The 72089-nt window shown below is 39.9% G+C and overlaps 3 protein-coding genes and 1 long non-coding RNA gene across 4 annotated transcripts; 2 read left to right on the forward strand and 2 right to left on the reverse strand.

Moving 5' to 3' along the window:
- Positions 1-2163: 2163 nt before the first annotated feature.
- LOC119900242 lies at positions 2164-10820 on the forward strand. Its single transcript, XM_038715033.1, has 3 exons — positions 2164-3151; positions 4836-4889; positions 9302-10820. The coding sequence occupies exons 1-3, from the start codon at positions 2764-2766 to the stop codon at positions 9535-9537; spliced, it is 678 nt and encodes a 225-aa protein (XP_038570961.1). The 5' UTR covers positions 2164-2763; the 3' UTR covers positions 9538-10820.
- Positions 10821-17936: 7116 nt separating this feature from the next.
- On the forward strand, positions 17937-40336 carry rhpn1 (rhophilin, Rho GTPase binding protein 1). The gene is made up of 16 exons (XM_038715034.1): positions 17937-18115; positions 18322-18415; positions 21930-22045; positions 29261-29389; positions 29973-30048; positions 30583-30660; positions 30761-30885; positions 31270-31436; positions 31864-32051; positions 32128-32284; positions 34047-34178; positions 34342-34536; positions 34620-34696; positions 34855-35001; positions 36846-36998; positions 37082-40336. The coding sequence occupies exons 2-16, from the start codon at positions 18332-18334 to the stop codon at positions 37289-37291; spliced, it is 2034 nt and encodes a 677-aa protein (XP_038570962.1). The 5' UTR covers positions 17937-18115; positions 18322-18331; the 3' UTR covers positions 37292-40336.
- On the reverse strand, positions 31114-37183 carry LOC119900245. The gene is made up of 4 exons (XR_005444035.1): positions 37051-37183; positions 34353-34991; positions 31878-34157; positions 31114-31439 (listed from the first exon to the last, which is right to left on the reverse strand). It is a non-coding gene; the product is annotated as an uncharacterized LOC119900245 (long non-coding RNA).
- A 1265-nt stretch (positions 40337-41601) lies between the features above and the next one.
- On the reverse strand, positions 41602-49667 carry atpaf1 (ATP synthase mitochondrial F1 complex assembly factor 1). The gene is made up of 9 exons (XM_038715035.1): positions 49438-49667; positions 48543-48651; positions 48137-48199; positions 45948-46010; positions 45778-45828; positions 45278-45325; positions 44918-45013; positions 43692-43799; positions 41602-42215 (listed from the first exon to the last, which is right to left on the reverse strand). The coding sequence occupies exons 1-9, from the start codon at positions 49650-49652 to the stop codon at positions 42033-42035; spliced, it is 936 nt and encodes a 311-aa protein (XP_038570963.1). The 5' UTR covers positions 49653-49667; the 3' UTR covers positions 41602-42032.
- Positions 49668-72089: the final 22422 nt, after the last annotated feature.

The following is a 72089-nucleotide window of genomic DNA, read 5'->3' on the forward strand; positions in this document are numbered from 1 at the left end:
ACAGCAGCAAATATGCTAGAACTCTGCTAAAGATCATGGGTAACCCAGTGTTTAGAGCCATTCATCATACCAAACTGATGAAAAAAAGCAGATCTGTGTGACTGAAACGCTCCTCAAACATAATTACAATATCCTCTCCTGCTGCAATACGTCTGCACAACACAAACCCGGAGTAATGCGCGTGTAAATATCTGCCACGCTGTCTTTCTCTGCTCATAGTTGTATTATTCCCCATTGATTATTCTCTTATAACTTGCGTCTGTTTATTACATATTTATATATTTCTACATTTATTTATGTCAACTGTATGTTTGTCTACGCGTAGCACCTTATCTTTAAAGCAAATTCCTCGTATGTATAAAAAAAAAATTCATGCATTCATTCATTCTGATTCTAATGTCATATTTCCATCGTGTTTTCAACATTTGTTTTGCCGTTTGAGGTTTGACTTGCACTCTTTCAATTACATTACATCATCTTATTGCGCCCTCTTCTTCTGCAATGGTTTAATTGCACCCAACAGGAGAATTGGTGCGACCTACTGCTTATCTCATATTTTTGTTTTGCCAATTTTCTCCAAATTTGGTTAAAATGTGGGATACATTTGAATGGAAATCTGGCTTATGTAATGCTCTGTGGCATTTTGGACAGCATGGTTGGATTGTCTCTGCCTACCTGATTACCTTAAGTCTTGAAAAAAGCACAAGTTATGATCAGTCAGGCTTTAACATGTAGTAGACTGACATGTCTCAGTCAATCCCAGCAGGAATTTAAGGCACAGTGATCACCAAATACACATTGTGACAGATACATTCATTGAGGGTGCATGTGAATTTAGAGTTGACCATTGTTTTCCAGTTTGTGTCCGTGCTCATCTTGTTTGAGTCTACATTGCACCTTTATCACATATTGCACCAGTGAACAAAGAAGATGACGTCCATTTTGAGACTGTTGATGGACAAAGTTGAAAATCTCCTTCTGTTCTGACAGCTGAACCTCTGAAGGCCACAGTTGCGTCTGCAGTGACTCACTGGATGCCATGATTGATTTAAGGGTCAGTGAGTCTAATACATTTCCTCTGAGCCGATCTTTGAACGGCTGATGTGATCTTAATTGAGTCTAGTTCATCTTCCCAGGAAAAAGGGAAGGAAGGGAGAAACACGCAGTCTTCAGATCCCCAGAGGTAGAGGGAATATCAGAGATAACTGATAGCACTCAGATCAAAACACACATGTGTTCAGATAGTTTTCTACTGGTTCACTGTCCACACTGTCTACACACCAATTTTTTGCCTGCTTCAGGAAATAAATGGAAGACTATCAGGTTTTTTGTGACAACCAAATTTTGAATACAATATTTTTTTTTTTTTTAGACATGGACATACATCTCAACAACTCCTCTGTCCTACATAGAAAAAAACATTACCTCCAGTGTAGCCACAGTTAATTGAGTTTCAAGTCATTTCACAAAGATCATCTCAACTTGACCCAAACAAAGATGACAGACAGAAAATTAAGTGTTTCCGGTTGCATCTCTACCGGGGTCCCACCTTAGGAAACAGGTTAAATTTCTAATTTAGTGCGTGACAGATTTTCTTTCATGCAGCTGAATTTGAAAAATAACTGTTTAAATCAATATATTGTACATTATCAGTCACACACTGAGAGATTTACGCACATCTCTCCACTGCTACTAATTTTGTCCCGCCAATCAGATCTATTTTTGAGCTGTATTCTTACCAAGACCCTCCCTCCCACAAGCTAAATTACTTAAATTTCTTTTTTGTGTGTTTTATTATATTTATTATTATTAATGATTTGGGTTCACTTGGAGGGTAACTTTAGTTTATTTTTTGTGTTTTTGTTTTTTACAGCATTTCACTTTTCTTTGTGCTAATTAAAATTTTTACTAGGTCTAGTTTTACCTTTGTGTAAGTTCCTGAGGCTTTATCCGATTTAAACTTAGCTATAGGCACTGACAGACAACAGCCTGTCCGGTCACAGAGCTCCATCTCTCTCCTCTTACTCCGCTGGGGCTCATTTTAAATCACCTCACCATTCATTGGATTTGTTCATTTCTGAGCAGAGAAACAACGCTGTGAGGTCTGAAACACCAGCTTGTGGTAAAGACATGAACTCACCTCAGGCCGCATAGTCCGAAGAACATCGCCGCACGTGAAGTGGACAGGAAGGGCGATCAAGTGGCCCCAGTGTACCTGGTCTCCCTGCCGCACATTTCAGCTCCGGACACCTCTGAGAGCAGCAGAGGATGCGTCGTGACTCCTGCATGTGAGAGCCGCGGGGACGCCGGGTCTACGGTGACAGATTCTTGTCTCCTTCATCCAACATTTACACGCTTTTAAGGTCGGGGGGAGAAGGCTGACCTATTTTCTGACACCTTTCTTTCGCTGGATGACACTGTTGTACTTTACCGCTGTGTTGTTTTTATTTCTCTTTTGGAATAAACCAAAGATTGGACGCACAAAATTCATTCTTATTTGTGCGTAAAAGCCGCGCAGCCCGTCAATGAATGACGCGTTGGGCGTTTCGTTAATGAAAGCTGGATAAGTTTTCAGAGGCACTGATGAGCTTCTGTCAGACGGACACTTATGCATCAGAGGGAACCTGTTGGATTATAAAAAAACTGTTACTTTCAAGGACGACAAGTTGGGAGAATCTGGTCATTCTGTGCGTCTTCAGCGGATTGTTCGCGCTTTGGTGACAAATTCAACCCTACTTGTGGTGATTGCATGGTATAGAAACAATGTTTTTATGCAACACGAGTGCCATAAAGGACTGGAGCTATTTTCTGTCTCAGATATTGCCTCTGATGAATAAAACTACAGGCTTGGTCAACATGGACAAAGCGGAGGATGTGACGACCACCATGGTGACAGCTCTGCAGCCGGACAGCGCCATGAGCGCAAGTAAACCGCCTCTCAACTCCAACCATACCTCGGGCATGGAGCACATCTTTCAGTACTCTTACTCGGAGAGTGACCTGCTGTACACGGACTACCGGACACCTGCACGAGACCCCATCCCGCTGCCCAAAGCGGTTCTCTACCTGGTCATGGCTGCGCTGGTGGTGGTGGCGGTGGCTTATGCGATTGTTGGACACCTGGTGAAAGACGTGGTCAATGAATTTGTCGGTATGTGATCCCTTTGTGTGTGTGTGTGTGTGTGTGTGTGTGTGTGTGTGTGTGTGTGTGTAAGTAAGTAAGTGTGTGCATACATTTGCACAGGGATTACTAAAAGGAACATGGGAAGAACTGGAATTACTGTGAAGAAAAGGTGGTAAAAGTATAAAATCAGGACTAAATATTTTGGAGTAGCCTAACTTGTAAAAATATTAGTGACCTTAACCTTCTCCCAATTTTTATTTTTGACCCCTGGTACCCATTTAAGGACCCCTCCTGGAGCCCACTTTGAGAGTCACTGTTTCAAGAAAAATGCTTTAGTGAAAATGAAACTGACAACACAGAATACAAACAGCTTAATTAATAGATGAATGAAGTGGTTTGGGGGCTCCCTGAAATAGCAACAGACATGTTCTTTATTAATTGAATATGCACAATGGCAGTTGTTTGGGTAAACTGCAACCAGTAAACTGTGGAAAGGATTTTGGCATCCCTCCCAAAAGAATCCCAAGTCATTTTAATGCAGATGTACAGTAGCTCTACTCATATAAGCCAATGACCTTGTGAGAAAGACGTCCTGACAAACTACACTGTCAGGAAGTGTCAGTATGAGAAATGGAGAGGAGGTTTGCAGTTTTTTGTCCTGCGAGCGATACATAATGAATGACTATTTTAAAGACACGCTTAGTCTCATAATTCTGACTTGACCTGGAAGTCAGCTCATCAGGTGAGTTAAGGTAAAATAGAAGATTTCAGTAATGTCTCACCAGGGGTAAATCAGGACAGGATCCATCTAGGCAGCTGCAGGGGGGGCTTAACCACCAGGGGAAAATGCGCTGGATACATTTTGTTATCATAATTTAATGTATTCAAAGGCATACTCCTTGAATTTTAATAGTGCCACAATGTCGCCAGCTATATTTGAGGAGAAATGCTGAGAGTGTGATAAAAAAAATAGAAATTTAGGAGCAAAAATTCTAGAAAATTTGGGGTTTTTGTTTTTGGGTTTCGTGACAAAATGTGGCAGGTGTAATACCAAACCTTGGATTTTGGGGTGCTTTAATGAATTAAGACATTAGAACATTTTCGGGGGGTTACATCAGATTTCGGGATTTGAGGCACAACAAGAAATTTTCGGTTTTTCATTTTGGGGATGCTTTTGCCAGTTTTGAGATTATGACTAATACCAAGTTTTGGGGCCATGTAACAAACTCAGGGGTTGTCTCTACAATGTCTAAGTATTGAGATTCAAATTCCTACTCCCAAAAAATAGAGGGTCATACCTGCTGCTAACTGCCATGAGCTAGTCAGCTAAGTTAGCAATTTAAATGGGCTCAGCTGCCACCCAGTGATGTGAACACAGCTATGAAAGTTTGACGAGAGGGAGCAAAGTAGCCTACCGAGGTGATTTACCGTGGCTCTGATCAGGAATCTGACTCTGGGTAGGACAAAAACACAGCAGGTTTAGGCGGGTTAACCCTAACCATGGATTACTTTAAACTTAAATCCACTTTATATTTTACCTGGGGGTAGGTGCCACATCTTGCATAAAGCCTGAGAAAGGCTTGAGCAAGGCCTGCACTGGGACCTCTACATCACTGTATCTTTGTCTCTGTTCAGTCACATTATCAAACCTGTCCTTATTATTTTACAAGACACAGACTAACATGCTTGTTCACTTGCTCCATGCATGTAGGCGGAGGCAGGCCGATCGTTGCTGAAGGTGACGGCGGTGAAACCAGTGAACCAGGTAAAAAAAAAACACAGCTCACACGGGTCACAGTCTGTTGCACTTAGCTTTGCCACAGAGACATGCTGACCACCCCTCACCCCTTCAGTGGGTCAGCAGGTCAGTCTACCTTCATCTCACCTGACCTTCCCACTGTCATATGAAAACTCACACATACACATTTACACAAACACCCAGGAGACACGGTGTTTGGGCTTCTGGGCATTTTGCTGAGGTGTAAATGTGGAGAATGTGTGTTTTATTTCTCACAAGAGGAAGGTTGAAAAGACACTGTCAAGTTGCTGGTCACAGCAAGATGCTTCACTCTTGTGACAGGGTGCAACATCAAAAAATAAAACAGGCTGTTGTAGACACTATAGAGCCCATACATAAGGACAAAACAATGGAAAATGGACACATTTATAGCAACTATTTCCATAGTCCGTGCAACTCATTTCTAACAATAATAATAATAATAACTTTATAATCATCAAGTTAACTGCTGAGATCTAGGAACATGTGCACACAGTTTTCCTGTGAAATAAGAGGTTATTACCAACATTTAAGTGCTCTCACTTTAGTTTTACTTTCCAAAACAGTGGTTTAGTTAATCTGTTTTAACTGTTGACTTGTTCATAATCTGTCAGGTTAAACTCATGGACAACTGGACTTTACCCAAGTCCTTGATTTTAACCTTCCTTGAAAATCAGAATTGTCCTTTAAAAACATATTATTCTGGTCTTAAAATTTTTGTCATTAATATCATTAGTTGTAGTAATAGTAGTAGTGGTGGTAGTTATCCACAAGTAGAAGTAATAGAAGTAATAATCACAGAAGCGTTAAGCATTTAGGTAAAAATAAAACAACAAAACATTTGAACTAACTAAACAAAATCAAGTTGTGATGCAATTTGTTTGACTGTGTTTTTCCATCTGTATTGTAACCCTACTTCAAATCATTTTCAGTTTTCTTTATAGATAACTGAAACTTGATGATGGGTAATTGTATTATTTGTATATATACTACAAAATAACTGTGCTTTCCTGTCTTATTTTGGTCTGAGGTTCACTTCTAGCATTGTTTCAGGACAATATTAACTGTTTAGTTTACAGTTAATATTGATTCAATGGGTTTTTTTACCCCCCAAAACAATCAGAGTTTGCAAATCCTTTTTTGAGCCCTAAGTAGTGTCTGCAGGTATTCCTTTCAGGCAATAAGTAGAGCCAGTGTACAAAAGTCACACGACTCATTGCTGTTCATGAAGCTCATATAAGTGTATCGACATTTTTATCAACTCCTCTCTTTGCTCACAACGCATACAGCAGCTGGACAGTAAGTTGAGTCAGAAAATCAACCTGAAACAAAAGTGAGGGAGACAAACCCCTCCTGAGTGTAAAATTACACCCTTGTGGTCATGTATCGCAGTTCTGTGGGTCCGTTCTGCCTTCTGTCTGTTCTTCGCAGTCACAACTGTCAGCCCTAATCTCAGCTCCTCATCTGACAGAACAATGATTGATGTGTCCCAATTCAAAAAGGCTCCACCACACATGACGGGGCTTCTGTGCTGCAGCCATCTACCCTAGAAACAATTTTATGGTGCTTTGCCTCTAATGGAATTACAGAGGCTGAACCCATCATAACTTTCTGTCAGATGAAGTTTGCAGCCTTGTTCTGTGCACGTACTAAATACTTGGCCTGCTTGTTTTTGCCTCATGCATGAATGTTGCAGGATGTACGTGGTCGCGCTTTATACCTCCACTCCCGGCTGCATCTGTGAAGCTTTGTCATAAAATGGTGGTGGAAACAGTTCAAAATTACTTTATTTAAAGAAAAGTAGTAAAACCACGGTCTTGCCTGTAAACAGTCCAGCATTCAGGTTTTTACCTGTAAGTGAAAAACAACGATTAGAAGGAAAATTAAAATAGCATTTTGCACATGAATTTTGAGGATTTTCAGTTTTTTAATCTATAAGACAGGAAATTATTTTGTAGTGTTTGAGTTTAGCTGCCCAGTGCCTGTAGACTGAATGTTGTTTAAGCTAAAACTGAAATTATTATTCAACTGACAGAAAATTAAATGCCGAACATAATAGCTAATAATCGCTACCTAAATGTGAGTGTTTTCTTCTTGGTTGTATTGTGGGTTGAATAATTTGGGGGTTTGAACTTGGTTGGTTGGACAAAAAAAAAATAAAAACTTGGATTTTGGTGGATTTTGGTCAATTGTGATGATCATTATTTATTCATCACATTTCTGTTATTTTATAGACAAAAAATATTTTGTAGCCTGAGGATAAATCAAAAATTAAGATAATTGTTATGTAGCAGCCCTAGTTAAATCTCTTCTTTTTGCTTAAGATTCTTTTTTGCACATGGTTCCTGATAAATACATTTTTTAAAGGTCCAATTAAAGAAGGGAAAGAGATGAAAGCAAGGAAAGAAAGAGAGAAGACTTAAACAAAGGTAACCAAGAAAAAAAGTACAGAAAGAAGCAAAGAAAGAATGAAAATCATTTATGAGCTTATGGCATGTTTACTGTGAGTGCTGGAAAAAAAGAATATCTCCAAAATGGAAAATACTCTCAGCTGCTTTAAGACATTTGTTTGGCCACCCAGGGTCAGAAGAGCTACACCTACTTTTTAAAGTTGCTATTACTAATTTGTTAGTGGCCTATTTGCAACATTATCTTCCCTTTTTAGCTCTGGTTTTGCCTCCACCAACCCCTGAGAAAAACACCCGGCACTTTAGCAGCTAGGGCAGGTGGTGTACAGTGGGTTTATCAGAGCTCCCCATGAGCTATCATAGAGGACACGAAAGTTATGTTGCTGATATTTTGTGTGATGTAAAAGTTTTTGCAGCTTGTCAGTATGTGTAACTACTAACTGTACTAATTATTTTAAGTAGGGTTAGTGCATTAACAACTTGCGTACATTTACTTTACTAAGATATCCATTTCGCTAACTGAAACAATGATCTCCACCTATGGTGACCAGGCTGGGACCGAATTATAGTAGTTGTCCTGAATTCTGTCCTGTTTGTCCTTAAAATTAGACTAAACATAAGGTTCAATTAGTTAAAACCTAATAAAACATTACATACTGATAATTGTAAAACATGTTTTTGGTGTTGCCCACAGATGGGAACTGGTCCTACTCTCCATTGGCTGCAGCACGGACTGATGTGTAGATAATAATAATAATAATAATAATCCTTATTTGTAGAGCACTTTTCAAAAACAAGTTACAAAGTGCTTTAACAAGTGTAAAGAATAATACAAAAAAAGATAAGAGCATGAAAATTTATATAAAATTAGTAAAATACAAGATAAAGAAAAGAAAAGACTAAAATACACATTTAAGATAAATATAAAGTTAGTAAAATAGAATCAAATAAAAGGGATAAAATAAAGTCAAATAAGATCGGGAAAAGCTCTCCCATAAAAGTATGTTTTAAGAAGGGACTTAAAAGAGTTCACTGACTCAGCCGACCTGATTTCCTCGGGCAGGCTGTTCCAGAGCCTCGGGGCCCTGACAGCAAACGCTCTGTCCCCTTTAGTTTTCAGTCGAGACTCTGGAACAGACAACAGACCTCTGCCCGAGGATCTCAAGGTACGTGCTGGTGTGTATGGGACTAAAAGGTCAGAAATATAACAAGGCGAGAGTTACAGTGTGTGAGTTACAGTTGCAACCACAGAGGAAGTGTAGCTGCAGGAAGCCACGGAGAAGGAGAGTTCTGACAAGCGTGTTGTGCAGACAGATGTGATGAAATGAATAAAATATAATAAATTGTATGTAACAGATAATGATTTACTCCAGAGACCCTGAAGTCCCATAAGATGATTGTTTTATCTTGTGCGGACAAGTTATTATCTTGTGGGAACAAGATAATTATCAAGCTAATAACTACATTATTTTCTTGTTCCCACAAGTTTGTTCTATGTTTTCCATTTGTATTTAAAATTTCTTGTGCACTGTATTTTACTTTGTTGTATTGTATTACATTTTATTGTGAAGCACTTTGCGATTTTTATCTGTGAAAGGTGTTATACAAATAAACTTTATTTACATACTTACTTACTACTTACTTACTTACATGCGTCTTATCCACTGCACCATCACCACCACCATTACTTGTGCGTCCAAGATAAAAAATATAACCTTACATGACTTCAGGGGCTCCGTAATTTACAGCGTTACATACAACTTGACTAGACTTTTCTAAGGACAGTTTTTTTCCTAATGAGAAGATTCAATGAACAAAAATTATTAATTTAAGCGCTGAGTTTTGACTTTCATGGTTATGGATTGCTACTGGAGGCCACGCCCAACCCCAACTCCCCTGTCCCGCATTTCACCTATTCTCATCTGGTCACCCTATCTTCATCTGTGCTGGCTTCTAGAGTAATATTGCTATTATGCCTTTGTCTCTCTTCAGAGTGGGTGTTTGGCTCTCGTCGAGTTACCACTAACCGCAACAAGACTGAGATAAACTGCATCACCAACAACATGAACGAGATGAGTGAGTTGGGTGAGATGCCCCGGCTGGTTGAAATGAGCTACATATCCCTGAACCACACTAACTGCCTGAGCGCCAACAGACCGGAGGAGACGGTGGTCACCATAGATGAGACGTTACAGCAGCGACCTCCTGACACTCACTCTGGGACTTAATTGTGTCCTTCTGACCTGCTCTGAGAGAAATAAAGCGGCGTAGTTGTTTGCATTTCTTGTTCAAGTGGATTTACAAGTCATGAATTGAAGCTCTATCCACTGTTTAAATCACCTGCAGGTGGGCTGTAATACCTGTGTAATGTTGGGCCAGTGGGGACTTTGTCAACCTGTGCTGGAACTTTGGACGTATCAGATGCTGGTGTTTGTGTCAGATTGGACTCCTTTCTGCGGAGATGACTAGAGAGGACGGCTGCAGCTTTTTTTGGACAAGCAGTCTGAGTTTGTTACTTATAGTCCTCATCGTACTGACCCCTTTTATCAAGTGACCCCTTGTGAAAACACCACTCCGTTAATGTGACACACGCAGTTCACTGTAATATTGCTGCCGGCAAAGGTTAACATGTCACCTCCGGAAAAACTATCACATCATTTTTTGATTCCTTTTTTTTTTGTAGTAATTATTGTAAAATCAAGCAGCTCAAAGAACACAGGAAGGCTACAAATGTTAACACCTTCTTTTTTTTGTATAATAATGCTGTATTTACTGGAAGCAAAAAAGTTCACTAGACAGTGATAAAATAAAAGTATTTTGTAGTTTTATGTAATTAGCTTGATGTAAACAAGTGCTAAATCACCTTGAAGAGCTATGGTTACACCTGATTGCAAAAAAAAAAAAACTAATATAAAAGTAATAGCCATTATTACGGTAAAAAAAAGCATACTGAGACATTCAGTTGTCGAAAGTTTATGATTTCTTGGTATTCACCTTTCTGGTTAAATGTCTAAAAATGGCATCACCTAATGACGCAAAAAGTGTTCATAGCTTGTTCATTTTCTAATGTTTAATATTTCATGTGAAATGGCTGATGTCAAAGCCTTTGTTTACCTTTATTACCTCACTGTTAAGGGCTATGTATTGCTGATGATGAGTCTGGGACACCACTCAAAGCTACAACTAATGAGGCTTATTTTTCTGTCACCATTATACTCTGTACACAAGCCACTGCAAACTGTTTATTTGAGAAGATATCAGTTTGTTCAACCTGAAGTTACTGATTTATGAACTCCTTTTTTACACACTTTATCATATTTGGGATGAAAGAGTAAGGCGGTACTTACTTACAGATGGCAGGGTAACTAAGTGAAATATCATATATTGGTGTTTAACTCTGCAGCAGCGATCATTTTCCAGACGTTAACTGTTTTTCCCACCACCTTGACGCAATCACTGTATTCCTTTCAAGTCTAAATCTAATAAACACTCATGGTCAACAGTGTTATCGTTAAATACTTGTTTATTATTTTCAGATTCATTACTGACTTTTACCTCTCTCCTCACAGAGACAACTGTCAACTTCATACTTGAGAACTTCAGGAAAAGTTAGTAAGTTGCTTTTGAGTTAAGATATTTTTGTCAAAAAGTGCTTTACTTTGAGCAAATAATCAGCTATTGATTTTAATCAATCTGACTTTAACAATTTGTTTAATGTTCTCATTTATTTTCCATTTACAGCTAGATAGTGTGAATTATTACATAATATGCCTGTTTGTCATGTTCTAATTCAGTTTAAAACCTTTATAAGTTTCCTGATTGATGGTAAATTAACAATAAATCATTCTTAGCCCAGGACTGAACATATAATAATTTGGTTTTATTTAAAATTCTTAAACATTTATTTAGTAGACACAATTTTAAAGTCATAGTTTTCTTCACTTGAATTAAAATTCTCAGTAACAGTGTAGGTCAGTCTAAAATGTCAAAGGGACAACTGAATAAACAGTGGTGTCCTCCTGATGTGGTAAAGCATTAAAATAACATTTCCTTAGAGAAAATCATTGATGCACAGCTTTTTATTTTATTACCACAAAATCCATAGAGGGAATTGTTGTAACATGACCTTGAGGACGTATGCTGCAGTATGTTTTTCCTATATCCATCCCTCCCGCAACAACTTCCAGTATCAGACATTCTTCAATGCAGTGACCAACTGCTGTGAGGATGCAATGGAAATACTAATGAGCACGGCACATGGCTCACACGTGTAATATGATATCAAAAGAAAAGGGACATCTGTGCCATGAAATTCTGCTTAGGGCTTCAAAACGTCTTGAGCCAACCCTGGTGGGAGTCCTTTGATGTTTAGTATTTTAAGCTAGACTAGTGGTGTAATTGTGGTCTGTTGGTCGGTTTAGAACGAAACAGCTCAACAACAACTGGAAGGATTGCTGCAAAATTTGGTTCAGATATTCAAAATCCTACTGACTTTGGTGATCCCTTTACTTTTCCTCTAGCGCCACCACGAGGTTGACATTTGTGTTTTTTAGTGAAATATCTCTACAAACACAAGACAAACACTTCTGGCACTTGTATTGTCATCTGAAGGACATGACTTATCACTTGACTGCATAGCTTTTGAAGCATTTTAAACTTGAACAATTAGGATCAAATTCTAACAGAACCCCTCTGGAAAATCAGCATTGCAGATTTCAACAGATTCACAGCAAACAAAAAGGAGGTATTTCATTTGACAGAACGTCACAACCAGCCCAGGTCTAAATTTTTCATCACCGTAAGGCACCTTTTCAGTTTGAAATATTTCTGCCATCCTATAATGTGAGAACAAACTCCAGCTTGTTACCAACACTTCCAAGCGTGGTTGCTACCTGTCAGCTTCCCCTTCCATTAAAGACGTGCATGACACAGCTGCTAATGAAAGAGCAGCAAGGATTGCCAGTGACCCTGCCCTCCCAGGTAACCATCTGTTCTAAACCCCTCCCTTCGCTCGCTCAGTGAGACCATCCTTTCACCTCAGCAGCTTCGTCCCAAGAGCTGTCACCTTGCTTGACTAGTCCTGCTACTCACTGAGTGCTTGCAGCCTCTACAATCACCAGACAGGAGCTAAGTCTCCAACAGGCTCATTCTGTTCATGATTACTGTGAGCATGTATATTATTATTCTCTTTATTACACCCAAGCAGCATATCCACAAAGTTGCACTTTTTTGCACAAATATTATATATTATTTATCTTATTTTATATTTGGAGTTATCAAATGGAGTTTCAAGAGCACCTCACCCCTCTTTTTCCACTCTGCCTGGGTGCTACAGCCCACTGAAGCTTCTCCACAACAAACCAAAGCTGTACAGTGAGTCTCAGCCTCAGCACACAGGCTTTTGTTTCATCAGTAAATAATTTAAACGCATCCGTTGATCATGTGGTCCTTGCTAAATCCATTAATGTGTTATTTACACCAAAATTGAAAACAGAAATTTTTGTTTGCTTCATCCTTCCAACTCTTTAGATTACAAGTTTATTAGCAAGTAAGTAAGTAACGTGTATTTAGTGTAACACCTTTCACAGAGCTTGCTTCACAAGAGTAAAATGATTAAAAATGATTAAAAATAAGACCACGAAAACAGTAAAAGAAACGATAATAAAACATATGCAACAATAGACCTTAAAAACAGATTACAAACACTCAATTCCATTTTATTTATATAAAGCCAATTCATAGCAGAGGTAATCTCATTACACTTTTCATATAGAGCAGATTTAGATAGTACACTTTGCAGTATTATGTACAGAGACGCAACGTGAACAATTACTTGGCAACAGTGGCAAGGAAAAACTCCTCCTCTTTAAAAAGGCATCATCAGAGACAGCAGAGCATATGTCTGTAGGAAGAACGTTTTTTTCAGAGCCCACACTGTTCAAACGCAGGATCACCTTCTGTTTAAAAAGAGACAAACAGCTGGATATAATCAGCATAACAGTGATAAGAGATGCCTTTAAAATTTGCTAATGATGTGACCTTAGGGAAGCAAACACAAAGAAAATAATATAGGGCCCAAGACAGAAGCCTGAGGCATGCCAGAGGAAACAGCAGCAGTTTCAGACCTGTAGGGAGCAAGTGACACAGAAAAACACCCACCCACTAAGCCTTTGAATCAGGATGCTGTCAAAAGCTGCAGTAAGATCCAGCAGCTCCAAAACAGAGCAGAAAATACACCCTGATGTATTCTGACCATTTTCCTCCAAGAGGTCGGTTGTCCCTGTGTTTTTCAGTAGCTTTTCACACAACATACTATACTGCTGTATATCAGCTAAGTTTACATTTTACAATTCAGCACCCTTTGATACAAAACCGTTTTTGTGAGAAACTGTGTCCGCAACATATTTTACTGTCAGTGAAGAGTTAATCTTAGAAGTGCCAACACAACACCTACCAACACCTCTAAAGCTCACTAATAAACACTCTATATCCTGTTTCTCTAACCCTTACACAAACAGAAATGAACGTTGGAACCTCTATGTGATAACCTCTCATGAACAAAATTAGTGGATTATTATGGATAACTGACATCCTGGGTTATTGGGTTCCTGCAACATAAGAAAGTCATTTCAATTAACATATTATGTATGACTGAAGAGCAAAGTCTTGACTGTAATTTCCCATGATATGCTGTTGTTCATATTATAAATATTGAAACTGCAGACAGTAAACTGTCTAAATATCTGTCCATCGTCATTTACTTTACTGTGTGATTAAAATTATACCCAAATGATCCAGAATTTCTATTCTATTCTGTTCCAAATCTAATTTCAGCCTTATAGCACGTTCAATGTTCTCAGTTGACTTTGAGGAGAGCTTTAACTAAACAGTGACATTTTTCACTGTGACAGCAGGTCCTCCTCATTGTTTGTGCTGAAAGAGAGCAAAGCACACTAAATGATTGATTGTTTGTAAATGTCACACAGGCTTGCAGCGAGACAGTGTGTTAGAGTGAACAGCAAAAAGTTTGATTTTACAAACTCTCTCAATTCAAGTAAAGCCAATAACTTTAATAATAATAACTTTAGTAATAACTTTGTTTGACATTGATTTTCATTGCAGGATAAAGGTTTTACATCAGTGAACTTCATCAAAGCAGTTGGTGTGAACATGAATCATTTTGATTCATATCTATTAAATCTGACTCTTTGACTCTTTATTTAAGTGTGGTAACTCATCATTCCTCGACCAAACCCAATTTGTGTTTTTAATAAATCTTAAACACAATAATATTCACAGCATAGTAATCATAAAATTTTAAATACGTTGAAACATTAAACATGCACTCAAACTGTGTATCAAAAATGATCAAGGTGTTTTAACGTAAAGGTGTTCAAAAAAGAGTGAAAGTGCCCTCATGTGGCCAAACAACAGAATACCTTCAGAGAGCAACTTGATGTTCACAAACAAAATGTGTAATACATTTAAAAGCAGTGCTCATTTAATAATGAATGCACATGGATTTTGGACATTTTTGAAGTTGTCTGCAGCAAACCAGTGTCAGTCAGTTTGTTCTTGCAGAAGTGTCCGTCTTTGACACACTCTAATTAATACATTTTTTTGACACTTGGGTTAGTTTTCAGAGGTAAAGATGTCACAGCAGTAGCTGACATTTACTCAATAACTCTACTTAAGGGACCTAGTGGTTTAAAGGCATTTGTTTCATTTCATTCTACTAATCGAAACGTAATTATTGTACTTACTCCACTACATGTATCTGACGTCCTTTGTTGGGTACTTTGCAGATAAAGGTTTCATATACAAACCATGACCAGTTTACAAAATATTACACTATTACACGCCCAATATCAGAAAAAAATCCTTAAAAAAAACGTATTATTGTAAATTGTAAAGTACTTAAATACTAAAGAAACTAAGGATGCTTTCTTTTTATAAGGACTAGTACTTTTCCTTAAATCTAATTTTGAAGGCAGCACTTTCACTTAAAATGCTGTATTCTAACATTATGTTATTTTCACATTTAATTGAATACAATATTATAGTTTTTCCATCACTGATAACAACATTATCTGAACTTTAATATGACCACAGTAGACCAGAAGAAGAAATGTATAGACATAAGGATGAGTAACATCCTTTTGTCAATATAAAAGGTTAATATTCTCATCAAATAAAGTAGATTTAATAATAAATATTCAATTATATATACAATGTTTCATATGTTGTCACCTCCATGCACCTTTGAACTCATCAAACAATGCATACACAATAAGGTAGACGTTGATTAAACTCAAATTACCATGAACGTACAAAATCATCCTGTAATCTTCCATTTATTTTCTCTGAACTTATGCACTAAAGCTCATTCAATTCCAAATCACCCAAAACCTAACTATTTTACTGCAACACAAGACCTCGGTCCCAACAAAATCCCAGAGTGGTCTTAGTTCAAAGTTGCACCCCAATAGTTTACTGGAGGAAGGCTTCACCCCAGAGCTGACCAGCTGCCTGCATGTGTGGACAAAATCATGGATTTCTGAGAAAGAGCTCTATTAACTGGTTTCCTGGAAGGGAGAAAACTGCCACTGGAGAAGCAAGGAGGATGAGCACCAACCTCTGTCAGAGAGCAACAACGTAGAAACAGAAAGACTATAACGCGGTCACGTCATTTCATTATGTCCATACCTCCCTGAAACAGTCCAGTTTTGTCCAAACTCATGGAACTAAAATAAATTGGATCAGGATGAATTAGTCGACAAGAATGCTGCGTAAGTTTGGCAAACATAGAGAGTTACTAAGACCAAGTGTTGCTGATGCAAAATGGTGACATTGTGAGGAAGGAAACAGACAAAAATGTACAAGGTAATCATCTAGCTACACATGGAGGACTAAAATGATGAAGGTGTGTGAGACTTTGGGCTGTCCAGACTCCTATGGAGGGTTTTTTGATGGCCTTAATGACAAGTGAGACCACGGTGATACCAAGGGGAGCATTAAAGTTTGTTTTGTTTTTTTATTACAAACTTCTTGGCCAAGGACAAAACACATGTAAGCACTGTTCATACAGCTCATTATCTGAGAGTGTGCAGGCTACTGTGCCGATAAGAATTTTTAGACATAAACTTGTGTCAGTGATTAAATGGCAGTTGTATCTGTGGACAAATGAAAAAGTGATACTACTTAGGAAGCGGTACAAGTAGTACAAGTAGCCTAAATCTAATGTGTAGTGCAAGGTAGGTAATGTGAAAATACAGTGCTATTGAATATGTGCAGTGTTAAAAATACAGGCTCACATGGTTTCAAGCAGTTTTTTTCAGGACCATACATTAAAAAAAACAGATCACTGCAACATTATCTTGGGAATAAATGGAACTGCTTAGATAACCTTTTATATTTTACATGGGCATTGTCTTTATTGTCCACAAATGTGGAAATTTGTCTTTGGCTTCGCAGGCTGATTAAAAACCACATCATTAAAAATCACAATACAAAACAATAAATAACACACACAGTGCAGACAATAACGGATAGGATTCCAGTGTAGAGACATATTTATGAATTTAGAGAGATTATTGCATTTGGTATGAAAGACTTTTTAGTAAATGTTCTTTGTTGCTGCAGCTACTCTACAGCGCCTTCCAGAGGGCAATTTAATAAATTCATTAAACAAGGGGTGTCTAGAATTTGTTATTTATTTATTTTATTTTTATTATACCTTTATTTTACCAGGCAAGTTAATTAAGAACAGTTTCCTATTTATAATAACGGCCTGGCAGGAGACAAAGGCCTCCTGTGGGAAAGGGTACAGGGATTAATCAGAATCAGATGCAATATGTCTAGCTTTTTGTTAACTTCCGTTTTACATCATAATAATAATAATAACTTTTTTGTATAGCACCTTGCAAAGATGCAGCCCAAAGTGCGACTAAAACATTTAAAATAATAATAATAATAATAAATAGGCTGTATTATAAAAAACATAACAGTAAAACATTTGTAAGAATTTCATAAGAAAACTCAACCTTTTCTCAAGAGCAATGTGCAATAAATGTTTAATGTAAAGAGTTGCATCATATTTCTTTTCGGGGGAATACATGAAAAAGGGTTAGGATTAAATCAAATGTTGTAAAATTTAATCTATTGTTGGCTGGACCCTGTTGGCGCTTTGTGTTTACTTTTTGTTGCTATGAAAGTCATGACTAAGAAACGTAAAAATTTGTTCAAAACATTAGAGTATAAAGAAGTTATCAGAATAAAAACTCGGGGGCTCCGTAAATAAATTAATTAATATTCATGTTTTCAGTCGGGGGGAGGAGCTTCTGCAATCTTCTCGGAGCCCACACAGAAAGCCACAGCCCTGACGTTACCGTAGAAACGGCCCGCGGAGTGGAGGGGGGGCGGGGGGTAGACGCTTCCAGCGGCTTGTAATTGGCTAGATCAGGCTGTCGTTCGGTGATTATCCTCCCTCTGATTTGTTACATCTACTGTCGCTCTTACAGGCTGCAACGTGATTGGCTACTTTCTGCATTCACGGCCCGCCTCTGAGAATAAGCTCCTGCAGGCAGCTGCACACAAGTAGGAGGAGGAGGAGGAGGAGGAGGTATCGTACTGCGATGAGTTCAAGCTGGGCTGTTTTGTGGAGTGAAAAGTTGTTAATTTCAATCCACCGTTTGCTGGACTCTTGGAGAGTTGTGTTTACGCGCGGATTTATAAAATTTTGGGAGAAATGTAGGCTCGTTTTGGCTGCCTTTGTCGTTGCTTCACGGTGGAGGAACCTGCGACAAGGCAAGTGGTAAAACCGCGACTAGTTAATGTTAACGTTAGCTAACTCAACGTGCCGCTTAATTTATTGTTTATTCAGTAATCTGCAAAAGCTGGGAGTTGTGTTTAAACTACAGGGTGATGTGCGAGGAGTATTTTCTAAATAGTGACACTGAGGCGGGGGGGGAAAAAACAAAACAAAACAAAAACATTGAGATTACTGTCCACAGAGAGTTTGAGATGTCCCTGTCAGACGGTGCCTCGGACGACGATATGCCCTTAATGTTCCCCACAGAGGGCAGCCACACTGGGAGCATCCGAAAGGTGAGACACCTGGACACACACTAAGATCCATATCAACACACACAGTAACTAGATATGAGGTAAACTGGAGAAAAAGGTCCTGGAAACGGTTCTGGAGATCCTGGTTGGAGGAAGGTATCTGCAGACTGAGGTGACTAGACTCCAAAGCACAAGAATAATTTCTCTTACTATAATGAAGATCCTCCATTATGACATAGGCACTGTTAAAAGAGCTTTGTGGCTTCACCTCTGCAACAAAAAACACGTTACCTTCATTGTGTGTATAGGATATATATATATATTTTAAAATTTTCACTTCACTTGACTCACATCTTGCCATACCTCTAGTGGTATCAGATTATGCTGATGTTACCGGTTGTATTTGCCTGAGTTTTGAGATATCAGCCTATGAAAACACCACCATGTCAGCAGAGTGGAATTGAATATGCTGTTTCATCAGAAACAAAATAGTGAACCTGTGATTATATGCATGAGTAACTTGTCTTTGGAAAGACACATTTACTGCTGAAATGTTTAATGTCAGCTGATATTGTTTAAGGGATCAGGAGACACTGCAGAGAGGGAGGTATGGCTAAATAGTTTTAATTAGGAGTAAGGGAGATAATACATTTTATTTGATTTAAGTACCTTAAAACACAGTGGGTGTATTTGAAAAGTTAAACCTCATTTGCACTGACACTGATACCATATCATGTATAGTGTAGTATACAGTATATCAGGCAATATGAATGGGATGAGATGGCTACTGTTAGTATCTTAAAATACATATCATAATTAGAGATAAAACCACTTTGACTTTTTCAGTCCTGTTTCCAGTAACAATAACTTGGCTTTGGGCATCAGCCGATGCAGAGTACCGATCTGATACCATGTAAATCTAACAAGCTGTAGTCGTCACTGTGAGGAAGATACTGGGAATTGTGTTCTTTGGCATGAAGCTTCTGGAGTTGCTTGATTAAGTTGGTTGTGTAATATTTTGCAGCGCCACCCCTCGAAACACTGGCTTTGCAGATATTGCAAGTAGCCGTAGAACTTGTTGGCGTAGTGTGCGTGAAATACCTCCAAACTGCTGACGCCTTGTTTTTAACTCCCTCCATGCAACGTTAGCTCCCCTAGCAAAATGTTTGACTCGTAGTATGTGCTTAATTGAATTCAATCGATAAGCCCCCTTGTCATCGAGACCCAATCCAGCTATTTAAGACCGTATCAGGCCTATATCCAATATCAGTATCGGATCCCTAATCACACTGCCCGTGGGAATGTGTCTGGTTGTTTAAATGGGGCATGGATGGAAAAAAAAAAAAGATATTACAGACACGGTGCCCTTAAGCAAGGCACTTCACCTTCTTCTGCTTGAGTGGGAAGAAGACTTGTGATTTGCAGCAGCAGCTTACAATTTCAAATGACGTTTTTTTTGACACAGCCTTTTAGGCTTTGTCTGCACAGATGTCGAGCAGCCTCCGTCCTCCTGCCCCCCTGATGGTAGAGCAGAGGTGGGAGCTCGGCCAGAAGTCTAATCCACACAGGCACTCTGGGGATTACTTGACGTGTGCACGCTAAACAAACACCTTAACTGGGTGAGAGGGAACTGGAAAGATAAAGGGAGAAGAAAAAAGTGAGGAAATGGAAAAACTGTACGAGTTGGCTGCAGGAGGGACAGCGAAGGTGCCAGTCTGCAGCCCGTTGACTGTACAGCCGCTCCATTACTGTACATCTGTTTACCTTTTAAGTGTGAAACAGTGGTGCAATGCATGATAGATTTCTGATTTTAGTGAGTGGACATTTATCAGCTGTGGGGAAGCTGTTCTGGTGTTGTTGGCAAAATGCCTGTTGAAGCGAGGTTTAAGAGGGCTTTAAATCTTCAGGCGGGTACTACACAGCTCTGACATATTACCAGTTTCCTTTTCTATACATTATCCTTAAATTTCTCCTCCTTCTGTACCATGCCAGGTTATTACCATGTTTCTCTTCCCTCCTGAGCTCTAAGTTGCGCTACATCCCTGACAAGGTCTTTGACACACCGATCATCCCTGTCATGCTGTCCTATCCAACATGGACTTTTTGCCTCTCAGTCAGCTCTCTGACCAATAAGTCAGTGTAGTCCATTGTTGTCATCTGTGTGATTTGCCTTTTTGGATGTCCTACCTGGACAGGATGGGACAAGTATAATGTCTATGAGCAAACTGATACTCTACAATAATTATTTGCACGAATATAAAGATAATGTTGATTGTTTTCTGGGAATTAACATTGAAAAATGTGAGTTGTTTAACATTTCATACCAAAACTAGACCAAGTAATATCCCAAATTGTGTCATAGTATTTGTCACACTTTCTCTCTCTAATAAACAATGGACCTCAAAAAATGGACCTTTATCCAAATTGCTGCTGTTGCTCTCTGACTGTCTCGCTTTATCTGTTGTTTGTGTAGAGGAGAATTTTAACAGGAGTTCTTTCTAATTGTTACTCCAGCAGCTGCTTCCAACATGGTTGATGTTAGCTGGTTAATTAATACACTAATTTAATAACTTTTTGGCTCATCTGTTAATAGCAGGTAAACTGAGAAAATTCACCTGCCAAAAATATTTTTTACCGGCCATAAAACTGCATCATGCATTAGATTAGAAATAATTACCTCAAGTTTTTTTATAAGCATACATAAATATTTAGTATCAGACAATTGTAAATAGATGAACTGATCTTTTTCAATAAAAAACACTATTAATCAAGTACCCGATTAAAGATTGGTTGACGTCACGATATGTGCTGTGGACAGTGGACAGTAAAAAGTCAGTGACCCCAATTTATTTTTCTAACAACTGCCTACATTTACATACGTGTGTAAATTTTGGCCCACATTTGTTTGTCACCGAATTCGCTTTGCCAGTCAGATCCAGGCAGACAGGAAAACAAATTGTTGTTGAACATTAAATATTCAGGTTCTTGCCAAACAGTTCTTCGTTTGTCTCTCGCCAATACTGACACGTTCTACATTAACGACTAACCATGTTTCATATTGTACATTCCTTGTGACAAACCAGGGAATATTTCAGCGAAACACATATGTCTAAAGTTGACCCTGTGAGGACGCCGGTTAGGCATATTGAAAAAAATCTGGCAAACTCCCTTCTCTCATGTAATGTGCACACCGATTTGGCATCACAGTTGGTTTGATCTCATTGCTCAAGTTCTCTTTCATACTTTAAAATTGAATTGAAAATGCAAGTTGGCCATACTTTGTCATGTCCAGTGTATTTTTATCTATTTAACATTTAAAAATGGGATTTATTATTTTATTGATTAACTCTAGAAGATATTTAGAAGATATCACGGGTTGTCTTGCAGTCAGGGTTGTCTTCTTCCAATAGGCCAGTATGGTACTTCTCACTCAGCGGACACAGCTGTTACACCCCAGGTGATGTTCACTTCAGCGCTTAAAATTGTTAGACTTGCTGCTGTAATTGACCAAATCATCTGTTCTTTTGCCCTCTCTGTTTGCGTATTTCCTCTGCAGGGATGTGATCCTTTCGCCCAGACTCAGCGCAGCAAACTGCAGCACCGGCGAGCTCGCATCAACCAGCAGATCAACAAGGAGATGCGCATGAGAGCCGGAGCAGAGAACCTGTTCAGGTGAGGTGATGGGACGGGTCAGACGTCTGTTTTTCTCTTTACTGCTCTGATGACGTATTTTGTGAAGTCAAAGTTACATGTGAAAATGTTTTCCCAGCCTTAGTTTCATCTGTTCTGTTTGGAACGTGTTCAAAATAAGGTGCGTCACCGAGCCGGCGTCGGGACAGTGTCACCTGATTAAATTAAAGAAGTTAAATTATGTTGGATATCAGTGAAATAATGCTATGATGTCTGTATTTTTCCATTCAGCTTTCCATACTTCACCGGTCTTGTGCTGAGTTTTGTGTGCATGCCGGGGGTCTATTCCAAGTACTATTTAAAAACTATATAATATTCTTTGTGTGGTTCATCAATGGTGATAAATGATTAGTACATACCACGAGGTGCGGACAACTCGGCACAATACCAACTAGGGCTGAAACGATTCATCCATAAAATGCTTCGACACAAATTCTTGGCATCGGTGCTTCGTTTCATCCATTTAACTATACAGCACAGTGTTTCACAGGGACATTTATTACTGTCGCACATCGTGTTTACGCTGTGAACGCGACGTGATTACGATGGAGCTGTTTGCAAAGTTGAGGAGGAGAGAGAAAACAAAGAAGCGAGGGACAAAGAAGAAAGTGTCCAAAGTCTGGGATTATTTCAAGCTAAAGAAAACAACAACTCTGTAATGTCACCGTCCGTCCACCGTAAAACTTATGTCGCCTCGGCCACAGCACAACGGCGCCTTATCAGAAAGCTGCTGGTGTTCTGCCAGCGGACCACAGACAAGGTAACGGTAACTTTAGCATTTAATTGAAATCCTGATTGATTGTTGAGTTGAAGCCAAAGTAAGCTGCAGTCCTCAGCTGAAAATGTACACGTGCGTTTGTTGTTTTCCTTTTTGGGCCGTGAGTTGTGACCTCACAGTCAGGAGTTAACTGGGTGTCGGGGAGCTGCACCTTTTAACTCCCCTCCAGCTCTCTGTAGCTCAGACAATCCCTGCTACCTGTGTGTACTAATCCATCCTTTCAAGCAGACTCTTTGTCTTTATAATTGCCGTCTTTATAGTAACAAACACCAGCTGCTTCGTTTGCAGGATCGCTCATTTCCCGTTTCACATTTCACGTGTGTTTTCTTGATAAAAGTGGTTTGGAAACAGGTGTCGGGTGACAGAGCTGCTGTCAGCTCCTGTAGTGCTAGTGCTGTCTCTCTTCAGCAAATGTTAGTTCCTCTTCTGCCACACGCACATTCACACGCTACGGCCACACATGCGCCCCCTTCCTTGAGGGTTATGGTTACAATTTAGGATTTATTCTTTCAGATATATTGGCTTCTTTCTTCTCACATTTTTATTTTCAGCATTATATGTTGATATTTATATCATAATTGTCTTTATATTAACTTATTGGGAAAAAAACGGTGGTTTGATGTAAAAATAAGACGCCAAAATGGTACGATCGTCGTTTCATAATGCCGCTGCGAAGCATCGACGGGTAGCATGGCAGTCGAATCAGGCTCCTCCCATTGAAGCATCGAATCTATTCCAGGTCAGCCCTAGTTTTCAGTCCTGGTTTAAAAACTAGAAGGCTGGGGGCCAGCCTGACATGAAGAGGCAATTCATTCTTATAGTCTTGGTGGCCGCGACTGAGAAAGCTTGTTTGTGTTTTAGGGACAACAAGGATTAACTGGTCAGCGGACCTCAGTGAACTTGAAGGAGCACACGGCTTCAGTAGATCAGCGATATAGGCTGGAGCTCGCCCATGAAGGACTTTAAAAACAAACAGTTTTCAGGTGTAATGATAAATGCTGTTCTGATCTGCTTGGTTGCTCTTTGTTAGCTTGTTGGCTCTGTCAAACTTGTGGTGGTGTCCTGTGATGGGAAAAGGTCAGAGGTCACTCCCTTCCAAAACACACACACCAGCACCACCCGGTTTTATGGCTCTGTTTCTGTGAACATGCTTATTTATGTGTCTGTCTTCCTGCTTGTCCCTTCTCTAATCATATTTTGTGTCTCTGTTGTCTCCTCTACCTTTTTTCCTATTAATATTTTTTGTGCTTATACAAAACAATAATTGAACATTTTTAGCAGGAACACCAGCCAACTGTGCTGCTTTATGTTTGAAAGCCGTCGTTCACACAGCACACGAGAGTTTTTTTTCTTTTATTGGTGAAGGAATGAGGGGAAATAAAAAAGAAACTGTGGCAGAACATCAAAGTATTCTCTCTGAGAACATTAGCGTCATCTTTATCCCCTCCAGCTTCTCTCCATCTTTGCTTTCCCCCTCTTTCTTTCTTCTTAACTATTTCTCTGCATGTTATCCACTTAGAGGTAGATTACTACACGGGCTGAAAGCATACATTTAATATATGTGCATACATTTGGTCCACACCAAAGCATTTACAACATAAAGCAAAACTCTGTGAACACACACTTGAATTGGATTTGCTGCAGCTTCTTTACTCATAAAGATTCAACTTGGGAGTAGAAGGAGGAGGAGGAGCCACTTCATTAAAGCAAGGAGCCTACTTGTTTCCTCCTTAGTGGTGCCATGTGAGAATCTAATTAGATCAACACAGAAAACAGCGTGTTTAATTAAAAGACAACCAAGGGCACGCCTCACTATTAGCCCCGGACTTGTTTGGCTATAACTAATGAAGTTTCAGGGACAGATAGATGACCGATAGCAGGGCTACTACATTATTGTTTGTTATTTTATTCTATAAATTTACTAGAAAAGTGAAAAATGCCACTTCAAATCGGCTCTTTTGCCTGGCCTGCAAAAATCCAAAGATATTCAGTTCACAGATAATGAAACATTTACGCAGTTCATCAACAACAATTTTGAATGACCTTGGTCTAGTTTTGTAAATGTGATAATTCCCTGCTTTTATTTGTCTTATGTGATAGTAAACTAACTATGTTTGGGTTTTAGACTGTTGGTTGGACAAAAAAGTTATTTTGAAGACATTTTCTTGGGTTTTAGGAAACTGACGGGCATTTGTTACCCATTTCTGATATTTTACAGATGGTGTGGTTACTCATGAATATAATCCAGTGGAAATAATTATTAAATAATTGTATCCGTGCTAATAAGGCAGATTGGACTTTCTCCCAAACCCCATTTTGGCCTGGATTCAGGCTCTTATCCTAAAAGGTGATGACTCAGTTTAGGGGAAATAAAACTAACGCTCCTGCCCTTTCTATTGGGACGGTGGGTCTCAGAGACAAAGAGGACCCCCCCCACACAGCCTGGCGGCCTGTAATCAGCCGGCTTTGTGTCCGCCTCCCGTGCAGAGATTCCCAACAGAGCCCTGGCAAGCTCATCCCCCACTTATTTGTCTGGCACAGTCAGACTTTTTTTGTGTCTGTCCTCCCCCTTTCCGGTCAACTGGAATAGTCCACACACACACACACAAAACATCTAGCTTTCTTTTTCACTCCACTCACTGTGTAACTGCGTTGTGGTGTGAGCGCTGGTGGGGGGAGGTTAAGATGCTAATTACAGATGAAAGAGGGGCTGTAACTCATCAGGGTTTGTGATTGGCCGATGAAGACGTCATGTTGTCTGCTGCACGGTGTGTTTCTCAGTGGGAAGTCAGCTGAGTGACAGTAACTAGTTTAATCCTGGTTTTCATGTCGCTTAAAAAAAAAAATATAACAAGTTCTGAAAAAACAGCATCTCCGATACTTCATGCCTTTCAGTCAAGAAAGAGTTATTTTTTTTCTCTGAAAAGCTGCAGCATGCTGCTGTGCGTGCAAGTGGGTGTGTGTGAAGGGGATATTTGGCAGCCCATTTAAAGCTGACTAATCAGATTGCCCTTGGCTTGATCCTAGATATACGTTTGTGTGTGTGACTGAGGGAAGGAGTGACAGATGAGGAGAGAGGTGAAGGTGAAGTGGTCGAACTGGACAGATTATCACAAACAGGAGCTCAAAGGTGAGCTTCAGTTGCGCGTTTGGGCCGAGTTTGATCATGTGTTTGTTGATGTGAATGCGTTTTTGGTTCAGTTTTAGAAGCAGAACCAGTCATGTCCAAAATGTACCACCCCTCCCTTCATTTTGTTCTCTTACAGCAAGCCATGCTTTGGCTGCCAGTTTTGTGAATTGACGTCTGAGTTGATGTTAATCGACATACTTTAACACCCTGACGAATGGAAAAATACTCGTGAGGAAAAACTGTTGGCAAGGAGTGAATTTAAAGGGAAAATAGTTTTAAAAAGTAGTGGAGTAACAGCACCTGAGAAGAAACAGAGATTTGATTTAAACATCAATGATAAATACAAGGGATAAATAATAAAAATAAGAGGTTTGACTTAAATTTACAATAAAAACTAACTTTAATCAGGGCTGTTAAAGGTGGAGGGCAGGTAAAAAAGAATAAAGCCTACTCTGTGTTTTTCTAACCCCCCCCCCCGCGCGCCATTTTCGTCCGGTGCATTTCGGTGGCCAAACATTCGTCCGTAACATCCTGTAGGCACAGCAAGTGTTAATATTTAGTCGAAGTGCATTTATCTGTAACCCAACACAACCACACCTGGCTAATTCTACGAATGTGTCATCTTTTCTCTTGACGGCTCATCTTGTGTTTCTTTCCTCCCCAAATCCTCCACCTGATGATGCATCTGATGACTCAGCATCAAGTCCTTAAATCTCTTTTTACCCAAAAGAACTGAGAGACTGAAATGATCAGTGTTTCCAGTATGTAGATTTTGTTAAGGTGGCCGGGAAAAAAATTCTTGTGTGTAGGGCAATAAAACAATAAGATATTTATTTTGTTGAGGAAAAGGGACTGAAGATTTTCTTAAATTTACTTGCGTATTTGTTACATACATATTTTATCACAATTGTTTTGAATGTTCTACCTATGAGTTGTTTAGGGATCCACTGTGTTTGTTTTGACCATAAAGAAAAGTTTAAAACCACAGTTAGCTATCTGGTTTCTTCAACTTTCACTCAGCAGCAAAAATCAGCCTTTAAACTTGAAAGAAATATTTTAATATTATTTATCGTGATAATTATCGATATCAAACAATATAAATGTTTTATCTAGATAACATTTTTGACCATATTGTCCAGCCCTAGTTTTGTGTCTCTTTTATCTGTATTTATTATTTCTTCCGCTCTTGAAAGTGTTTTATTTATTTAAAAAGTCTGCCAGAATGATGCATTCATGTGCAAAATGTCACTTATCTTATTAAGTTTTGTTTTGCAGCCCTCTTCTTACCAGCGCTCAACCAAATGTTTGTGGCCATCTTGTTCTTGTACATGCCCCCTCACAACTCGGTCTTGTCATGTCATTGAGAAATTCAATGATTGCACAATGAGGGGGATTTCCTGGGCCACATTTTCAACATAGTGTGCATCATCAGTTAATACGGCAACCCAGTGATGCCTCAGATATCCAGGAACATTGTGTCTTGTTGACCTCAGACCCCTGCAGCAGTGTGAGCTGGCTTTACTCAGCTAAGACCCCCCTAACCCCCTGTGATTGGAGGAGGAGCGGAGAATCTTGAAGTGAATAAACAGAGAGGACGATAGAGGAGAGGGTGGGGAGATGAGATAGTTGCATAAATTAAAGACAGGCTCTTTGTCCAAGAAAAGTCCCCTGCATTTTGTGTTAATGGTGCCATGCTTAAAGGGTAACAAAGCTGTTTTTCAATGTTTTTGTGTCTATGTGACTAAACTGACTAAATTTTTTTTTGAAATTCGCTCAATACTGAACCGTTTAAAAACTGTCCCTGTTACGTCCCCGCTCGCTAGGCGGTAGGGGAGACATAAACATAAACCAGATGTTCTTGGTAAATGTGGAAAAGTTATTTATTACACAGAGGTTAACAAACAAAAGTCAGAACATAAATTGGGCAAGTGGGTGCTGCGAAATATAACCAAAAGAGATCCCTCCAAAACAAGGGATTAATAACTAAAAACAAAAGGAGAAACAAAAACCTCTCTTAAGTCGTCGTTTTAAACAGAAACACAGGGAGCGCAGCACCACTAAACCTAGTGGGTCTAATACAATAAATGACTAAAAGTGTAAACGGTGTCAGTAATAAGCTGATCCCTGGCCCGATTCTGCAGACCAAACAAGACACAAATCACTCTATTTTTCGAAACAGGAAGTGTTACAGCCTCTCAGTAACACTAACTGGAGGCACACAGTTTTGTTGTGAGACTGGCCATAAGCACCTTCTCATTAGCTATCAGTAAAAGTGATCGCTACTAATTTGCAACTAAAGACAGCACAGAGGCAAACTACATGGAGAATGGTAGCTGTCTCCACACAGCAGCAAACCAGCATATTTGAACCGGAGGAGCTTGAAAGCGGTCTTGCAGGCAGCTCAGGGATTGGAGTAGGGTCGTTGCGCCGCTCCAATCGGGGATCTCTGATGTGGGAGGCGGGACCAGCCAGAATTTCCAGTCCCAATCTGCCACATTAGACACAAAAACATGGAAAATACTTAAGTTACCGTTTCATCCACGGATGCAGATTTACACCTGCAAGTCAGTTTTAAAGGTGGATAGTGTTATTTGAGATCCTAAGCTGTGTGATGAAGCAGCTGAGGACACGCAGCAACAAAACATCCCCTGAGATGTAGTACTATTTTATACATCTCAGTGCTGACGTTGGTGGTTGTATTTGCATGGCTGAGTTAAGGCACAAGCCCGGCTATAGAAATGCCCGAGTCAGATGAAGAAGAAGAAGGCAGATACATAAAGTTACAGTATCCGTTATAAAGTTAGTTAGAAGTTACTGACATAATGTTACCAATCCTAGAACATTATGGAAAACTGGCTGAGCTTTAGGGCTGCAAATGCTGATTACTGTATTATCAGTTGATTTGTAAATTATATTTCAGTTTTTTATCAGTTAGTCTATAAAATGCCAGAAAATGGTCTTGTTTGGTTGGACCAACAATCCAAAACCAAAAGATAATACATTTTAGAAAGCAGCAAATCTTTAGGTTGTGCAAAGTGCTCAGTTATGATAGATTTCTGGCCTAATTTAATTAGGAATTATTAAGTTTAGGAGGTGGGAGTGTTTGTGATGTTTGTGATTGAACGTCCTTCTGAGCTGTGGCAAGGACACAGATTTGCTTTTTGAAATTGTTGGCATGTCAAAATAACACATTTTCACCTGTCACATTTGGAAATGAAAGTCTGTTTTGTGTTAATGAAGGATGAGATCTGATGTGCATGTTTGTTATTTTTTTTAAAAATTTTTTTAGGGCAACGACCAACAACAAGGTGAAGGAGACGGTGGCTCTGGAGCTCAGCTTCGTCAACTCCAACCTGCAGCTGCTCAAAGAGGAGCTGGAGGAGCTCAACAGCAACATGGAGGTCTACCAGACAGACAGGTAAACAGCTCTGACACACACACACACACACACACACACACACAATCACGGCCCATTTACTATTTGTTCTGTGAATTCCAGGTCACTCTCATTAGTCTGAGAATTATAATTGGTGAAAACAAGCATCCATTATGTTTTTCAGTTCGCACAGTGTGTATGTGCTTGTGCTGGGCTCTATCTTTGTGGGGGTAAGTTTCAGTCAAGGCTACATAATTATGTCAATGAGAATCTTCAGAAGTGTATGTGTGTGTGTGTGTGTGTGTGCGCGGTTCTGCACAGCCAGGAGATTTTCCCGGTTCATGGGAAGGATAAGTCTCCTGATTAGTGACCCCGTGGCGTGTGTGCGTGTTTATGTTCATTGTGAATGAGGGACTGAGGGGGGTGTCGGGGCCGTAAGGGTTAATACTTGGCATTAGCTCTGCTTATTGGCGGGATGCAGAGCAATTAGCCTGCTGGGTTTCAGGACAAGCAGACATCTGTGCTGACTTGACGGTGGCTATAACCTGCACTGTGTTTGTGTTTGCATAGTGTAACGTGTGAAAGATTACACACACACACACACTGTGTGTCTTTCTTTTCACAGTGAGGCTGTCAACGTTCCCATGATCCCACTCGGATTGAAAGAAACCAAAGAAGTGGACTTCACAGTTAGTATCCAGGTGAAGATGGCACCCATCTACTCATATTTCACTTTCCTTTTACTACATTTTCTTTTCTTCCAGAGGTAAATACAGAGGTCTGAATGAATTACGTTTAAAATATTAGAACAAGGTAGTGAAGGAAAATTGTTATCCTCATTTTAGGAGCAGTGTTTCAGCTTTGACGCTAGTTTGAAACTGAAAACAACACACATCAATTGGCCTGATATTTTATTAATTAATTTTTTTATGTTGTTGTACCGGACAAATCCTGAATTAACCTCGCATCCAAAGATGTTTCTGCTTTACTTAGCAGAAACACTAAATGTGTCAAGCTTGTTTTTCCAACTTAGAACGCAAAGTCAATGATTTCCAGTGATTTTAAACAAGGATTTTCTATCCTGAGTTATGTTAAATAGATCAAGGCGGTTTGATCAGACACCAAACTCTTACTTTTTTTATTTATATATTTGTTGCAAGGCTACTGAGGGGCTCTAAAGACTCAGTCAAGTCCTCTGCAGATTTCATTGTGTGATTGTTTGTCTCCCCTCACAGGACTTCATCTGTGAGCACTACGGAGAGGACAGCTCTCTCTACGACAAGGAAATCAAAGAGCTTATGGAGCTCAGACAGGTTAATAAATACACTCTAGGCTAGTATTAAATCTGTTTTTTCAGTAAGAGGGTTGTATAAAATCAGTGTGATTCATATTTATGTGTGTTGTTGGGTCCAGGCAATGCGGACACCCAGTCGCAACCAGTCCGGCCTGGAGCTACTCATGGAGTACTACAACCAGCTGTACTACCTGGACCAGCGCTTCTTCCCTCTACACAGGAACCTGGGCGTGCACTTCCACTGGTACGACATGAGCATCTTTTGCATAAACAATTTTACTTCTCAGTTTAATTACTTGGCACTCATCAATATTGTTATGAGCAACCAGCTCTGGGATTGGTCTTCTAAAGATATCATCCATGCTCTGCCAGCCCTGTATGCAGACAGCTTTACTTAAGGCTCGGAGGGCTCACCGCCCCTCACATTGGTCTTCAGCAGAACATTTCTGGCTGCCAAATCTGCACTTAGACGTCATGGTCACAGTTTTATTTCAAGATAGAGTGCAAAGACAATAGAAAATATGTAGCTGTAAAACTGTATAAAAGTGAAAGAGTGATTCATACGATTGATTGATGACACACAAACAGATGCACAAAGTAATTTTATTCCTTCTCCTCTGTCCCCCAGGTACGACTCTCTGACAGGCGTCCCGTCGTGTCAGCGAACGTTGGCCTTTGAGAAAGGAAGTGTGTTGTTCAACATCGGTGCTCTGTACACACAGATTGGAGCACGGCAGGACCGCTCTGCAACAGCTGGCATAGACAAAGCTATAGATGCCTTTCAGAGAGCTGCAGGTACTGAAACAACACAGTTTAAACATAAAAGAAGGATTGTTTCGCACAAAAAACAGCTGAGTTGATTCACCTTATCTGCTAGAGTACGGTCCACATTTTACTCCTATCATTAGGACAATTTCTAACAGCAAGTTATTGTTTTAAGCATTGTTTATTCTAGCCATTATATTAATATTAAATCTATTCGATGTAAAACAAAAATAGCTACAAATAAGTTTGCCTGTTACAATAACTCAGGGCGACATCTTCCAAATGCTTGTATTGTCTGACTAACTGTCCAAAACCTAAAGATCAGATCAGTTAATAATATAAAAAGCAGCAAATCCTCAAATATGACATTAGGACTGATTTAATTAATCAAGTGATTGTTTCAGAACAAAATATTTTGGATGTGTTTTTTTTTTTTTATTTCCTTGTATCTGTTCAGGTGCATTTAATTACCTTAAGGAGAATTTCTCCAACGCTCCTAGTCTGGACATGAGTAGTCCATCGCTCTGCATGCTGGTACGGCTGATGGTTGCCCAGGTGCAGGAGTGTGTGTTTGAGCGGGTCACGCTCACCACACAGGACACACACTTCACTTCCCAACTCCGCCTGGCACAAGAGGCCGCACGGGTGAGTTACCACGTCTCTGGTTGTCTGTGTAGTGACCGTTGATATCCCGTGATTCTCACACTCGCGTGTCCTGTAGGTGTCAGACGTCTACTTGTTAGTGCAGCAGACCATGACGCAGCCTCTGATGAAGGACTACGTGCCGTTTTCTTGGGCGTCCATGGTTCAGGTTAAATCTGAACACTTCCGTGCCCTCTCACACTACTACGCTGCTGTTGCACTCTGTGACCATACGTGTAAGTCGCACACACCCACTCTAGTGTTCACACTGTCGTCCTCTGCAGAGGAATTAATTCTTCATCCACATCGACTTGTTTTTAATTGTAATGGTCTGTGTTTGCTCAGAGTAGGGATGCAATGATTACAGATTTTGTTGGTACGATTATAGTCAGAGGAATAATCACGGTTTCAAGATTGTCACCATTATTATGCATTAATTATTTAACACTAGTTAATTACTTAAGTTGATTTAATATTTAACTACATTAACAATTATACATCTTTAATATCAAAGTATTATTAATATTATAAGACAAATATTAGTTATTAGTATGGAGGGGAATAAACTGAACTGTTATTGTAATCAACTCTCTAAACTCATGTGTAAGTTTTAGTGAAAATGATTGAAATTGAGACCAGAAATGCAGGTAATTGGTAGTCCTGGAAGTTTATAAGTTTCTGATGTTATGTTAGTGTTAGTGTTTTATACCTGGCATATTAACATACAACATTTTCTCAACGCAGACAATAGGAGGCAGCAGGATGTAACGTTAAATGTTCAGTGACTGAAGGTCTGCAGAGGACAACGTCTTCCATGACGGCCCTTTCAGAAAACAAGTGATTTGTACTGCATTGCTAGCTGGGTTCAGTGCAAAATTTCAAGTACTTTAGCCGTAGTGTGCACGCGAGCGCACGCAAGCTCGCCAAGCGATGCGGTGCGCGTTGCCCAACGCAGCGACAACCCACCGTGGCGTGGCATAAGCCATTGCCAATAATGGGCCTCATAGTGCTGCGGTGGGTCTGAAAGGTTAAATGCTGCTTTGTTTGTTTACGATGCACTGAAAGCTCGACTCTCACCGGCATTGATTGTAAGGGACACGTTTATATTTACTTCCCTACCAACTTGCCACGTTATTTAACTCAGTTACCTTTACTTGGGCGTGCAAAGCTGGGTGGTGATCCCTCAGGTGCTGCATCAAGTTTGATGTAGGTATTCGCTCCTTTAGCAGCAACCTTTGAATGGCAAGGTGATCCATCATCTTCAGTAACGCCCTGGTCAGTCTTGGTGTACAGGAAATGATCCCACAATGCCGACTTCAGCTGTTTCTTTGGTGGAAATAAAGCTTCACAGTTTGGTCCCTCTGCCAGAGTTACGCTAGTGTACAGTAGTAGCCCCCGTGTCTCTGATAAGCACGGCACTTTAAGCTGGTGCAACGCTCATGTAACTTTTTATTTTCGTTTTGGGCAAGTTGCAACAGTTCCTTTCCCTGCAACAGAAACACTCTGTGTAGCGGAGCCTTCAGGATTAATTAACTGTGACGTTTTAAAGCTTGGTTAATACTGAAATCTGGTAATCCCTGCATCCCTAGCACAGAGATAAAGACATGAAGACATTTATATATACAAAAAACACACATACTGTGCAGAAGAGGTAGCAAGCTGAGGCCTTGTACAAAGAGCCATCCTAAAAACTAAAAGCAAGATTAACAAATTACATTCATTATTATTGAGACAGAAGCACTTTGTACAGATAGCATGGATAAGGTTTTGTAGTGCAGACTATGGCCTGTTCAGTTTGTGATAATTTGCAGAGCAGACTGCCAAGACTTGTTATGGCAGGACAGCATTTAAACTATGCAATGTGAAATCCTGCCTCATCTTAGTTAAATTTGCCTGACATGTATTCTCTTAAGAATGAAATGAAGTACCTTTTAGAAATGTTAGGGTAGGTTTTGAATGAATTACACGGATTAATAAATGGCGCGTCTTGTCCTGTAGTGTCTGCTGAGGAGGAGGAGGAGGAAGGTGACGAGGAAGCAGAGAAGGCTTTCCTTCAGTTCTACATCAACGTTCCTGCAGGGCCACCACTCAGCCAGGTGTTAAGAGACCCTGAAAAAAGAAGAAAGCTCGGTGAGTTCTTTACGGCTTGTGACATATAAGCATTTACATTTTTGTGAAAGTCAACTTTGTGCAAATATTATTGAGTTAGGAATTAAAAAATTCTTAATTCTGCTGTTTTGTGTAAAAAGTTGTATTCACAAATGTTTTTAATTGTATGCCTACGTGTCTGCAGGTAAAGCTCACTTGCGGCGTGCAGTGATCAGACATGAGGAGGCCATGCGTGTCCACAGTCTGTGTAAGATCCTGAGGAAGATGGACATCCTGCAGGACGTGCTGTCTCTCACACACAAACGCTCTTTGGACAAGTACTCCGAGCTGGACAGAGAGGACGACTTTGATGAAACCGCAGAGGCTCCGGAGATACAGTGTAAGTGCCAGTTTTAAGTCGTATCAATAATATGATTCTGTGGTTACATGACAGTAAGTGATTGTGGTCTCTTCTGTTGTCAGCTCAAACCCATCAGAAACCAGACATCACTCCACCCAACTTCTCTACAGTCCAAGTTACTGATATCTTCCAACAACTGGTAGGACAAATTCATTTTGAGAACAGTCTGACATTTAGGGAAATACACAAATCCACTGCCCCGTGGGTCATGAAAACAGAGGCAATTAAGAGACCCATTATAAAAACTGCAGCTTAATTTATTACTTGAGTTGAAGATGGCTCTTCCCTCCACTACAGGGGCCTCTGTCAGTGTTTTGTGCTCGGGCTCGGTGGGGTCCGGTACGTGTGATCTGCCTGCAGAGGAGAGAGGGTGGACTGGGTCTCACACTCAGAGGAGACTCCCCCGTCCTGGTGGCCGGAGTGGTGCCTGGAGGCTGTGCAGCGGTAAGACAAACTTCAGTTTGTTTGTCCAACGAAAGGTTAAAAAAAAAAAAAAAAAAAAAAGGTTGAAGATACTGGAAGACGTTTCGTCCCTCATCCAAAGGACTTCTTCAGTTCTGACTGACTGGCAGGGAAACTCAGCTATTTAACCTCAGTGGGGTCGTTATCCCGGGTCATCGATACCGCTGGTTCGTTAGTGTTCCTTGTTGCTGTGACGACAGTCGTTACAGTCGTTAAGACTACCTGTGGCCAAGACTGAACGACCATCGTTGGTATCTTCACCTGAGGCCAATAGGTTACGTTTGTTGAGTTTCCTGGGAAGTGATGAAAGGACAGCATTGTAAGTGGGGGATAAGTGGTGGCGTAGACCCCCTCCCCTGTTCAATGACGGCTTCTCAACCCTGGTGTAGATGCTTCCTTGACACCTCTTTCAAACCATCCATCTTCTCTGTCTAAAATGTGCACCTGGTGGTCCTCAAACGAGTGTCCTCTGTCCTTCAGATGTAAGTAGACTGCAGAGTCTTGACCTGAGGAGTTGGCCCTTCTGTGTTGAGCCATGCGTTTGTGTAGTGGTTGTTTAGTCTCCCCAATATACAGGTCTGTGCATTCCTCACTGCATTGGACCGCATACACCAGATTGTCTCTACTTACATCTGAAGGACAGACACTCGTTTGAGGACCACCAGGTGCACATTTTAGACAGAAGATGGATGGTTTGAAAGAGGTGTCAAGGAAGCCATCTACACCAGGGTGGAGAAGCCGTCATTGAACAGAGGAGGGGGTCTACGCCACCACTTATCCCCCACTTACAATGCTGTCCTTTCATCACTTCCCAGGAAACTCAACAAACGTAACCTATTGGCCTCAGGTGAAGATACCAACGATGGTCGTTCAGTCTTGGCCACAGGTAGTCTCAACGACTGTAACGACTGTCGTCACAGCAACAAGGAACACTAACGAACCAGCGGTATCGATGACCCGGGCCAACGACCCCACTGAGGTTAAATAGCTGAGTTTCCCTGCCAGTCAGTCAGAACTGAAGAAGTCCTTTGGATGAGGGACAAAACGTCTTCCAGTAGCTTCAACCAAGTCCAGTTGCCCTTCATTTTAACCTTCGTTGGATAACTATGATCTGGATGACTGAGAATCTTCATAGACATCTTCAGTTTGTTTGTTTTTTTTAAATCAGTTGTAGTACTGCTCATGTCTTCCATGGTCTGTAAAACTGGGATGGTTTCAAAAGTTAGATTCTGATTCATTGTTAATGTAAAAAAAAAAAAAAATCTCTTACTAGAGTTGTTCTAATTATTGGAAAACAGTTTAAAATCTCAAAAGAAAAGTTGGGTGAAAATACCATTTGCAATACATCCACCCAGTCTTTTTCTTTTGAGGGACTAATGCATAAATTTCAGCTAATTTTATTTCAATTTTTCTTTTCTTTTGCTGGAAACCTTTCTGAGCTATGCTTGTTACAAAAGGACTATTTTATGAAAACTGCAGTGAAGCTCCAATAAACTCCAGCTGAAAATCTGTTTAAACAGACTTAGATTTAAATTAGTGGTTTTAATAAAACCCCTTTACAATTAGGAAACAAGGAGCCATGTGTTGAATCTACCTTAAAATCTACATGATAACAATTTCAGTCACTGTTTATTAAAGCTACAATTATACATTTCTGACCACTATATGGACAATGCGCCCTGAGTGGAGAGATGAGAACAGTCGACCACAAATTTTAACACATAGTTGACCTGCACGTGCAAATTATAATTAGTTGCAGAATTTGCATTTGAAATGATTTGCTCACTTTTGTCATTAAATTTTAACTCTTTTTGTGTATTGCGCAGGAGGCAGGACTAAGGGAAGGAGACTACATAGTAGCTGTGGATGGACAGGACTGTAAATGGGCCAAACATGGCGAGGTGGTCCACATGCTGAAGAGCTGTAGCGACAGAGGAGTGGAGCTCAGTGTGGTCACGTTACACTCACATGATACGCAGGTCAGTGTGTGTGAGATGTCTGTGGCTGCTCTTTCAATGTATGTGTGCTTACCTGTGTACATTGCCTGTGTGTGTGTTAACAGGCGGACAGGAGGGCCGTCATGCTGTCCCACAGCAGCGATAAAGAAAACAGTCGGCAGCGTCTGCTGGGAGGAGCTAAGGGCCAGAGCTCCGCCTCTTTGTTGAACTGGAACAGGAAGAAGAAGAGGGAAGGCAGCGGGGTCACTAAGAGACTAGGAAGCACTTTCAGTTTGTCGTTTGGAAGCATCCGAGACACTGAAGCCATGTACTGAGACAGGACGGCGGAGCAACCACTCAGGGAGTCGCAGAAGTGGAGCACATGGTACGATTAGGACTGCGTACAGAGTGACAGGAGCGCTGCACCAAGAAACCTCAGCAGGGGCTGCTGCGGCACAGAGCGCTGACAAAAAAGCAAACGTTTAGTCCAGGAAAAGGTTCTTCCTGGCTTCTTTTTGTGCTGCAGCACAGTCCAATGTATATGGAAACTTTGTTGGCCAATCAAATATGTGGAAGCATACATACCAGGTAGAACACCATGTAGCTTTTTGCAAATGTTTTACTTTGCCAGAGTAATAGGGAGGAGCTTACTGTTGCTGCCATGATACTTTGAGAGCACAGAGCATAGACAGAACGGCATAGAGAATAGGGTCAATTTTCAAAATAAAACACCCTGTGCAAAGTCCCGATCGTAAAACAAACACTTAAAACTGGAAAAAATATATAGAAGCACAAAATAAGCGCCGATTACCAAATCAACAAAATCTAAACATCATAATCAGACAAAATGCTCCCTGTGGGATATGCATTTTAAAAACGACAAAAGATGCGTGTGGCTTTGAATAGAAGCCCATTTGCCCGGCCGGGTGACAATAAATGTTTGAACTTGTCGTGTGTGGTAAATTATTGTACCAGCGTCTAGTTCAAAAGTAGTTAAGGCGACTTCATTGACAGTCAGCACTAGAGACGAGAGACACGAGTTGCTATGCTCTGCCGTTTCCTTCAGTTAGTTTTGTGGTTAGGTTAAGACTGGGGTAGTAAAGTTTACAGCCTGTCATGCTGATGCTCCTGCTTTTCTTTGTACAATGATGCAGCAACAAAACAAAAAACTCTGCTCCAATAGCCGTCTTTCCATAAACGTTTTTAATGCGCATTTTGAAGTATCGCATTAGAAAAGGTTGATGGAAAAGGCAAATCCGGGGGGGAGGGGGGGAATCCTTAATTTTGCTAAAAAGCGCTTATGCTTGCTTAAAGTGTTAAGTTAGTACATAAATGGGAGATGGAAACACTTTTGCCGAATAAGTTCTGATGTAGCGAACTTGTATCTCACGTCCGATCAGCTGTCAGCGTCTTGCCGGATATTCCCATAACGCGCGGAGACATGGCTGGTTGCAACTTACCCGCTTGAAACACATTCCTGAGGACCTCGCGCCATTTTTTAAGATTAATGGCCGCGACTGGTTTTGTTTTTGGTTTGGAACCCATAAGTTTTGTTTATTGTTACAGCCATGTGCAACGTCAACTACTGACGTAACTACGCAAGTACAACTTTATTTGCGCCAAACCAGTAGATGGAAATGTACCTTTTGTTCATTTCATAAGTTTGCCTAAAATTTGCATGACAATTAGATGGAAACATGGCTATTGATGACTTGAATTATCAGCTTTTAGGGGACAATCTTTAAAATTGACAGGAAGAACCAGTTTAGTCTGAGCTGCCATACAAACACGTCCGTTTCGAGTTAGCGAACAGCTAAAGTCTGTACACTGAAGAAACAGTCCAGCGGTCGAATTTGTGTGAATGACGCATGGTGAAGATTTGCTTCGCTTTAATAAGTCTTAAAACCGGACTCTGGTTCTTCTTACTGATAATGTGTAGCAACATACCCACACCAGAACAGCCCTAGTGCTGTTGATGCAAACCTATCATTGGCTGGACTTCTGTGAGACACGGAGTCTTGGACAGTCAAAGAATAATTTTTAATATTACCACATTTTTATCAGCAAATTGTCTGTGAAGGTTCTCAGTCATCCAGGTCATAGTTATCCAAGGAAGGTTAAAATCAAGGTGCTTGAAGATACTCAAGACATTTCGTCCCCCATCCAAGAGACTTGGATCCAAGGACTAGTCCAGTTGCCCTCAATTTGAACCTTTCTTGGATTTTATCAGCAAACAACTGAGACCAACATTTAAAAATAAAAAATAAAAACAATATTCCAATTAACTAGTAAATTAGTTAATAAACCCAGGATTAACAGTAAGTCCAGAATCAATGATTCAGCCTCATCAGTGTATGAATGGGGTGAATGTGACTTGTATTGTAAAGCGCTTTGAGTGGTCAGAAGACTACAAAAGGCATTACACATAAGTACAGTCCATTTACCATATTTCTTGTCTTAAATTATCCTTATGAGGTTACAGGATACTATTTAACCACTGAAGTACTCTACAAACCATCTGAAGCTTTCTGACGGGTTTGGATCAGCTCATCCACTGATACTTTACTAATAAATATGATGTTGGATTCAGTGTTCTTGGAGAAATGTGTTTGTGGGTTAGATGATTAAAAGCACTTCAGGAGGTTTAGATCCAATAGTTTGTAGTTTTGGTACTTTTGATGCACTGTGAATGTTGAAAAGGTCAAATCTCTTGTTAATAATGTAGTTTGATGTTTCAATAATGAACGTTGAGAGATTTTGTGTTTTGTTTGAAATGAAATGTGACAGTGTTTTGTATTGTCTTATATCTTTTGTGTTCTTAATGGTTGACAATGCGAACAGTTGTTAAAGTCCAGCCACTGTTCTGTGTTACAGTCCACCAACTTTAGGAGCATTAGATGAGGATGTTAGTGGAGAAATTGTTTCCTTTAACATTGTTGGAGCCTTTTGTAAGATTTTGATACAACTAGAATTGTAGCATATTATTGCTGGTCCAGCTAAAATTGAATGCTGTAAGTTTTGCCATGGTGTGTGTACGGAAAGCCAGAGGGGACAAAATTCACACGTTTCGCTTTACATGATTGCAATATAATCGTCCTGTGATGCGTTTTTCCTTTCCTATATTCATTAAAAACATTCATTTTATTCTAGTAATCATGAAATTAATTTCTGATGTCAAGGAAACAACCGGTAACATCTTTTCAGCTCTCTGTGCTCGGATGTGTGTGAGTTAATGTTTGTCAGGAGGATTATTGTGAGGAATCCCCCCCCACCCCCCTTTGTTTTTGACTGAATATCTGACCATCCCTTAATGACTGCGTTTGGGGATTTGCACAGTATTTTTTTCATGTATAAATACAATAAAAGTGAGTGAACTACTATCAGCTTCGTCTTGTTCTTGACAAATCACATTATTTAATGTCCTGCTTTATATCTGGATATAAAACATTATTTTGGACCATTATCACCATATCTGTGTACAAAATTTGGAAAAGCTAGAGCAGATTTTAAATAAACAATACCCAAAAAAGTTAAACTTGCTAAAGATGGAATTTTAACTATTAGATCTGGGAAAAGTCATATAGTAAGATTTGATGCTCTCCATCATGATTTTGCATTCATGGCACAGCATCCAAGCTGTTTTGGGCCTCCCCAAATAAACCTAACGGCACTTACTGCTGCTAAACTGCATTTACCAAAGCTGACGGAGGACTGCCAAAGATTTTGCACCAAAATGGTAAAAGTGCAGTCTAACTCAGCTGTATAAATTGATATATGGCCACCAGGGGGTAATAAAACAACAACTGATACAACTGATCTGTGTAATTCTTGTGTATTTCAAACACATTCTTACCTTTCCAGTTGGGCTTCTGAAAGTATTGGCCAATGTAGTAAACACGCATCCTCTCGAGGAGATGAGAGCTGCTTGACGCACCGCGTTCACAATGATGGACTTCTGGTGGCGTCTCAAAGACCACAATCTCCTACGTTTCCTTCAGGTGCCAAAATAAATTCAAAATGTTAAGTACAGAATTAAAATAAACAAACCTCCAACCTCTGATGCGATATGTAACTGAAGTGACATCTCATCCAAAATGCTACTCTGGTGCCTTGTCACTTATATAACCTGCTTGAATGTCTACATACCTGCAGGGTGACATCCTCAACCACTTAATGAGTCACTGCTGCTGGCTAAGAAGCCACTATGTGTAGAATTTGAAGATATACAACTTTGGCAGTAAAAACTGGCACAGTGCACACTGTAGATTACAGCTGAGCAAGAAACATGAGCAGTCAGACGATCAGACACGTTGCTTAACCAAATCTTGGCAATTAAATTGGTTAATACAATTATTATTACAGATAGGAATGGTGGCTTTAACTCGGGAACAAAGACCTAAGTTGTGACTTGATGAAAATTACTTAAAAATTAAATGTTAATTGGGACTAATAACTTCACTTTGGAAATTACATGCGTATTATAATTGTTTGAAACTACAATTTGCAAAGGAAAATCTGGCGATTATGTGCTGCGTCACAACCCAAACTGTACTACTCGACACCGTCATGCGTTTGTGCAACGACAAATGACAGTAAATTTTTGAAATTTCTAATATTTCAGCATGAAAGCGATGAGCTTGAAAGATTTGGGGTTTTCAAGATGATTTATTCAACGTAATGACTTTTCAGGGATAGCTACTGGGCTAACAAAGGCTTTCTGCTCCAGTCTAATATGGAGGGTAGCATACAGTGGAATCTATTTATCATAGAACTGATCAATACCACATTATTCTCCTGTGGTTACAAGTTCATGCCCAATGACCAGATGTGTTGCAAATGTCAGATGATCAAGACGGAGTTCATGAGAAGCTTCTGATGCTCCTTTCAATTCTTTTGCCTGAATCACAGCCGCTGCTGTAAACGTTGCATACAGTATGAAGAACAGGTGTATCCCAGTGCAAAGTGCGGAGCAAAGAAGCACATTTCTCTTTGTGACTTTAGATGACGACCAATAGTTCCTGGGAAATCTGACTGCAGGCGAGCTGGTTGGTGACGCCGGCCCATCTCTGGTCTCCCCTACGAGCCTCTGGGTGCGTCCGCTGGCCCCAAGCCGCTCTGCTCCAGCTCCGCTATCACAGACATGTGTTTGAAGTCTGCAGGTTGGTGGTTAAACACCTCGACCAATCGGTACGTCTCCTGCCTCTGCGTGCCATAGAATAGCTGCACCTGATTGGCCAAGCACTGAGCCTGGTGGACAGTCTGCGAAGAGGAGGGATTACGGTTTAACATATAGCCAATATTTGAGCGTTTGAATCAGCCCGTTTTGTTGTCCATATCTGATACATCATGGGTTGAAAAGCATGTGGACACATGAACATTGCATACAGACACACAAGCAAGACATTTTCGCTTAGGGGTGCTGCAAAGAAATGCGCACTTGACCGTGTGTGAGCACGCACTTACACTTTCCCCAAACACAAAGTGGTTACAAGCATGGTCGTATGAGGTCACCGAGGCCCGGACCTCCGTAACTAAATGTATGTAGGCTTATGCATTAATAAAATCATTTGAATAAAAACCATTGATAACACGATTGACTTAAACGAAGGCCATGTGGGCGCAGCTGATTACACCGTCGCTACCCACATTTCAACTTTATAAACTGTTCCACGCTCAGTGTCCAAATTGGGGGAAACACATGAAGCACCTTGCATGAAAACCTTATGCGTGCAATAGCTGAAAGTTTTGGATAATACATATTTTGAATTTCTGGGTGGGTGAAATAGGGTGAGGCGTCTCCCCATTAAGAGAGACGCTGTGTGCATTTACTCACGGTGCACAGCAGCATAACTTCATATTTAAATCTCATGACACGCCAACAGGATCAGTCAGAATCTAACGTTCATTAATATTTTGTGTTCTTCTCACAGGTTCATACAATGGAACTGGAGTAAAGCAGCCGTCCTCCTGATCAATCCTGAGCTCCAGCAGTGCTAAAAGTATGTATTCTGTTTCCTCTGTCCTGTCCTGTCACGTTGATAACTATTATTTTTAGTTTTGCTGCATAAATGTTCCGCGATATTTGCTGTGACATAACTGCGCCCATGGAAAGGTTTAAAATGTCTGACAGCAGCCTCTCTAATCATGAAAGCAAACCTTTAAAGAAAACCCTCACACATCAACACAATAAAGAAATCACCTAGAAAGTTAAAAAGGGCCGGTAGAGGTGGAATGAATCTGAGAAAATAATTAGTCTGGTGGGGGGGGGTCGGTGGATGATTTGTGCGTACATGATTTTTCAGATATTGTCAGAGCAGATCAGCACGTCACACCAATGTAGCTCCTATAATTGTAACAAAACAGTGCAAACGGCTGCCGATGTCAAATTATTAGGCTGTAATATCAACCAGAGCATCCTCTGCATTCAGCACGAACCTGCTGTATTTTATGTTGTCATACAGTAACAATAGTGCCCACTATGTACATGGAATTTGCACACCGTGTTGCAGCACCCTCTGCTGCCTGCTGCTGCTTCCTGCGCGCTAGATTACATATGTATGTGATTTAAACAAGTTGTCCCAAAACCATGAGCATGCTACTATAACAGCCTTCACAAGATGGAGAGGTTTCCACATTCTGTAAATAAAGGGGGAAATAGGGGCAAAAACACCAGTAAGGTCCATCGATAAGCATGTAGCGAGTCCATACGGTAAACACAGCAGGTAGAGGACTTACTACGAACTTGGGGTCCATCTCAGCAGTCATGAGGACAACGCCTTTCTCCTCCTTCAGGTCTGGGTAATGGTAGAGGATCAGCTGACTGGGTGCGTTCTCGCCCAGCATCTGGACACCATCGGGGAGAGGAAAACTGCAATGAACACCTCCAGGTAACATGAGCTAAAAGGCTTCGTACTGGGGAGAAGTTCATTGCATTTTATATTTAGTGCCGAATTAATGATGACAGTTCTCTAGAACCCTGAAATATCAGCAGTTTTTATGAGCTGATGATTTCAAACGTAGGCATTTCAGGCCTCTGAGCAAACCTTAAACCTTTGTAACTGTATATTTGGAACCAGGAGGAAGCTCTGCAGTAATATGGACATTTGTAATAGACAGTCTTGGTAATAAATGAAGCATTGACTTCTGAATATGTAGTTTTGATTGCCTCTACATGTATTATCTATTTGTCTTATGTATTTGTAAATTACCCTTTTGTTTTTCCTTAAATTTTCAGACTCTCCAGAAATGTGTTCAACCCATTAGTCAGAGTGTGATCTCTACTGCAACATCACTGTATTCCAGACTTAAAAATATAACAGACACAGTTCCTACGCGTTTTAACAAGACAGAAAACGTCTATTTAAAACTGTGATTCATAACTTTATGAACTTTCAAATTACAGATGATGAAGCATCTTTTGTGGCATTTGAGGAGTTGTCACCTCATTGTTGTTGGTACGAAGTGAATATGTTAATATCCATCTACGTGACGTGAACTTAAAAGCGATTTACTGAAGCGATGAAGTTAGCCAGCACCTGCACCGTCAACCGGTTCACTTAGAGAGTCCCCATCCTATTACTCATTACAGGGTAACGCTGGTCCCATTCATCACCAATAACTGTATCATCTACTTCTAAATCTTATGAGTTTATTTGATTGTTTAAGATTTTTAACAGTGTAACTTTTAACTACTGTATAATGTATTTTATTGTATTATATTAGTTTATTATTTCAGGATGCCTATATTAGCAACTGGTACAGGGACTGCCGATGAAAGCTAGCCTGTGGCTAACTTGGGTACATTTGTTTTGAACGTTGATCCGTGTGCATTGTCCCTTTTCAAATAATCAATAAATTAAGTTAAGTTGAACGTTTGATTTTCAGGGCGACCTGCACAAGCAAGGCCACACAGTGTCTGCCTTCCCCAGAAGCAAGTGAAGGTGCCGTGTGAAGAGGTTCACCTGGATGTTGATGAGGGAGGTGAAGTGGAGCTCGTGTCCGGACCACTGACCCAAGAAGAACTCATAACCCTCCTTCTGAGGCAAAGCGTAGAGAAACTGAGGGAGAAGGAAACCAGCGAGAGACGGAAGGGTCACATGATGATGAGAAATGTGATGCACATCGTAGAATTAAATTAATAATAACTTTCTCTGATGATTTCAAATGCTGTTCATCTGGTGCTTTGCAGCCATTTAGCCAAAAGCTGACTTTAAACACTTTTGTCTCGTATAGCAGAATATGAGAAAGCTCATAAAATAACTGCTGTTACAGACTGATAATACTACTTTAGCATTTTTCCGTGTGAGCAGCAGTGACTTTACCATCTGGCAGGACTTTGATCTGCTGAAAATCACATCGTAGATCTGCGTCTGCAATTTAAGACAGGTTATTAAATCATTAGGAAACAAGTGCAGATGTGAGCTTTGTTCATAATTGTTGGATCTATAAAACTGTCTGTTCACCAAAACTTCTCCATTTACAAGCTTCATTGCAAATTGCACTGTGTGATACGAGAGTTATGGCAGTCAAAGTGTGCGGAATATCAAAAGCAAAAGGTGATCCAGGAAAAATAATATTCTGCCTCACGGTTCAGGATTTTCAAGCAAAAACAAAAATGATATTATATTTAGGGGGTACGATTCATGCAGCAAGAAAAACAAAATCACTTTTTCTTTTGGCTCATGGTGTAACTGTCCAACTAAACAGACAAAAACACAGGAGCACAATACATAATTTGTCGTCTGGAACAAGGGTTATAAATCACAAAAATGAACCAAAATGAAATATGCGGCATCAGCATGTTCGCTGGTGTTAAACTCACCGGGATGACAGCGCTGATTGTGTCCTTGGTCGAATAATATTTCATCCAAAGCTGAGAGAAGAACACAAAAAGTTCAAAACAAAGAACAGCCTCAAATGGTGCAAACTGACACAGCGAACGACGTGACTAGAGTAACGCTAGAGTGCACAGACCCCGTCCCTCAGACTCACCTCTGCAATTTCCTCGCCTGTCTTGTCCCTGATCATCTCCATGTTGAGGATGGAGCCCAGCGTCTGAAGAACAGTCACACACACAGTCAGTCCACACTTCTTTATCGACAGCTTTTATTTACATCGTCAAAGCCACAAGGAAAGGGTTAAAACACAGAAATCAAAACTTAACTGGTTCATGAGGGCACATTTGATTCAAATATGCATAGACACGTGTCCACAGAACAGGATGAAGAATAACAAAAAGCTATAAATAGTCAGATTAATCTCTGACAAATCTGATATTTGATTAATGGTTTGAGTAAAAATGTTTGGTTTCAGCTTTTCAAATGTGAATTAAGCAGTGCCTATAGCCCTTTTTTACAATTATTATTAGAGTATTATTAATAATAAACAGTTAAGATCAATAAAACAATTTTTTTTATCAAAAGCAGCCCTAAATATAACTGGTGGTTGACCGATATGGGTTTTTCAATGGCCAATATCAAAACAAATTTCCATGCAGAGTACAATTATCTTAGCCAGTAACATGTTGTTTTTGATGGAAGTTTAATTATTAAATGAAAACCCAAAACAAGTAACGCAATCAGAAATGATTTATGAGCAGTGTGCCAGTTACTAAGACAACAAGCTCCCATAAAGTCCCGCCCCGCTGCTAATCATTCAAAACATTGTCAGACTTGGTCGCTCTGTAACAGAGAGGCGTCGGAATCAGCTGAAGCAGTAAGATGGAAGAAAACAAGAAGAAGATAAAGAAGGTTTGGGTTTGGCCCACGGGCCATTTAACATTAGCTGTATCTGTGTCCTTTGTTGTTCAACATGTTCAACTTTTCACGGAGTTACTTTACGTCAATCGACCAATCACAGCCTGGATGGGGCAGGACGTTAAAAAATCTTTGACGTGCTACGGCAAATCATTAAATGTTGAACATTATGATTATTGAAAAGTTAGTACTTAGCATTTACAAATTAGAGACCAATGCAGAGCATTTTGCTTGTACAAGGATTAAATAAATAAAAAACAACCTACAGAAATGAAACAGCTGTAACTGGATTTAATATTTAACTAAGGGGTTAATAGCAGCCTTTATGGGAGACCAGGGGCAATTGCAGCATATTTTACATTTCCCTTAATAACTCACAAACTACTTGGAGATACACTTGTCATCTTTTGATACAAGAAACATATATGTGCACTAATTAATAATACAATTGATATATTTTCACTTATAAGAACAAGAATAAAAGAATTATTTAAATGCAAGAAGTCAGAGTGCCCCCTTGGCGTTGAAGTTGCAGCCATGATAAAATCTTGTATGCCCGCAAACTATATAAGCATAATTTGTTAGTGTTAATTGTTAATCAATAACCTAGAGATAAAATGTATGCCAGTTTAGATTTGCAGTCATGTAAACTTTAGACACCAGAAGAAAAATACTGCACATCCAAAAATTTACTTTCATACCACAAAATCAGTATTTTGTTTAAAACTTCTGCTGAGGTGAAATGATCTTGCTCCTTTTCCACAGGCAGAGAGAGAATCTTATTGAGCATGTGCAGATTAAGTGTCATCACTCTAGTTTGTTTCTGATTAGAGAAACTGAGTGTGTTACAATTGCCCCCGGTCTCCCCTATTATATGAAATTATAATGAAGATAGTAATTAATATATTTTTTATGCCAACAGTATACTACCAACCGATTATACTTTTTATTTGATGTTATACTAATACACTCAGGTACAGCCTATTAGTACCTCCTCCAGGTTGTGGAACCAGGATGTCTGTGTGACAGTATTTGCTGCTTCTTGCCGCCTCCTCTGTTGAGCAAGCTTGTTAAGTTTTACATTTGTTTTACTAACGTTATTGTTATAAATATTGTTTATTGGTCAACTTTGTTCAAGTTGAGAAATACACATTTCAAAATGTCAGTATTTTGTGCATTTTTCTTGAGTAGACTCATACTACCATTTGTTCCACTATAAGCGAATCGCAATACTATCCACACTAATCGCAATCTGACTTTTTCTCCAAATCATGCAGCCCTGCCAGCCAGTACTGGTGTTAGTTTAGATTTGCTGTCATTCAGGATGATAAATCAGCCTCATGAGTGCGCCGATAAATACAACCACAGTAAAATTATAAAATGTAGAGTAAAAATTTTAATTATATACATATCCACACATCTCACCTTGTCCTTTGTGAAACCTCCTGATTCGGCATCGGCGGCAGCTATCTTGTCCCGTTTCTCTATCTGCAAAGATTCCCACAACAAAAGTGACATCACCTTAATACCACTGTGCTCACGAGCTGTCACAGGAAAATGAAGAAAATAAAAGCAGAGACAAATGTCCTCTAATTCTTCACCACTACGTTGATAATAAACAGGCTCACACAGGAGAAGTGTTCTGTCTACTGAGGACATTTCAGCACACACTGTCACCAGATTAAGGTAAAAAAAAAATGAATACAAGAGTTTCAGTGCACAGAGATCTCAATTTATCACGGATGCCCACCAAAATGTGCCTTAAGATGCGTCTAAATGTGGCTGTGTTTAAACGTCTGACATTAATTGTTCTGCCTGGCTGATACTCCACCTCCTGCTCCATGAGCCGGATGAACTCCGCTTGCTTTGAGTGTCCAAGCACTTCATTCTTGGCCTCGTGCCGTTTCTCCAGTCGGGCCTTGTACTCCTGTGGTTTGGCACTGAAAACAAGTCAAACATAAAAGAGTAAACATCAAACAGAGTGAGCAACTTTCGAAAGGCCTTCACATCAATATTCGAAAACTATGGTGCTGAAATATTCAGCTCAAAAAGGGTAAACGGTAAGTAAACCTAAACTGCATGAAAAGGATCATGTAATTTTTTTATTGCTATTTATTGGGACATTTGCATTTAAACATTCTGACCATCAATTAATATGTAAAGCCATTTAATCAAGGAAACAAATCCATCTGACATATAATGAATATTGGAACATTCTGTTTTGAATAATTTATCTAATATCTTTGGGTTTTCTTTAATTGGACAAAAGGAACTTGTAACATTTTTTTTTGACATTTTCTTGAAAAGATTATGAATGAAGGAAATAATCAAAAGATGTGTTACAGAAAAGCAAAATAACATTAGCCGTAAGTTTTGTTTCACTTTTGTTAAGCTCACTGATTAGGTTGGGACGTCAAGAGGAGGATCTAATTTTAATTAATTTGTGTGGAGGGCATAGCTTTAAAAAAAATAAAATATCTATCCTCCAATATGAATCAGAGGAGCAGCGAGACAGCTGTAAACGTTTTGAACGTGGACACACTGCTGCTTGGTAGTTTAAATGTAAACCGAATATTTCACTAGCTCATCGGAATTTCGATTAAACCTTTCCCGATAGTGTACATTTTATTTACGCGTGTCGAAAAGCAAATTACTTTTAAAATAACAGAATTTTCTAAGGAAGATTCGGTTATCCCGGAGAGTGCTAGCTAGGTTAGCCCGCTGACCTGCGCAGCTTCTGGATCTTGTCCTGGTACTTGCTGTAGTACGGGTTCTCCTCCAGCTCCGGCTCCTTCCGGACTGAGAAGGCTCGGAATTGCGACGGGACCAGCCCAGGGATCAGCGTCCTGATCCCGGTGGCCCTGACCGCTAACATCCCCCGGTACAAACATGACATTTGTACCATGGCCGCCGCCATCTTTCCATCGCTCCCGTCCAACATCTATATTGTTCCGGCTGGGCAACGGGTTTTATACATTGGTTCCGTGAATGTAATTATTTAATTATGTCATTTCTGTTGTCTCTTTAGTTAAGCCAGAGTATAAAATATAACTTTTAATTGTTTACTTTCTCACGAAACAGCATTATGGAATCTATTCTTCAAATATATGTATATATGTAAAATCAAAAAACAAACTACCGCACATTGATCTGACTTAATATTTTATTTGTCTGTTGTCTGATATATCTATATCTATATCTATATCTATATAGATATAGATAGATATAGATATCGACAGTTCTGATAAATGTATATTGTATTGTTTGTCACTGTGATCTTTTTATGCATTTATTTGTGTTAAATCCAATCCCATCAAATCAAATCAAGATTATTAAGTTGTTATTCTCTGGTTTCAAGGAAGGAAGCTTGTTTAACTTTCTAGTGATGAGGGGAAGAAACCCCCATCACATCTCACTCCTAAACCCATGTTCTGCTAACATCATCCACTGTTTTGGACTCGGTCTTTCCAGCAGATGTTGGAACCTGGCTGCAGGGGTTTTCTCCCTTTCAGTCTAAAGAGCATTAGTGAAGTCCAACACTGATGTTGGTGATCAGGTCTGGCTCACAGTCGGTGTTCCAGTTCATCCCAAAGGTGTTGGAAGGCATTGAGGTCACAGTCAAATTCTTCCACTTCCACACTGGGAAAAAAGGCCCAGAAAAGACCTTTGTCCACATACTTTTTGCTTTTCTCTGTAATTGCTACTGACCCTTTTAGGGGAGTTTTCAAAATGTACATAAAATAAAAGTGAATAATGACAATTTTAAACTGCCACAGCAATTTGAATGTTGTCCTGACACGTTGACACCACTGGAGGTCACTACATCTCTTTAGTGAAAACTGCCTGCACATCTCTACATGCATAAAAGCTGCTACATTTGAGTCCTCACTGGTATCTGAACACTGTAAAACACTGCAGGGACCCACCTCCACAAACACAGCTTAGATTGACAAACAAATAAATGAGCAGATAAATACAGTAAATAATCTGCTCCAACTCTCCAGAGTGACTCACTGATGCTCTCATTGTTGTGTATGAACCCACACGCGTGTGTGTACACTAACAGACATCATGGTGGTTGTAAATTTTAATGAGACGTGTGTTCCCCCTGTGACCGCCTGAGTGCTTCTGTGTTTACTTTTCACAGCCAATCGTTTTTCAATCACTGATCAATACAATAAGAGCAGCTGTGAGCTGTTCACAGTACATCTGGGACCCAGCAGTTGATGATAGTGGCCTGTGAATGTGTTTACATGTGCATACATGGCAACTGTTCTACACTTTGTCAAAGATAATTTCATTGAATTTGTTACACAGAAATACATTTTTTTTCAAGATGTGAGTTTTGTGTGTAGTTTTATGGTTAATATCCTTTTCATTGTCTAGTTTTAAAAAAAGTATACTCAATAAGAGTTTATAATTGCTGTTGTTGCAATGTTTTTATTGTGATTGTGGAATTGCTTTAAGTAATTAAAAATGTGTGGATCAGCATGTCACATAGTGTACACACAGTAGCAGCAATGTTCTTGTACTTATAAATGTGATGGATTTTACTTGGATGTGTTTATCTTAAAGATTTAATTTTTACCCATTTAATATTTTTTTGGAGTTGTTTCTTGCCTGCTTTTTGTGTATGCCTCCTTCATTAGGACCTGATGTGAGACTAACAGTATTTTTGAACTTCAGATTTATGTAAAGATGATTTTTTTTTTTACAATATTTTGACCGTATGAATTTGAGTTATATTCATAACAATAATTGAAGAGTTTTAGGTATAGCTGAAAATTTCGCATTTTTGTGAGTCATCTTCAAAATAAGGGCCATTTACAGCTGCCTTTACAAACATCATAAATTCAGATTTAGTTGTTGTCTGGTTAGTTAGTGAGTTAGTTAGTGGTGATGTGGGAACGTAAATGGGTAAGTCAATGTAAGTTGAACAACATGGAGGAGTTGTTTTCCACTGATTACCTGTATTACACCACATCTGTGTGTGCTGACAAGTAAAGGTGATGGCAGGAGACAGACTCCCGTTCTTTTCAGTCATCACAGGCAGAGTTTATGTTACCGCACATGACGGTTTGTTATAAGTGTTGACCTGCTGGTAGAAGCAGTGCTGTGGCTACCACAGAAGACGCTTAGCATTTTGGTGGAGGACACCTTAATGTCCTCGATAGTGGCCACAGCACTGGTGGTTTAGATTAACGATCAGGCAACCAACATAGTCAGGCAAAAAAAATAATTTTATCCATAAAAGTAACATGCAGATCTCATGACCTGATTATTAAAATAACCAATCCTGGCTGATGAGACACCGTCACTGTGCTCAGGATGTCAGCAGCACCTGTTCAGGTGCGAACAAAGTGCAACAACCGCCCACAAAGGTGGTAACTTCAGAAGTCCTCAGTTTGAGTTGGTAAACAGATGTCGAGACTTCAGATGATCCACTGGAAATTCCTTGATTTGATCTCTTTTAGACCTCAGCTCTGACCTCAGCTTTATTTGATATTTATACGTTGCTCTCAATGTTACACACATTTTAAAGAAAAAGTTTACAGTAAGACAGAAAAACAGACAGAAACTAAGGGCAAGCTAAACAAAGTGAAGTAAAAATAAACATAGAATAATTATATAAGTAGGGTGAAAAAGTAAGCGTATCTATAAATATATATAAAAAACTAAAATATATACAGTGCAAGTCGCACTCTTTTTGTAAATTGTAAACAAATACACATTGCTTAAATTAATACATTTTGAATAATTAATATAATCATTACTTTATTCAGAGTACATGAAAAATGGTGATTAAGTGCATTATATACATGTATATATGTGCCTATAAAGTATCAACATGCAGGATTTATACTGACAATGATGGATGAGAGGTACATGTTAAAGCATAGTGTGTATTTGAACCTGTAAATATGTAATAAATCATTGGTAGGTAAGTGGATGTTTTAGTGTTATAGGCTTACTGACACTGTGTGACTGATGTCATCATCAGAGTGATGGCCTGTGGGAAGGAACTCTTCTTGTGTCTGGTTGTTTTAGCAATACGGTGCTGTAACTAAACTTGTTACACAGATGGGATTCTCAGAGTCCGTTTAATGTTGGTAACACAGGACTTGCTCTGTCGTTTTTCATCTGTCTGTGTGATCTGTTTACCACCAGCAGAGTCTGGAATAAGAAGAAACAATGGCGACTTACTTTCTTTAAGTAAACTTCGAACAATAAAATAATTGTTTTGTAAGGTCACACCTGTAAGAATTTGACTTTAAAAAATGCATAAAACAAAGGAGAATCTGTACCCAGAAATAATAGTTTTAAAAACTAGCAACCATCTCGCAAAAACAAATAAAATCAAGACAAAATCCTTTCGAACAAACGACTAGAATTAATTCTCATTGTGTTATTTTGTGTTGTGTGTTCTCCACCCTCTGTTCTGTCAGACACTGAATGTTTTCTTTACTTCTATGCTTCTGTTTTTCTTCCTCTCCTCTCACTGACCCACTGAGCTCCTCCTCCTCCTCCTTTTCTCTCTCTCTCTCTCTGCATTCTCTCGCTCTCTTTGTTATGGGGGTCCTGCATGGAGGATGTATATTTTATGTGCGGCTCTGGAGGCTTTTACCATTAATTATAGAGAAACACTAAGCTCTCCATTTGCCGGACAGATGTTATTTTTTACTTAAGGAGAGAAAGGGGACTGTTCCATAATTCAGAGGTAATCCCGCTCACCAGAGAACAAATAAATAAATGAATAAATAAATAAAGCAAAAGCAAAAACCACAAACATTTGGTAAAACGCAACAGCCGACACACACGCACAGATTTCCTCTGTGTTCAGCCTTTAAGTGCCCTCCATGTAATAAATATGGAACAGCTGCTTTATCATTTCATTTTTTATTCAATCGGCTTTCACAAAATCACACACACACACACACACACACACACACATAATGCCAAAGCTTTTTGGGCTTCAGAACAATAGATGTCTAAAAAGTTTTTCAACACTGGAATATTTGGTACAAATCTGAATTTAAAAAAAGATGTCAACGAATTGCAAAGCAAAAATGAAGGTATTTATTCTTTTTAAATAATCTGGGTACATCTACACTTAAACTCATTTTGTGCAGCCGAGTAGAGCTGAAATGATCAGTCAAAATAACCCTTTTTGATGATTAATTAATCAGTTTATATGAAGAAGCTGGTTCCAGAGACTTGTTGTGTTTTATATTGCTGTATACTGAATATCTTAAATGTCACCTTGGACTATGGGAACCTGCCAAGGGTATTATTCAGGGACGTAGATCGAGGGACGAGGTCACATACTCTGAAATATTTCTTGGATTTGGTGGAATTACACGGCAGAAAAAAGAGTTATTATATACATATACATATTTATACTGAATGTTTCAAGGGCTGATTCTGATATTTTTTGTAGTAAACATCTTTAAATGTTCAGTTTTAGGCTAAACTCTAAATATATTAAAATAAAATGATTATCCTGAACTCTCCACCATAATTATATACCTGGTAAGATAAAACATAGGTCTTAACAATTACTTAAATGAATAAATTCAATGTGAAATTATGGTGTGTTTTTTAAATAGCTCAAAACACTGTACAGAGTTTGGTTGGTGGCCTGTCAAAAATGTATTGAAAGGGTGTGTTGTGCCGGACAAAGTTGGACTCGTGACCTCAGTATTACTGGCTTGATAATTGCAGCCCTACAGCCAATGTTTGTTCAAATCTAGAGAACCTTCTTTAGAATAATCAGTCATTACAAAATCATAACTTATTTGTGCTGTGCAGTCAAACTTTGTTCAAACCCTCAACTTTATTTTAAATTATAGTCCATGTTTCCAAAGTCTCCAAAGAAACCAACAATGTCAGACTGAACTTAGGGGAAATGTTTTACTCAGAATAAGTATGTGTTGGAGTAAGCAGATACAGAGTTTTTCTGTGATGTTCTGACATATTTTGTCAGTAATTAACCTCCTCATATACAGATATTGACCTTAAATTCTGCCAACACTCATCATTTTATACTAATTTCCTAAAAACTCTGACATATTTTGTATTTTTGGAAAGTTTCAGATCATGTATGCCCTAAAGATCCTGTGGTTCCCTAATACTTTCCACTAAGTATCTTGTTGGAAAAATCATTTTATCCTATCTGTCTGAAAGCATCACATTTATTCAGCATAAGCTCGTACCAACTCTTCAGTGAACTGAAATCCTGTTTATGCTCAGTGAAGTATGCAGATCTGAGAAAACTAAACAGCTACAATTTTCTGACAACTCACGTGTCAGGAAGTGCTGCCAAACGAGGTTGTTTTCTTTTCTAAGAATTCATGCTTTTTTTTATGCTGCATCATTCGATCAAAAGGAATTTTTCTAGATGTCTTGTGCTTCATTTTATGCAAATGTCTTTTATTTGATATTTTTTGATATTCACTAGGAGCTAAAATACAGTTCAGTGGGTTTGAACGATGTTCAGCTGCAGCATGCATATTGTAACGACTGACCCTCCAGCAAATCAGTGGGGAAATTAGTACAAAAGGATGCACAGGACATCTTAAATATGTCGATTTGATGAAATGATGTAGCCATAAAAAACCTTGCGGTTGAATATTTCACAAAGTATAATCATTGGTCAGTGTTGAAACAAGTAAGCCCATAATGTACATGATTATGTGAAGTTAGAAACAAAAAGGTTCTCTTGATTTGAGAAACTATAAGGACAACTTTGAAGGAAAAGAAGGAAGGTAAATAAATATGAAACACCCCAAAATGCATGCTTTCTTTCCCCAGATATAAAAAGTAATCAGCAGCTCAGTGATATTTTCATGTGCGGTCTCAGTCTGCCATGTCACCGAATGTTTAGCGTGTGCGATGAGGTTTGATTTCAAGCCTTGGGGTTTTCGGGGTCTTGGGACCACTCACTTACCCCCTCCCCTCCGGCAAGCTGAAATCGCACCCCTGGGCCGGTGGATGACCCTTATCCACACCCACTGCACACAAACACACACACTCACTCACTCTCTCTTTCACACATACACATAGTTTTCACTACTCACATACACACTCAGTGAAAAAGGGTCGGGCTTGGCAGAGGAATCCCATCATTTTAGAGAGGGATCCCATTAAAAGTGCATGAGTGTGTCTGTCTAGGAATCAAGCCACCTGCTCTGCTGCTCAGCCGATAGCTCTGTGTGTGTGTGTGTGTGTTATTTATTCATGCACATGTTATTAGGGCATCACTCACTTTATGCTGCACATACTGAGGAGTTGTAGAAGGTTGAATGAAATCTGAAGGTTTTGCAGTTTTGTCTTCGGGTTTTCAGGTCTTCAAGGGATCATTAGCTCGACCTCTGACCCTGGATTACACAGTGACCATCCTGCAAACACACAATCTGTATATCTTTAAATCATATTCAAATCCAAAAATAAATGACACACCCACGATGCATGAAGTCTTAGAGCTGAGGGGCTTATGAGCTTGATATTCATGGCTCTTCCCTCCCTGGTATGGCTACAGGAGCTGCCTGTCCTTTGCTTTTTTTTTCTGGCGCAGATCTGAAATTCAACATTTTGCATTAAGAACCAGCAGTTCATGCTGAAACAGAGAAATGAGTGCTGATGTTGGAGGATGGAGCTGGAAAACAGTTAGATTAAGGAAAAAGAGAAGCAGTCCACACACTGAATATTAGACTTTGCTGCAAGACCTTTTAAAATGATGCCACATTTCAACCTTGAAGGTCTTTGTTAGGTCAAAGCTCTTCATCATTTATGTTTTGCTTTCGTCTTTCACCTGTTTTGTACCAACCACTACTTTGCTTTACAATTGAGATTAAACATCAAGTCTTAATAGTCCCTCTACATTTTTGAAATAAGAAAATAAATAAAGGGAAATTGTAAATTAAGTACAGATTTTGTTTGATTTCACTAAATTGACTTTGACAGTTTCCCAAATTTGAAATTTAAAGTTTTGAAAATGAATGGAGATCTTCAGAAACATCTATATTATTATTATTATTGATAAACATACCTAAAATTAAACAACAACAACAAAATAATGAACCAAGTTTCAATGTTTTTTTTAATTTAGAAATATATACATATAAGTTAAAGACAATAAAATATAATTCATATAGGCTATATATATATATATTTAAAAAAAATTCAAAAAGGACTGACTGATTTTGTACACACTCAATAAATACTTAATGAACAAATCAAGTTAGTATCAGACAATAGCCTACCAAAGCTTAGTTTTCTGTCATTATACATGCAAATAGAAACTGTGCACGAAAACTTAATGCCACATCAGCTCCATAAACAGCAATTATTCCCTTGTGTTCATAGCCTCAAGTTTAATTTATGGTCGCCACTTCGATTCTTCTTCCAAACTCTCGTCGCATCTTTTTTTTTTTAATGAAAATACGAAATAGACAAATAAAACGATTCAAACCACAGACAATACAACTCACAGTAAAGGAAGCGTCCCAGTTTGTTCGTCTCACCTAAACGTTTGGTTTCCCGCTGTCGTTCCTCCGCGGTCGGTGTCAACGGAGCGGTGTGATGTTGAGACCAGCACCGAGCAGAGAGAGAGCACTGCGGCACACTGCTGCTGCCGCTGCCCGGAGCCGCGGCTCCCTTTCCTGCCAGCAGGCGGCGCTGCTCGCACACAAACCCTGCGGGGCTCTGAGGCCACACAGGGGCCAAAGCAGGCCAGCAGGTCCGGATGACAACAGACTCACACTAGACAGAGGTCAGAACTGTCCTGGCAAACAAAACAAACACAGGACACATGCAGAGGCCGGAGAGTTTAACATCTTCTTATTTAATTATTGTTTATTTATCATCTTATTCTGGATTTTTAAAAAAGCTTACCATTACTTTATCACTTTTTACCCCCCCCTCTTGTTTCAGCACTTTGTTTATGTCTTATTTTCTTTTCTATTCTCTACCGCCTGTCCTTGCTTTCTGTCCTCCCCCTTACCCCTTCCTCTTTCTCACCCCTCCTACCTTTTCTCCTGTCCTCTCATTCCTTTTGTTCTTTTGTCTTCTTTTCTTTCTCTTCTCCTCTCCATTTCATCTCCTTGTTTCCTCCCCTCTTCTGTCCTTTCCTCCTTTCTCCTTCCCTTCTTCCTCATCTCTTGCCTCTTCTTACTTTTACCTTATCTCACCTTTTTCCTCTCAAACTTGTTTTTTCTTTTCTTCCCTTTTTCTCACCTGCTGTTACATCCCTGCATTCTCCTCTCCTCTCATTCCCCCTCTCCTTTCCTCACATATCCTTGTTTATCTCCTCTACTTACCCGTTTCTCTGTATCCTCCTCTTTTCTCCTTGTCTTTCCTGCTGTTTTCTTCTCCTTCTTTCTTTCTTTACTTCTATGTCTTCTGTCCTCCTCTCTTTCCTATCCCTTTATTTTTTTCCTCCTTTCATTTCATCTTGTTTTCTCTTCTCTTCTTTAGTCTCTACCCCATCTCTCTTTTTCATATTCACCTCTCCTCTCCTTCGTCCTGGCGGCGCTCCAAGGACGGATGGAGGGGGAGCATCTGGAGCGCGCTCACTGGCGCTGACAGCTGTCACTTTGGCTGGCGCTAATGCAGACGGGCTAACCTGAAATGAGTAGGGACAGGCCTAAAGCTCAGCGCGTCACTGACCGTCGCCGCCTCCTCCTCCTCCTCCTCCTCCTCTTCTTCCTCCTTGGGGAGCGGTAGCAGCAGAGTATGAGGTGAGGGCTGAGGTGCAGGTTGCTGTGGTGGGTTGGGAGAGATAAGGAGGCGGATATAAGAGGGGTCAGCAGGGTCACAGTGTGGTTAGCACTGACAGCAGGGCTCTGAAAGTGATCCAGCAGCAGCACTAACAGAGAGGCAGAAAACAAGACTGGGCAAGAAGGAGGAATATGACAGAGGAAGGAGGGAGGATAAGGAGCACAGATGGAAGAGGCGAGTTTACATGGAGGATGGGAACTGGATCCCAACCTTTTTGGTGTGTTAACTGTCATTGAAATTGTTGTTAGATCCTTAAAAGGTAAAACTAATCCAGTAAAAAAAAAGTGAAAAAGTGATCACACTTTCTAAGCACCTTATTAAAGTGAAGATAAACATTTTCACCACACCATAATTTCCACTGACATTTTTAAAGTGCAAATTGAACATTTTATTAGTGGTTAATAAATCATTCTTAGATGCTTTATGGATCAGTTATGGGTCATTAGCAAGATTCCCAACTTGTACCTGGAGTACTTCTGCAGTTGCCAGGGGGTACGTGAAAAGACTGTGGAGAAGTTCAACTAATTTAAAACCAATATAAATGTCGATTTGGTAAAAAAAATATATATGTAAATCCACATCTTCCTACAAATAGGATTATAAAGTGGTGTAAGACCGATCTTTAGTACATTGTTTCTATTGTCACAGAAAACTACAAGCAAGGAAAGACTGACTGCACAGAACACACCTCTTGCAAACCAGCTGTAGTTGTAACACCTGAACACCACCAGCTAAAATTCAGTGTGTGAAAACGAGTTAGCAAGCTAGCAGAAAAGTCAAGCTAGATAATACATCTCACTTCTGCAGCTATTGCAATGAATAGCACAACTAGAAGTGAAAAAGCCTTAACTCTGATAATTCCAGGACAACTAGGCCTATGTCCTATATGGAAAAAAAACTGTAAGACTGTAAATCTTTATTTAATTAATAGTGTTAAACAAGATCAATTTAAAGAAACTTATTTGGAACATGACAGTAGTGTCCATCCTTCACACAGTAAAAGGGCAAAGTCAACCCATTCTCACTCCCAAATCATCATATGGACACTTGACCAAGACCCCTTGTCGTCTTGTTGTGTACCTAAGCTACTAAACTACTACTACTAAATACCAAAAGTGATACCAAGGGGTCCTGACAAAGTGACCGTATGTGACGACTTGGGAGTGAGCCTGGGTTGGCCAAGTGCACCAAAAATGCAAGGAAGAAGAACACTGCTACTTGTCAAACATGGATGTTACAGAATTTGAACTATATTCCCCAGCAGGGTACCTTTAATCATCTAGCTGAAATTTATCTCGTGACCCCTTGTGGGGTCCCCACCCCTATGTTGGGAACCAAGGCATTAGAGAGAGGACGAGAGAGAGACATAAAAAACAGAGGAGAGTAAAGTGAAGGAAAAAACAATGGAGGGATGAGAATTAAGTGACAGTTGTGTCTCTTAAAGGACTCCTGCTCATTATAACGCCTGGTGTCAGTCTTTGTCTTTCCTCCCATACCTCTATGAATGTCAACTGAGTGTGTGTGTGTGTGTGTGTGTGTGTGTGTGTGTGTGTGTGTGCTTGTGTGATGTCCCACTCTGTGCATATCCACAGTGCGTGCTGATTCAGCTCGTTATCTGATGGAGCCGTAGACAGAATGAGTTTAAATCTCAGCATTGCCGCAAGCCCTCACACTGCTTCCTCTACTGTTTGCTCTCTCTCTCTCTCTCACACACACACACACACACACACACTCATACTGTACACTGCACATAAGGAGCTTCACAGGGCCACACACACACTATAAGCAAGAGTTCCAATACACAACACAAAAGTAAGAAAGGAAAAACATGTTTCTTACAGAAGGTTTTTATGACTTCAAAGTGCTCCCTCCAGAGAAAAGTATGGACACAAGTTACACCCATACGTGATATTTGAACATATAATTTCAAAACCTTGGGCTTTAATGTGATGCTATGAGAGCATCATCTCCTCTAATTTCAGACCTTCCACCAGATGTTGGAACCTGATTGCAGAGATTTCCTCCCACTCGAAAACACAGGAGCATTAGTGAGGTCCAACACTGGTGCTGGCTGATAAGGTCTCACTCACACTCCAGCTTTTCAGTTCATCACAAAAGTGCTGGATGGGGGTTGAGATCGTGGCTCTGCGCAGAACAGTCAAGTTCTTCCGAAACCAAACTGAGAAAACTATTTCTTTGTGGAACTGGTTTTTTGCACAGGAATAAAATATTGTGGGTAAAATATTGTATTTGTAACCCAACACGTCCTCATACCTAAACTTGTCAAGTGTTCCACAATAACAATGAGTGTTTTAGCAAGTACCAGTCCAGCGACAGGACCTCAAGTACATTATGTAAATCATGTAACCTAAGTCGCATGGCGATTAACACGTGGTAAATGTTGTGAAACGGTATTAGTTTGGTTAGGTTTAGGCAACAGAACCACTTGGGTAGGTTTAGCAAAAGACCATGGTTTGGGTTAAATTAAGAACATTACGTAAGTCATGTGACGTAACGTTATTTAACTTAAAACTGACTTTCTATCACACTTGACACATACGTACATTCACCTCACCACCCTCCTTACTGACTTTGTAGCTCTTTATACTCTCTTTACACTACGTCACCTGACTTCTTCTGCCATTAGAAGTCAATAACAAAAACCGTAAATATGGTTTGTCATAAGCTGCTGCGTTTTTTCTGGTGAAGACGAACTGACCAAACTAGGAACAGACCCAGGCCAAAAGTACAGTACAGGAGAGCACTTCTCCTTTGCCAAGATAATCCATCCCCCTCACAGGTGTGGCATATCAAGATGCTGATCAGACAGCATTGGTATTGCACAGGTGTGCCTTAGGCTGGCCGCAATAAAAGGCCACTCGAAAATGTGCAGTTCCATCACACAGCACAACGCCACAGATGTCACAAGTTTTGAGGGAGTGTGCAATTGGCATGCTGACTGCAGGAATGTCCACCAGAGCAGCTACCTGTGAATTGAATGTTCATTTCTCTACGATAAGCCGTCTCCAAAGGTGCTTCAGAGAATTTGGCAGTACATTCAACCGGCCTCACAAACGCAGACCTCAGTCCACGTGTAACCACACCAGTTCAGGACCTCCACATCCAGCATCTTCACCTCCAAGATCGTCCAGCCGTTGAAGAGGAGTGGACCAACACTCCACAGGCCAAAATCAACAACCTAATCAGCTCTATGCAAAGGAGATCTGTTGCATTACGTGAAGCAAATGGGGGTCACACCAGATACTGGCTGGTTTCCGGACCCCCCAATACAGAGAAACTGCGCATTTTTTAGTGGCCTTTTATTGCGGCCAGCCTAAGGCACAACTGTGCAATCCCCATGCTGTCTAATCAGCATCTTGATATGCCACACCTGCGAGGTGGATGGATTATCTCGGCAAAGGAGAAGTGCTCACTTACACAGATTTTACAACAATATTTGAGAGAAATAGGCCTTTTGTGTACAGTCTTAGATCTTTGAGTTCAGTTCATGATGAATGGGGGCAAAAACTAAGTGTTACGTTTATAATTTAGAGCCCAGAGGGACCAGTTCTGCAAGTCTGCTTAGGGTGGATAAGGATAATTACAATAATACTTCAGCATTAGTCAAAGCCTTAAATTAGCCCTAATAATAAAAACAAAAACAATGCTGTAACCATTTCTTTTTCATTTTTCATAAATCTTTTGTAAAATGAAATTAAAAAAATATCACCATTTAATGTTTCCAAATAGAAGCCAATCGATTCTATTCAGTATTGACTTGACAGAAAAATCAAGAATGAGTATAACTTCTGGAAAGGCAGGACCTTCTACAAAGAAAGTTGCATAAATGTGGGCCAGGACACCTTCAGAGTAAGTACTATGAACTGAGGTTGTGAAAATCTCCCAGATTCTAGACATTTCCAGTTTATTCCAATAGTCTAAAAGTCAAAGGTATTGAATTTACAGTGACATAAAACGGAGAAAAGCAGCATATCCTCTAAATCTGTCATTCTCAACTACTCTTGTCAGGAATAAATTCAAATGAATAAAAATAAGTGTGGCACGGCAGACCAAGTGTAAGTGACCAGACAGTTAACAGATCCAGTAAAGGTTTTAGAGGGAAATTACTCATTTAGGGATTATCTCAAAGCAAAAACTGAGAATTTTTTTTAACTAACCCCTCTTGGTAATTTGAGCTCTGGGGTTGGTGAGCCTGTCCTAATTTAATAATCAGGATAATCTGCCTGTAATAGCTGGATTACAGCAGGTTATGGAGACTGTACTCTTTGGCAGAGCCCTCCTCTGGATCTAAACTCTAATTCGTTAATCAACTAATGCCCATTCAAGGCCTGCTTAGAGACGCAGGGGGACTCAGCAGAGCTCTGAGAGATTCAACCCATTGCGGAGTTTGTCATTACACAGACAAGCATTGTTCAAATAGAACTTCATTTTAAGGGGCAAGTGTGATTATTTTCTATTTTATTTTTATTGTCAACAAATCAGCAATGTGCTTGTCCATCTCTGACTCCCGTGTCCTGTCTGTGAATCTGACTACCAAACTCATAGGTTCCAACTGAAGATGTGAATCTTTATAAACAGAAGTAATTGTTAGCAAATGCAACAGAAACAGGAAAAAGTGCATTGGGGACTATTTTCAGCAGCGGAGTAATCTATATTTGGTGCTCTAGTGAGTGAGTGGGGCGGTGTATGTGGGATTGAGTCAAAATAAAATACAGTGTGTGTTCAGTGGTGATGAAGGAACATGTTACCGAGTGCAACAGTGTGGCTAAAAGATGTGTTTTAATGCTTTGGTAAACAATGGAGATCTATAGCGCAGAGGAATAAGATATACCAGGCTTTGGATACAAAGACAAGACCTGTTGGTCACCCTTTAGTGACCAAGCTAGTGAACTGGCTTTCCGAGTTGTAGAAAGCCACAACCTTTGGGGCCTTTGAATGGTCAACACGTTCTCATCTCAATGTGTCATAACTGACGCTTTCAGACAGTGTGACAAAGCGTAAGGATTTTACGCTAAAGGTACCCTTCAGCGTCCGTGTGAAACGCCCCCGTTTCCTACGTTGCAGCAACACAAGGGAGGCTAACCCTACCTGTTAGCACATCGGCCTCACGGCAGCTGTAGGGTTAGCCTGACGACATGCATACATTCAGTGACTTAGGTTTAGGTACTAACATTTCTGATGGTTGTGGTAAGGGTAGGGGCTTCGGGGGGCTGTCAACACCTTTATCACGAACGTCGCTAGCTAGCTAGCACTTCCGGTCTGTACGGGATGCCAGACACTCCAGGAAGCGTCTCATGGAGACGCACCCGATGTGTCTCACACAGGCAGGTATTTGACACTAAAGGGTACCTATAGCGTCAAATACCTACGCTTTGTCACTCTTTCTCAAATCGTCGCTATATTACTCCATGAGATGAGAACGGGCTGAAATGGTACAATGCAGATGAAACACAAATAAATCCGAAGAGCTGTTGTAGCGCTACCATGTTCCTGAGTTGCCAGGATGTCAGCCATTAGCTTTCCAGCTACACAGTAGTTCACCAACTATTGTGACCGGTCCATTATTCTTTAACTTCTAGTGAAAACATTTTTTTAACCTGCCAAGTGAAAGCGAAAAGACTATTATGAGGATTATTACTGCTGGGCAACGATAAAAAAATGGAATAGCATGATTTTCTTCGATTAATTGTATTTAATCGCATTGTTATGCAAAAAATTGAGTAATGAATTCTAAAGAAGTGTATTGCCCACTTAAATTTAAATGTACTGCTATATGCAAACAAGTGTAATAACATGTGGTTTGCAAACACTTTAAACAAATAAGGTGCTTTTTACCAGCAGTATTCCCTTTACACAGTAGCAATAAAATATTTCTTGTAAATCTCAACTTAAACATTAATGTAATCAAATCAAATATAAAACCAAAGCTATTTGCCACTGCCAGGGCATTACCGTATTGCAGTGTGTAGCTATCCACTTTTCTACGGCATTTGATCGCTTGTGTTGTTTATCTACTTCCCCCACACACTGCATCCAGCGTAGTCTGCCGAAGCCTCCCTCCGCTGCTTGTTTGGGTGGGTGATTTGCAGGCTGATCAACATCCCGCCCCTCCTGTGACCCAGGGTTTGACTGTATGTGCATTCAGAGCCAGTGAGCAACGGACTTTCAAAATAATAATAGTAAAAACAAAAACTGCGTTAATGTGAGATAAAATAATTGTCAGCGTTAATTAATTAATGCGTTAACGTGATAATAACACATTCTCATCTCGGAGCCTTAAAGAAAGTCTGACAAAGTGTTGGTATTTGACGCACAAGATAACCATTAGCATTCATGTAAGACGCCTTTTTATATTTGGACTTCAGCGTCAATAGAAGGCCTATTTAATATATAGTATATACGCAGTTTGGTTAGGTTTAGGCAACAAAACTACTTGGTTAGGTTTAGAAAAACATTGTGTTTTGGGTTGAAATGAGTTCATGACTTGACAGCGGATGGATTAAATTGAAGTTGCTTGAAAACCCAGGGCGTCTCATACGGGTGCTAATGGGTACCGTGTGCGTCAAATACCAAAGCTTTCTCAACGCCCTGGGATGAGACTAGACTCAAACATCACATAGCTTCACTAAAGAGTTAAAACAAGCTGATACAGTATACATGTTGCAAAACAAAACAATGTGGAAAAATGATTTTCTGTCTCTGAAACTAGAAGAAAGTGAAGGGGAAAACCATGATTTAACAAGTTCAATAAACAACATAATCTGAATCTCAGGGTGAGTGTTGGTGGTCATGACTGTAAATCTCTCTCTCACAATACTAAACACACTGAATCTGTGAAGCTCCTCCTCCTCCTCCTCCTCCTCCTCATGCAGCCCCTGTCCCCTCTATGGGGCCACAGGTCTGGCGTGAAATGCACGCAAACATTTAAATATTTCAAACCATACTCTCGCTCACCAACCAACCAACACACACACTGAGAGAGAGGGAGACGGCGGCGGCGAGAGCTTCATAAATAGTCCATGAGGAACGGACGGCCCCTCCTTACCACAACCTGTCAAAGGCCCACAATGATTAATTGATTTCTTTATTTGTCACATAAAAAGAGAAACTCACTCTTCACGTCTCTCTTTTTTTTTCTCTCTTTCTCACCCGTCTTATCTTATCTCCCGACATCTCTGCTCTGAAAAAAAGGGGGAGGACAAATCGCCGCTTGACAAGTTGAACAACAGGGAATTCCCTGTGTGTGTGTGATGGACCTGTGACTGCATCTCTGTCTCTCTGTCTTTGTCATTTCTTTTCATTTCATTCTTTCTTATTAATATCACTGAGCCTTAGTTAGTTGTTAGAGCAAAGATATAGTGTTAAGATAAGTGTAATAAATGTAAAAATGTCTCCTTTCTTCTTTTCTATCTGTTCTTTTCCTTTCTTCCTCTTTTCTTTCCTGCTACCTCCTTCCCAGTTTCCTTTCCTTTATTCTTTTCTTTCTTTCCTCCTTTCCCCTTCCTATCCTTTCTTTTCTCTAGTTTCCTTTAATGCATGTATTCTTTTATTTCCTTCTTTCCTTGCCCTCTTGTTCCTCTTTCATTTCTTACTTCCTTCATTTTTTCCTTTACCTTTGTGTGCTTTTGTTTATTTTTATATAAACTTTATAAAACCAATCCCATTCTCGCTGTTACGGATTTTCACAGACTTTCTCCTGTCCTTCCTTGAAGGTGATCCACTCTACCACCCTGCACCTAACATAAAAACACGTTTCTTTAAATGTTATATAAGGCTTTACAGGGTCATTCAGTCCCAAAGCAGTAGAGGTTGACGGGGACAGTTATGTGCTACTGAGGACACGAGGTTGAAAGAACAATGACATGTCTTCAGGTTGTCTTATTCCCTCCAAAGTAAAGCATACTCCCTCTCATTTAGACATATGGGCTGCCTTCTTTTTACTCACCCCTCACTCTCCGTCGGTCTGTTTCCTCTTCCCTTCTCTCTGTCTCTGTCCATCCATCCCTCTCTGTCCCCCCCCTCTGTCTATCTGTCCCCTGCTTTCAGTGCCTCTCTGAGCGCTGGCAGCCTGTCGATGAGAAGCATTGGTTGGCGGCCGGCGCAGTCGATGACCCTGACAGTGTGCAGTTATCGTTCTAATTAAGATGCCACACTTGAGTTAAACCACAGCATTAGGATTTGATGGGGAATTGATCAGGGTGTCAGAGGCGGAGTGAGACAGAGAGAGAGAGATGGGGAGGGGGAGATATGGTGGGAGAGGAAGAGAGGGTGGGAGAGGTTGACATAATGTGAGGGCATTTGGAGTGAGCGAGGGTTAATAAACAGGGTAATGGAGAAAGAGTATCAGTATTTGAATGATTGTTTTGAATTCTGCCAAACTAGAAATAGTGAGCATGTTAACATTTGTTATTGATTTGCCCTCTTCACAATATGTGAGAAAAATGAGTACGGTTCAAATCATGCCTCCTGCATGAAAGTCAAATGGCCGATCCACCACACTCCCCACTTTACTACAACGGTACAGGGTGCTTCCTGCACTGATGCTGAACACATGCCCTGGATGGAAATTGTGAGGTGCACAATCATCCAATAAGTATGTAATTCCAGGGTTGTAATTCCATAGCTACTTTCACAAAGTCCTGTGTTGGTCCAGTTACATCTGTGCCAAGACTGCTATAAAAAATGGGTCTTGGTCGAGTTGTTCGGTCACAAAAGAGTTTGATCAACCAACTTTAACACCCACCTAAATTAACTGACCCAGAAAGGCAAGTTCACCAGAGTTCATATGGAGGCATTTTCACTGAAAACAGGATGGTTCACAAAACAGATGTTTCTGTGTAACTGTAATATGAAATAATAATTATGTGTTCACATACTTCTGTTTCCCTTTTTTTCTTGAAATTTTTTTAATTTTACAGCTGAAGGTCATTGTTTATAAAGGACTATTACAAAGACATCCTTATATGAATTGTAGTTATAACAAAAATGTGTACACTGCGACCTGTCCAGGGTGTACCCTGCCTTTTGCCAGCTGGGATTGGCTCCAAATATTGTCTTATACATACAAGATTATGCTAAGAAAAGTTACAGATCATTCTCTATTCTTATGATAGAACAAAATTGGTGGACTTCTTTGTGCCTTGTATTCATTTGTTTAACCATCACGGTCACTAATAAGTCCGGTTTGATAATTCTCACTGTGACTGAGCTTCCTGTGTGTTTGTGGAGTCTGTGGAGCAGCAGGGCGAAGGTTAAGATAATCCTTGATTCCACTTGATCACTAAGTCAATATCCTCAATGTCAGTGTGTCTGTGCGGCCTGACACTGAAAGCTTTGACAGTTTCTTATTGCTTCTGTCTCTAGGGGTATCACTTGAAGCACACACACTTAAATGATGGAGCTGCTTCTTCATACAGAACATCAACAATAAGTACATTCACCAAAGCTGTTTGCAAACACTGAAACAACCCAAGTGAACAAAACACTCTGCTGCACCGATGGGTTGTTTCACATTAGAGAACCATGAGTATTTGATTACACGCAGTAGAACAGCTGTGTGTCCGGATGCATATGTGCTGCAGATAAATATGAATGAGCAGCAGATAGGCTTCCTGCATTAAAGTGGGTGCGGCGATGCATATTCCCTCAGCTCACTGCACACATTCACATGCTTTTTAGTCACATTCTCACATAGGACTTCACTAACAACTCTGCACGCACAACAAAGTGGGCTCTCCGGCCAGCGGAGGAGGGACCAGTCGAGGGTCGATTTAGATCTCCGCTCAGAAGCTCTGTGTATGTGTGAGCAGTGAGTCACCAACATTAGTGGTGCGAGAATTATTCAGGTGTCACAGTGTTAAGAATAGTTCATTCAAAGGCCAGAATACAAAATGTACTTAACTAAAAGTACCAAAGTATAGTAAGTATAGTAAACGTTAACTGCTTTAAACAACTGCCACTTCAGCTTCTGTGTCAACTGAAAAATTACACAGATACAGCCACAAAACAAGTAAATATGTGTGAATATAAAGTATGCTAAGATAGCACCCTCATCAAATCTGGCTGAGTAGCCAATCAAAACCTCACACAAGGGAGGCCGTCTCTGTTTGTATATCACATGCTAAAATTAAACTTTCTTTCTCCAAGGTTAGTTTTTGCGTAACCCGCACAAGATGGGTGGGTCAAACAGACATCGGCGTCAACATTGACTTCTAAGCTACATAAAGTAAGATATGTAACTAACTGAAGTTACATAACTTAACTTACATAAGTAATACTCATTTAAACCAAATCATGATATTTTCCTAAACCTAAGCAAGTACTTTTGGTGCCTAAACCTAATCAAAGAACATCTTAGCTTTTCTGTTTCAATTGTTGAGTAATTGTAATCTTCTACAGTTGTCAAAGCTTAGTGAAGCTAGACAACAACATTGCACTGTGTGTAAGGAGAGGTCTCTCCCAGATAAATAATCACCAGTAGCCACTGATCTAAGGCTACAGCCACACTACTTTGTATTTAAAATGAAAACAATCTCTGTCCAAACCAGCGTTTCAGCTGTGATCTCCTTCTATGTTAAAACAACTGAAAACGCAAATGAAGTGGCCGTTCACTTACACTGGGCATGCGTGTGACGGTGTAAACAGGATGCAGATTGTCTACTCCGCAGTTGCAGAAGATTTAGCGAAAGAAGAAAGTACAGACAAAGAACCACACCGATTTGTTTGCACGCGCCGACAATGAGGTGGAACTGTAAGTGAAAAAAAGCTATTTTGGCGTCAGAAAACAGACTGGGAGTCATCGCAAAGTAAATACGGCAACATGCACAGTGCAAGTGTTATTTGCACCTCTATTTTCACTGTTTTCAAACTGCTCTGTTTTAGGTCATTGTAATTTGCCGTTTTTGTCTGGGCAGGAGGTGTGAACGTAGCAAAAGGTCTGCGTTGTAGATGGGGCCTCAAACAGCGATTTTCATTATACATAGATGGCAGACAGTTTCTTCCTTAATAATAAACTTGTTCTGCTCAGTAGGATATTGCAAAAACATTGGCTGTATACATTATGCAACGGAAAGGTGTGTTCTGTGTCAGTAAAGCTGAAATGATTCATAGAGGAATGATCCTTCCCACTAACTGTTGTAATTTTACAGAAGGCCTGTACTTTGGTTGACTTTAGAATTTTTGTCACAATCAGATCTGTTGGTTTTGTCACTGTGGGCTCTGGGAATTAATGACTTTTGCTAATTTCTCACATTTTACTTTTCTGACTAAAAAAAATAATGATGAATCAATAATGAAAATAAATGTTAGTTGCAGCTGTAGTGGTATCTGTTTTATATCAGGAAGGACATCATGTTATTGAGTGACATCTACCCTTTGCCCTTGGCTGTATAATCATGCCTTCTTGTGTGTGGGTGTGTGTTCACTTGTGTTTGTGTCAGTTCTGGTAAATCAGAGTCCTTTTAGGCAGCTGTTAGCAGCAGACAGCACTCTGAGTTCAGCCGTGTGTCAGGTGTCATTCATGCTTCCTGTCAGCGTTGATGACGAGCTCGTCCCTCAGGTGTTTCATGTCACTATGTCCTTCTTGCACTCGACAGCAGACTTATTAGGACAGACATAAGGTAAATCTCACAACAATGACAGTACACTCCAGATGTGGTCTGACAGCTCACAAGCATCTTTCATCTCTCCCGCTCCAGCTGCAGATTTTAAAATGAATTTACCAACTTGTACAGACCATTGCCATTTCAGAGATTGGTTTACCAACACGTACCAAGGCTAAAGATCGTCAGTTAAGTATCAAAAGGATTTAAAAACATCAAGCAAAATAAATTCTACACTTGTTGACCTCTATTGGCTTTGTTTAGTTGCCATCTGGAGAGATTCTTTCACATTTTTCAGTTGCCTGCCACCATGATGCTACATTGGTTGCTTGTGTTTGTCCTAGGTTGACCTCATCATTTAGGAGCAAAGATTCAAATTTCATCATTTGCCAAGTGCTGTAAACAGTTGCCACAATTGCAAAACTATTGCAAACTGAAACTACTGACTGCAGTTCAACAAAACCTGAGTTTACAACGTATAGAAATCTGTGTCAAAGGTTTGTGCCAAGGTTCACAATAGATCCATGGCTGCAAGTTGATTGCATTGTCTGGTTGTTTAGTCCACACCTGAGTTAGATTGACATCTTTCACATCAGCGTATACAGACCAAACCACATGGGCAAATGCAAGAGTTCATTATAAGTCTACAAAAAAGGTTAGGTGTGAAAGCACCGGGAGTATGTGCAGCAACGGGACAAAGGGCAACTCCAACTCAAATATTACACAGAAGAGACATATTCAGTTGAACAAACCCTTTTTGAATGATCACATGAAAGAAAAAGAAAAAAGATTCGCTAGCAATGTGACCCCTCGTCTTGTCTTACAAGGCTGTTATAATCAACCTGACAACGAAATATCGTTTAAATCGAAAATGTTCTCAGTAACATTTAAGACCCTCAAGGCTATTCCATCCATTGATTACCACTGATGGCGATCATTTACATAAGTATGGGAATGTTCAAGGTTAGTTCATGCTAAAATGATTTTCTGAAACCGTTTCAGGTAATCTTCAAAAATAATGCATTTCCTATATAATATCAAGGTCCATGCATGCCCATCTCCATGCTCTCTCTCTCTCTCTCTCTCTGACGAAGGAGAAGAGCTATCGACTAACCATCAAATCTCCTATCTGCACGGCTGGCCATTTCTCCTTGTCTCAGCACTCCACACCTCCTCCATTATAGCTTACAATCTCATCTGAACAGGCAAATGACCCTATGAGACATACAGAGCACGAGAGAGAGGGGGAGAGACACAAAAGAAAGGAAGAAGGAGAGGGTGAGAGAATGAGCAAAATGGGGATAGCATGGTTTTAATAACATCCCCCTGCCGGGGATGTTTTCTGCAGGAAAAAATGAGATGGATAACCAATAGGGGTGTGTTTTTGTGTCCCTGGATGACGATTCGATACATATCTAGATATGCTGATTTGGTACGATTCAGCTGTGAATTAAAGGATAACTGTGGTGTGGTTATTCTATATTTTTCTAAAAATTCCATGAAATAACCAAAACAACCTGCTCTTATGACTTCCCTGCCTTGTTTGTGGCTCACTGCTCCAAGCTCATTGGTTCCTACTAAAGATGTAATATTTTTTTTTACAAACATACTCAAAGAAATAGATAAAATAGTGCACTTTTTGGGTACTATTTTCTGCGGCGGATGAAACTACATTTGATGCTCTAGTGAGTATTCGCTGCTGCAGGACTGTGTATGTGGGATTGAGTCAAAATGAACTACAGAGTGTGCGTTCATGGTAATGAAGGAGCTTGTCACCCAGACCCAGGACAACAGTGGAGCTCTATACACAGAAGAAAAGAGGTATATATGTGATACACACACATTACTTGTCAGAAGAATTAATACATTATTGGTTTTGGTCTGTACATGAGATTTATTGACAATATGAAAAATATAGAATATCACTAGCCTAAACTGTGATTATTAATCTAACTCAGATTTGATAGGAATTCATATTT

This window comes from Micropterus salmoides, unplaced genomic scaffold, assembly GCF_014851395.1.
Source record: "Micropterus salmoides isolate LMB-PRFRI ecotype aquatic unplaced genomic scaffold, ASM1485139v1 Ms_hic_scaffold_13, whole genome shotgun sequence".
Classification (NCBI taxonomy): Eukaryota; Metazoa; Chordata; class Actinopteri; order Centrarchiformes; family Centrarchidae; genus Micropterus; species Micropterus salmoides.

Excerpts from the sequence above, each read along its gene's own strand:
- rhpn1 (XM_038715034.1), top strand. The coding sequence starts at position 18,332 with ATGTCCCTGTCAGACGGTGCCTCGGACGACGATATGCCCTTAATGTTC. Across the intron at positions 30,049-30,582 it reads ACTTCACAGTTAGTATCCAG|GACTTCATCTGTGAGCACTA; the intron begins GTGAAGATGGCA and ends CTCCCCTCACAG. Across the intron at positions 31,437-31,863 it reads TGCCTTTCAGAGAGCTGCAG|GTGCATTTAATTACCTTAAG; the intron begins GTACTGAAACAA and ends GTATCTGTTCAG.
- atpaf1 (XM_038715035.1), bottom strand. The coding sequence starts at position 49,652 with ATGTTGGACGGGAGCGATGGAAAGATGGCGGCGGCCATGGTACAAATG. Across the intron at positions 46,011-48,136 it reads GAGGTTTCACAAAGGACAAG|ACGCTGGGCTCCATCCTCAA; the intron begins GTGAGATGTGTG and ends ACTGTTCTTCAG. Across the intron at positions 42,216-43,691 it reads AGATGGACCCCAAGTTCGTA|ACTGTCCACCAGGCTCAGTG; the intron begins GTAAGTCCTCTA and ends TCCTCTTCGCAG.
- LOC119900242 (XM_038715033.1), top strand. The coding sequence starts at position 2,764 with ATGTTTTTATGCAACACGAGTGCCATAAAGGACTGGAGCTATTTTCTG. Across the intron at positions 3,152-4,835 it reads CGTGGTCAATGAATTTGTCG|GCGGAGGCAGGCCGATCGTT; the intron begins GTATGTGATCCC and ends CCATGCATGTAG. Across the intron at positions 4,890-9,301 it reads CGGTGAAACCAGTGAACCAG|AGTGGGTGTTTGGCTCTCGT; the intron begins GTAAAAAAAAAA and ends GTCTCTCTTCAG.